This window comes from Theropithecus gelada, chromosome 7b, assembly GCF_003255815.1.
Source record: "Theropithecus gelada isolate Dixy chromosome 7b, Tgel_1.0, whole genome shotgun sequence".
NCBI lineage: Eukaryota > Metazoa > Chordata > Mammalia > Primates > Cercopithecidae > Theropithecus > Theropithecus gelada.
The window spans coordinates 60,106,473-60,178,561 of NC_037675.1; the positions used below are offsets into that span (position 1 = coordinate 60,106,473).

A 72,089-nucleotide genomic window follows, 5' to 3' on the forward strand; every position below is an offset into this window, starting at 1 on the left:
TTGTCAGGAAAGCATCACCAGTCAGGGCCATGCACAGCACAGGAGATAGGGTTGGTTCATTTGAGCATAATATTGGGCAATGTAGGCTGGATAAAGTGGTTGGCAGGATTCGGTGATTAGAGCATCCCTCTACTTGGCAAAGGGAGGTCATGGCTGAGATTCAGGCTCTGAGATAGCTGTGGGTGTGGCCTCTCTTCCCTTCCCACCATCTCTGTGCATCTCTTCTCTGCTGGAGTCTCTTTGGAGAATCCGGAGGCCCCGAGCTGGCTGCAGAGTCTTTCCTACTTCTCTCCTCTCTTTCCTCCTGTTCTTATCTCAGCCCACTTGCATCTTTCCCAAGGCACACAGGTAGACAAAGCCTCAAGAAGAGCTCCTAACAGAGTTTGGAGGCACCTGGGAATATCCTCATTAGCTTTTCTCAAATACCCAGATATTATGAAGCTATACTGATTGCTCTAAAATCTCCTAGACCACCTTGAGAATTCAGAGGCTTGGGTAGATACGTAGGTTGGTGGGGAAGTCTGAACTGACCGGCTCAGGCTTGAGACTGGAGACAACTCTAGTCTCATGAAGAGTAAAGAGTTTCTGGAGGGGAGCTCAGTGGTCTATCTATTCCTTAACGAACAATTCTGCCCCTTATGCAAATACCACACCTCCCTTCCACCCCCCACCCTCCACAACACTGACACTTCTAGAACCTTGGTAAAGCCTGAACCAGAGAGGAGTAAAAATCTGTATTTTCAATACCATATAGACAGTAAGGACCAAAAAGCATGAGATGGGGGCCAAGGGAAGAAGAGTTCATAAGTAGAAAATAAGATTCAGAGGAAACGAGGATGCTTGTGGGAGAATGAGCATAAGGCAAATTTGCATGTTCAGTGATTTTTAAAAATGGTTGCACAGGAAGAGAGGATTATTTCTCTCACATTGGAGTGTAAGTTTCTTGAAGATGAGGGTCACATTTTGGTCATTTTGTGTCCTTCCCATCGCCCCAGGGCCTTGTATAAGCTTATCAAAACAGTAGTTGCATTTATACAGAGCCTCAAAATAATTGACACAGACTCCATGTGAAACATTCTAGGCGCATCTCCATCCTAGCTCACCATCTGGGCTTCTGGGAGGATGGGAAATCATTTCTGTGTCAGAGTGGCTCCAAGATTGTTCAGAACTGGCATACAGAGGATTATCAGAGAGAGAAATTTTGCAGTCTCTTGGGGGCTTCTTTGAAGAAGGTGTTTATAACACATTTTGCTGACTGCTTCCATAAATCCCAAGAGCACTGATAATTTTTCATCAGAAAACAAGAAGTGAAAATGAAGCAATTTGGCCGTGAGAACATCCTTGAATTTCTACTGGTCGCTTCTAATTGTAATTTGGCTATAACTACATTTTTATCCTTTGCATTAGAGTATGAAGAAAAACACACCCTTAAGCTTTAGAACAGAACGATGTCTAAAAACGTCCTCAAGTTCAGAGGGCAAGGAGTATTCTCTGAAACAATCTTGGCCAGGACTCTTGAGAACACAGGGAGGAAACTTTTCATTCCCTAAGAACCATGGCCTTTGTAGTGCAAATACTGGTTTTGTGGAGGCATTTGGTCTGTCATTAATTAGAAACTAGTGGTCTTTAAGTGTGAGGCGCCAGTGTTCAGATTCGAGGGCTTGAAGTTTGGGATGAGGCCAGCTTTCAAACGTTGTATTTTTTTTCTATTCTCTAATAACTTAAAACAACAAAAACAAACTTCGAAATCATGAGACCAATAAGAGCAAGGAATTGAAATAATCACAGCTAACATTTATTGAGTGCTTTCTAGGTGCCAAGAGCTATTTTATGTGCATTAAATCATTTAATCTTAACAACAATCCTATGCTAAGAGACGAGAAAACCTAGAACGAGAAGTGAAATAAGCCACCAAGGTCACATAGCATAGCCACATTAGTCCGATGCCAAAGTTGAGCTCCTACCCAAGTGGTACCACTTAGAGTTTGTGCTTAACTAAGTAAAAAGGTGAAATAACTAGGACCAGAGGCTCCATATATTGTGCTGAGCTCTGATACCTAGTCCCCGACAAAGAACCCAGTAAGAAAAAGTGAAAAAGACTGAAACAGAGAAGTCCGTCCTGTGTTTTCTGCAAGTCCACGGCCAGACTGGTGGAGCCAGTTTTGAGGCAGCTTAAGATTTTCCCTTTCCATGGCCAGATCTGTTTTAAATTGAATCTTCCAGCTGGTCCTGATTTGCAGATTGGTGCTCAGCTTTCCAAACAAGTCTTGCACTGGCATCTCAGAATTCCATTCCAGCTAATGCATGTTCGGTTGTGCCACAATTCTGATGGTTGGGGTATATGTTCCCCCACCTCTTTTTTTTTCTTAAAAGTGGAGCATAACAGTTCATTCTTATTGTTGCATTTTGTAATATTTTCACGTGCAATTTTCTCCTTCAGTTCGTTGCTCCCTACAAAAGAGGTAATGGGTAGATTATTGTATTATATTTATAATTGAAAACAGCTGACTTCATGGATTTTTACATTTTACCTAGTTTTCCAGCTGTGTCTGACTTTGGCTTGTCATGTGAGGTGGGGGGAGATGGTTTAGTGGAGAAGGGGGTGGTGTCAAATCATTGCTTGTGTAGCCAACATCAATAGTAAACTAGTTCCAGAGAGGAAAGGGCAGGATTCTTTTAGCAAAAAACTCTATGAGCCAAGGAGGGTTTCTGGAGAGCAGCTCATAAATATAAAAAGGAGAGAGAGAAAAGGTGTGAGTGAGTGAGTGAATGTGTGGGTTATGATACCAAAGCCACCATTTTGTTGAGTGCTTATTATAAGCCAGGCACTGTGCTAAGTACTTTATATGAATTATTTCATTTAATCCTCACAACGACCCCATTTTTCAGATGAGACAACTGAAACCAGGGAGCTAGGATGTATGCATGAGACTTTCTGAGGTCAGAGCCCAGGCTGTAACCTCTCATTCTACTCTCCCTCCCTCCCACTGGGCTTTCCTGCAGGTGTGATGTTCTAGTTGGAGAGCCATTCAAAGGCCCCTTTAGAGGACACCTCAGCCCTGTTCCACCTCTGCGGTTTCCTGGAATTCCCAGTGGGAAGACAAATGCCATTTGTAATGAAGACCCCTCCTGTAGTCTGTTCAAAGCTCTTATTGTTGACTCTGTATTCTTCCTGTCCCCATCACTATTTTTTTCCTTCAATTTTGACTTTAGGTTCAGGAGGTACATGTTTACCTTGGTTTACATGGGTTAATTATGTGTCGCTGGGGTTTGGGGTGTGAATGATCCCTCTCACAGGTAGTGAGCATAGTACCTGAGAGGTAGTTTTCCAACCCTCATCCTCCCCCAAACCTCCACCCTCAGTTAGGCCCCAGTGTCTTTTGTTCCCATCTTTATGTCCATGAGTACCCAATGTTTAGCTCCTACTTTTAAGTGAAAACATGTGGTATTTTGTTTCCTGTTCCTGCATTTATTTGCTTGGGATAATGGCCTTCAGCTGTATCCATGTTGCTGCAAAGAACATGATTTTGTTCTTTTTTTATGGCTAACTAGTATTCCATGGTGTATATGTACCATATTTTCTTTACCTCATCCACCACTGCTCCATCATCTGTATTAGGATTTCCCCGAACTTCTTGGGAGATTAGAAAGAGCAGGGGTTCCCTTTTATAGAGTTGTTCTACCTGAGAAATATCTGCAGTAGTTTAATATGTGGGACATTGATGGCCTCATCTGTGCGTTGTTCTATTTGCTGGAAATTCTTAGTGCAGTGAGTCTCCTGGAGGCCACCTCTTGGTCCAACTGCTTGCCCATAAGGTAAATTTCCTGTGAATTATTCAGGATTGCCACCATACAGATCTCTAACTTCATTACCCATCTTTTCTCAGATACATTCTCTACATGTCAGTGAGTAGATGAAGAAATATGTCCCAGAATTTATGTTGACTTACAAGAAAAAGGGCGCATTTTTTTCTTCTTGGTCAGTGCTTCCCAGGGCAGGCTGGCTGGCCAAATGCGTGGCCTCTCTGGCCTGCTGTTCCCATCTGTGCCTCCACTCTGGTGGTTGTTGAGTTTGCCCTTGACAAAGAATGTTAAGGCATCTTACGTAAATTAGATGGGGAACTTAAAACTTGAGACAAAGTATGTGCAATTCTCGAATTTTTCTCTACTTTTGCTTTATGTTGTGGCAGTGACATTGAAAATTGATGAGATTATTCTTGCCCAAAATGTACCTATAATTTTGTATAATTATTCCAAATTCTGTGTAACAAAACTGAATTTTTGAGGTAAATATGTAGGATTTAATGACTCGCAATCTGGATTTCCTATAGAAAAAAACCCTGTATGATTTTGATATTCTTTTTTTTTTTGTTTTGAGACAGAGTCTCACTCTGTCACCCAGGCTGGAGTGCAGAGGTGTGATCTCAGCTCACTGCAAGCTCCACCTTCCAGGTTCACGCCATTCTCCTGCCTCAGCCTCCCGAGTAGCTGGGACTATAGGTGCCTGCCACCTCGCCCGGCTAGTTTTTTGTATTTTTTAGTAGAGACAGTGTTTCACCAGGTTAGCCAGGATGGTCTTGATCTCCTGACCTTGTGATTCGCCCGTCTCGGCCTCCCAAAGTGCTGGGATTACAGGCGAGAAACACCGCGCCCAGCCAATTTTGATAGTCTTTTTGCTCTTTCATCATAGATTTGGTCACAGGCTTGCCATATTTTCTTTATTTAGTGAGATATTTTCAGTCCCTTCAAAAAAATGTTTATGTCTGCTTTTTTCTTTCTAGAAAGAGGAATAAAACATTTTGATTTTTTTCTTATGAACAAACTATTATCGAAAGTAAATAAACACTGACTATGATGATGTTCATCAGTGGGTTTTTCCACTGGTGTGATTTTTTTTCTCTGTCTTCAGCTTCAGGCTCCACTCCCTAAGGAAAACTATTCACTTTCTCCTGGGTAGTAAGTATATTTTGTATTTGGGTGGCTCAGTGTTGTTTAGGCTACAGGCTTGAGGTATAAAGGGCAAGTCTTTTCCCCTTAGGCAGGGATAACTTTAGTATATAAAATGTTCTCACCAACATGAAGGGAAGAATTTTATTCATCTGAAAGTTTTCATGAAATTTATTTGTGAAAAGTCATCAGAGGAATTCCCAGAAGGCTACATGCTTCTTTCTCATAGGACTGAAAAAGGATGGGGTAACATGGGGTTACAGAGTGAGTTCTCCAACCAGGTGGCCAGAGCGTGGGTAAGTCCTGGTGGTCACACCTGGCTGGGAAGCGAGGAAAGGTGCTCACAGACAAGTGGAGAAATGAACAGAATTGTGGTGAGGCACCCTCCAAAATGAGAGACAGTAGGAGAAATTTTAGCAATTATACTATGTGCGGAATTTCAGAACTAAGTACTGGAGCCTAAAGATAATTTCTGGGAAATTTTCTGTTTGATATCCTGTATAAAACTCCTGGATGGCCTAGTTAAAAAACCTATAGAAAATATCTACAATATGGTCCAAAGTTTATGAAGCCAGATTTATGTTTCCTTTGACTGTGACTCGCAGCTAAGACTGAGCCACATGGAGCCTTAGGGATTATTTAAGTTAGATTACATATTAACAAAATATCAACATATCCTGTAGTAAGATATCCATGCAGTAATGTCAACTAATCACAGTAGCATAGCATTTAAAGGGATTTTTGAGCAGGATTGAAAGAAATATGAATAACTAGATATAATAGGAATTTTCGTAAAGGGACGATTTACAGAGCTGTGGCAGGGTTAAAAGGACCAGCAAGGAATGTTGAAGCACACCCCGAGACCAGCAACATTGAAGAGTGGAGGGGAAGGAAGAGTGTTGTTATTAAGGCCCATTAAGAATTGGGGCTGTAGAAGGGGAGCCAACTGCAACTACATCAGGAGCTACAGTCAGAGAGGGATGGTGCCACTGCCGGATTGTGAACCATGAAGCTGAGTAGCGAGTGAGTAGCAGAGAAATACCCTCACCTCTCCTGCTGTTGCCTTCCATTGGCTGAACCATCCAGGGCATCTGAGCCTAAGAACGTAGAGAATACTGCCGGGTGCTCACGCCTGTAATTCCAGCACTTTGGGAAGCCAAGGAGGGTGGATCACCTGAAGTCAGGAGTTTGAGACCAGCCTGACCAACATGGTGAAACCCCGTCTCTACTAAAAATACAAAATTAGCCAGGCATGGTGACACATGCCTGTAATCCCAGCTACTTGAGAGGCTGAGGCAAAAGAATCTCTTGAACCTGGGAGGCAGAGATTGCAGCAAGCTGAGATCTCACCACTGCACTCCAGCCTGGGCAACAAGAGTGCAACTCCATCTCAAAAACAAACAAACAAACAGAAAACTTAGATAATACTATCTGTAAGCATCAGTGCCCTGAGAACCTAGGCTGCCATGGAGGAACAGAGAATGCACGTGGGGTGGTGCACAAATGGAGAAGAATGTATACCCTGAGTCTCACTCTGGTGAATTCTGACCTTTCTTTAAGAGAAACAACCCAATTTTGGAATCTTTCTTGACATGTCCAGGCTGTCTAGAGCTCTAGGACCTTTATAACTCTCAGTCACAGCAGGCTTTACATTCCCTAGAGCTTTTCTTCTGCCAAAACAGAAGAACAGAACTATGGCACGTAGTTTTCAATCCATCTTCTGCCTTAGCACAGGTGAATGGAAGAAAACAGTGACATTGCACATCTGTAATGCCAGTGCACAATGGGGCACAATTCTCACTGGGTGTAGAGGACACAGTGGCTTTAGGAAGGTATAAGAGAGCCTCAGGGTGGTGTTAGTGTACATTTGAAAAAGCCCCTACAAATGATTCTCATCAACTTCTGTGCTCCTCTGAGAATAACTGTGCTAAAAGCTTTAACCAGGATCTGTTGATGACAGGATCTTTCTCTTTCTAAGAGGGAGGGTAGAGTTTCTCTTTCTGAAAGGGAGGGTAGAGTTTTCATCAAAACATTCAAACTTCTACAAGTGGCAGTAGTGAAAATCCTTGGGAATTCAAATTTGTATCTCATTTTAACTGTGTAATCTTGGGCAAGACAGTTAACGTCGCTGAGCCTCAGAATCTTAATCTGTAAAGTAGGCATAATTATACCTACCTCCAAGGGTTGCTAAGAATAAGTCAGCTAAAAGTGCTTTGTAGGTGGAAAAATTCTAGATGATTGTTATTTATATTATTGTTATCTTGATGTCTTTTCACATATGGAAAAAGCTGGCTTTTTATTCCATGCCGTCAGCTTAAAACTGAAAGACATAAAATCATTTATAGAATAACTCGAGTCTGAATCCTTTGCATCAATCCATTACCAATCAGAAGGTGGCATATTTTGGAGTCCTCCTGAGCTTATGTAGATATGGGTTTTGAATTAATGTATAACTCCTTTTAAAATTACAGACATTTCTAGCTTCTTTTGAGTTTTACAAACTAACAGTTCAGCCACAGACACTTTTCTCCTTTTTTATTCAAACTTCAAAATATATTTATGACAATAAACTAAAATTGTCAGGTTGCCACGTAATGAGATTATAGGTGAATCCACACTCCCAGTTTGCCTTAATATTGTTAAATTACTTCTATAACTAACAAGGGAAATATTCATTTAAACCAAACATAGTAAGTTTTCTTTGTAATTTATTTCCTTTTGTAAAAGCTGTATAGATATATGCTTATTGTAACAAACTTAAAAAATTAATAAACATTGTACCTGTGGACTTTTTCTTCAAAAATAGCAATTAATATTGAGCCATTTTTGCTCCATCTTCCCCCTTCTGATGTGTATATTTTAATAGTTGTGAACATTTTCATGTTCCATTTTCCTTCTACTTTACAACATAAATATTTCACATTGTTACTACAAGTTTTTCCTTGATAATTTTAATGGCTATGTAACAGTTCATCAAATGGGTATTATCTTAACATTAGACATTTATGTGATTTGCTTCCACTAGATATTAATATATATTAAATTAAATAATAACAAGAACAAGGAAAGTTAAAAAAAGAGGAAATTCTCCCCGGTTTTTTACAACTTCCTCATGGCTTATCTGGATCTCCTCCATGTCTCATTAAAATTTAACTAATTATTTCATAAGAGCACGTAGAAATTCTGGCAATGTGATAGACATATTCCTTTTACTCCTGACCACACAGACAAAGCTGTAGTACCACAATGACAGAGGCCAGCAAGCCAGAGGCATGTGTTATTTTTGGAACTTCTCTAGAGAAAATATGAACTCAAAAGTCTAGGCTTAACAACTGTTCCTGTTACACACATACACAAACACACTCACATATGTTAAATATTGGGATACTAGATGGCTTGTTTTCATTATGCAAAGACATTTCTCTCTTTCCCATGATGTCTAAAATAGTACTATGAATTCCAAGAATCATGGAAAGTTAGGAAGTTTGGAGATTATCTATGTGGGATTTTTAATACATGACATGTCTGCTATGCTAAACACATGGCAGGCATTACTGATCAATTGTTTTTTCCTGAGACAACTTCAGACTCCTTCCCAGCACAACACTAACACAGTTATGACCAATCCTTCACAAATGGTTCAAGAGAGCAAACTTGTTCACCATTGAGAGCTCTTCAAACCTCTTAGGTCATGGATAAGAAAACTGAAAGATTTTAGATTCCGGGCAGCAAAAATAATGCATCTGCTTGGCTTGTTGAGTGTATGTAGAGGTTTACATATTAAAAGGATCTCCAGGTGATTTGAAAGCACCCTAAGCTTGAGAAGCACTGATCTAGACCACTGAATGGAGGATGTCACAGGTACAGACAGGTCCAGAGTGAGGTTGTCCAGCAGCTGTGGGCAGGACCCCAGGGGAGTCAGTACCTTGGAGAGGGCATCCCATATGGTGAGCTGTGGTCTTCACTTCATAGTTTCAGAAACTTAATTTAGTTAATTACACAGAGATGATTAACCCATAGGAGACCAGGTTTTACTAATGAAACTTACAAGGCATTGATGTGCAAACCAGAATTCCTATTTTGGTACCAAAAAAAAAAAAAGCCTGTTAGAATGATTCTTTGCAGTCATACGTAGTTGCAGGGGTATTTCTTCTGGCAAGTACCCTCATGCATCTACCTAAGTTAAAGGCCCAGATATGCCTTTGTCAACATAGAATGATAGCAATGACAGTAGGTATTTCTGAGGGCTGTTTTTTTGTGTTAGAGTTATTTCTCCTTCAAGATGCTGGATAAACATGAAGAAATCCTCACTAATACATTGCCTTTGAAAATCTTTTTCTAGACCGGGTGTGGTGGCTCACGCCTGTAATCCCAGCACTTTGGGAGGCCAAGGCGGGCAGATCACGAGGTCAGGAGATCAAGACCATCCTGGCTAACATGGTGAAACCCTGTCTGTACTAAAAATACAAATTAGCTGGGTGTCTCTACAAAAAACACAAAAAATTAGCTGGGCGTGGTGGTGGGCACCTGTAGTCCCAGCTACTCTGGAGGCTGAGGCAGGAGAATGGCTTGAACCTGGGAGGCAGAGCTTGCAGTGAGCCGAGATCGCATCATTGCACTACAGCCTGGGCGACAGAACAAGACTCCGTCTTAAAAAAAAAAAAAAAAAGAAAAGAAAACCTTTTTCTAAAACAATCCTTGGCCAATGCCAGCTATGTTTCAGTGAGTTTTCTTTTCTGTCAGTTTCATTTCAGTCATCTTCCTGAGGATATTCACCAATTTCTCCAGTTTCAGGAACAATATCCTTGTAAGCTATTTCATGGAGGTTTCTGCTTCTGTAGCTATTTAAACTCCACTGTTTATTGATTCTTCTTAACTTTATTCTCTAAATTCATCTAAATTCTAGATGCTTTTTCCTGTGGCTCCCAACAATGACTACTTCTGTCAAATCTTGGTTCCCCAGCTGATGGGAGGCAAGCTGCTTAACCTGTACATATTTGTTACTTCTTTGAAAAGTAGGGGTGAGAAAGTTGAAAAACCTTACAAAAAGAGTCAATGGCTTAACTGTAAATGTATTTGGAGCAAACAGAACCAAGATGTTCTTAAATCGAAGTCATTATTCTCTGCCAGATGGGAAAAGGCACAGTCTGATGGTTATGAAGAGCTAGGTTGGGTCTGTAGGGTGCTGTAAACTCCACTTAAAGCCAGACTTCTTTGTTTGCCAAGAATAGCTACAACAGACTAAAATGCTAAAGTGCAATTAGGGATACTATCAATCCGCTTGACATGCATCAATTCCAAACATCTCATAGCCCTGGTAGAGGGGGCACATTCTACTTCTCTAACACGCGGGAGTGGGAAGGCATGTTTCCGGAAAGTTGCACATATACAGTACATATATTTCCATAATCAAAAGACAACCCTTACTATATTACATTATTGGACAATTTGAAAAAACCTCTAATGCTTTGCTGTTCTTTTACTCTGAATTCTTCTAGAACACAGTTACATATCTACCACTCATTTTTTTTTTTTTTTTTTTGAGACGGAGTCTCGCTCTGTCACCCGGGCTGGAGTGCGGTGGTGGATCTCAGCTCACTGCAAGCTCCGCCTCCCGGGTTCACGCCATTCTCCTGCCTCAGCCTCCCGAGTAGCTGGGACTACAGGCGCCCGCCACCTGCCCGGCTAGTTTTTTGTATTTTTTAGTAGAGACGGGGTTTCACCGGGTTAGCCAGGATGGTCTTGATCTCCTGACCTCGTGATCTGCCCGTCTCGGCCTCCCAAAGTGCTGGGATTACAGGCTTGAGCCACCGCGCCCGGCTCTACCACTTATTACATGAAGAAATCCATGATGTGGGAGCTCTTACTTAGCTTCCAAATAATCTCAAATCAGATCCAAAATTTAAGAAGGAAATAAGAAATTAATCATTGATTATGTAACATTAGCCAAATGTCTTTCCCAAACCGAGGCCGACTTTACATTTCTTAGGGGCCCAATTCCATTAATGGTGCTTTCTTATTCGGCAAAGTAGAGATGTGGATTACTTAGCCAGTGTTTTAGAACTGTGAAAACTGCACTGTACACACAACTGAGGGCTGGAAGGGGATCTTGCTTCATAGTTGGTCACTGGCTGCAGCAAGGGAGACTCAAGTGAGACCATACAGCAAGGACTTTGCAAAGCTAAAAGTACTAAATACATGCAAGGGGATTTGCAGCTAAATAAAACATTTTTATACCTCCAGCTTCCACTAAGCTGTCCAGGGACAAGTAAATTCCTTTTCTCCAGCTGCTTGAAGAAGTGTGATATCTGAAGCATTGTTCCTGGCCACTGTATTTATAGTAGAGTTGTCTTCTCCTACTATTTTCAACACGTTTGCTTTTTCATCTTCGAGGAAGCAATTTTAGAATCTGAAGTCGGACCTGTACCTTGACTGTCCTCTTCAAATACAATGATGCTCAGCCTCCCCCTGTTACTTCATCTCTTGTTATGAAATCCCGACCCAATTTAAGCTTGCATGCAAGTTTCAGTTTCTTCAAAAAGTAACCACTCTGAATTCTTAATAGCATTTTAACACTTATTATCCGATCTAAGCATTTCAGCCTGATTATATGCTGTTTTATCTTGCTTTTTAATGGTTCCATGTGCATAAGGTTCTTTAACAAAACTGTACATTAATTAAAAGTAAGAGTTTCTAATGCTTCTTCAATGCTATATTGTTTCAGTTGTGATTTTATTATAGCTGTAGAAACCATATTTCTTTTTCTTTTTCTTTTTTTCAGTATGGAGTTTCGCTCTTGTTGCCCAGGCTGGAGTGCAATGGTGTGATCTCAGCTCACCACAACCTCCATCTCCCGGGTTCAAGCAATTCTCCTGCCTCAGCCTCCTGAGTAGCTGGGATTACAGGCATGCACCACCATGCCCAGCTAATTTTGTATTTTTAGTAAAGATGGGTTTCTCCATGTTGTTCAGGCTGGTCTCGAACTCCCGACCTCAGGTGATCTGCCTGCCTTGCAATGACACGATCTTGGCTCACTGCAGCCTCCACCTCCTGGGTTCAAGCAATTCTGCCTCAGCTTCCCAAGAAGCTGGGTTTATAGGCACGTGCCACAATGCCCAGCTCTATATTTTTACTAGAGACAGGGTTTCGCCATGTTGGCCAGGCTGGTCTCGAACTCCTGACCTCAGGTGATCCGCCCGCCTCGGCCTCCCAAAAGTGCTGGGATTACAGGCGTGAGCCACCGTGCCCTAGAAACCACATTTCATACATAAGATAATCAGACATGAATTAAACTCAAGGTCTGTCAATGGGGCAGAATATTTGAAATCTGGGTTACTCTGAGAAATCCAGGAGGCAATGTTACTGTATTTATTGTGCCACTGTATACTCCTGTTATAGCCACACATCTATGTGCCCTGCTAGATCTTCAGCAACCTGAGGTTAATAAAAGTAGTATTTATCTTTGTAGTACCAGTGGCCACTATTGTTGTCAACAGTGATATCCATTGTTAGCTTTCATTTAGTGCTTCTTCTGTGCCAGACACTGTACTAAGTACTTTACATGAGTCATCTCATCTAATCCTCACGAACTTTATCTTCATAAGGTAATAAGGTTCAGTTACCTCCATTTTAAGACTGAATCCTCATTGGTGCATAAATAGTAGGCATATAATGAATTTTAGACTAATGAACGAATTGATGCAGAAATGGTTGACACCTAAGACATTGCCATGGGAATATTCTTCTTGCTCCAACTAGAAAGGTAACTTAGAGACTCAGATCACTTCTTCACTTTTTAAAGGTAGATTAGGGAATATGGGTGCTCATTTTGATTCTGACTTACCCGTGTGGCGTTTTCTTTTGAAATAGTTATTGGTTTGTCCACATTCACTGATACCTCTGTTTTAGAAATTGTCAACTCTCCCGTATTAAATTGATATATTTGTGAAGGAATTATTGTTTAGGGATAAATGGGAGAGAATAGAAAGGACTAGGGAGAATCAAGTTGTGGAAACATTTATGTCATTGTTATATGTATTTAAATATACCTTTTACCCATGGGGTTCTTGATTCATTTAGTGAAATATAAATTGAAATTAAAAATTTGAATTAAAAATTGAAATGTTATATAAAAGAGAAGGAAGAAAAAAGTTTAGAAAATTGATTGTTTCATGTCCTTTGTGAGCAGAAATTATGTGATAGATTCAATGAGTGTTTCAGGGGAACAGAATTTGCGAATAATTTAGTTTAATGGGTATAATTTTCAACTGATAATTCATTTTGCTGGATAAAAAAATAGATGATACATTTCAAAGTTACAGCAGCCTTAGGCCATATAATTCTTGTGAAATATCCCCTGGGATTACTCAATAGGGGAAATAAAGTAAATTTTGAAGCAGTGCAAAATGCTATTCCATGTAGAGTGCTCAAAACTCTATATAAGCAAGGACCTGTCAAACATTTTATGACCTCATGACAGTTTATTTTATTTTTTAATTTTTTGTACTTAAAACTTTCAAGTTCAGGGATGCATATACAGGTCTGTTACATAGGTAAACTTGTGTCATGGGAGTTTGTTGTACAGATTATTTCATCACCCATGTATTAAGCCTAGTACCCATGAGTTATTTTTTCTGATCCTCTCCCTCCTCCCACCCTCCACCATCCAACAGGCCCCAGTGTGTTGTTGTCCCCCTATATATGTGCATGAGTTCTCATCATTTAGCTCTCACTTATAAGTGAGAACATGTGGTATTGGGTTTTCTTTTCCTGCATTAGTTTGCTAAGGATAATGGCCTCCAGCTCCATCCATGTCCCTAAAGGACATGACTTTGTTCTTTTTTAAGTATTCCATGGTATATATGTACCATATTTTCTTTATCTAGCCTATCATTGATAGGCATTTAGGTTGATTCTATGTCTTTGCTAGTGTGAATAGTGCTGCAATGAACATACATGTGAATGTGTCTTTATAATAAAATATTTATATTTCTTTGGGTACATACCCAGTAATGGGATTGCTGGGTGGAATGATATTTCTGTCTTTAGGACCTTGAGGTATCACCACACTGTCTTCCACAATGGTTGAACTAATTTACACTTCTACCAACAGTGTAAAAGCATTCCTTTTTCTCCACAACCTCTCCAGCATCTGTTGTTTTTTGACTTTTTAATAATAGCCATTCTGACTGGTGTGAGATAGTATCTCATTGTGGTTTTTGATTTGCATTTCTCTAATGAATAGTGATGTTGAGGTTTTTTTTTTTTCATATGTTTGTGGCTGCATGTATGTCTTCTGAAAAGTGTATGTTTATGTTCTTTGCCCACTTTTTAATGGGGTTATTTGTTTGTTTCTTCTTGTAAATTTGTTTAAGTTCCTTATAGATGCTTGATATTAGACCTTCGTCAGATGCATAGTTTGCAAAAATTTTCTCCCATTCTGTAGGTTGTCTGTTTACTCTGTCGATAGTTTCTTTTGCTGTACAGAAGCTCTTTAATTTACTTAGATCTCATTTGTCAACTTTTGCTTTTGTTGCAATTGCTTTTGGCATTTTCATTACGAAAACTTTGACCATGCCTATGTCCTGGATGGCATTGCCTAGGTTGTCTTTTAGGGTTTTTATAGTTTTTGGTTTTACATTTAAGTCTTTAATTCATCTTGAGTTGAATTTTATATGTGGTGTAAGGAAGGGGTCCAGTTTCAATCTTCTGCATATGGCTAACCAGTTATTCTAGCACCATTTATTGAATATGGAATCCTTTCCCCATTGCTTGTTTTTGTCAGGTTTGTCAAAGATCAGATAGTTGTGGGTGTGTGGTCTTAGTTCTGAGTTCTTATTAGTTAATTCTCATATTGCTATAAAGATATACCTGAGATTGGGTAATTTATAAAGAAAAGAGGTTTAATTGACTCACAGTTCTGCATGGCTGGGGAGGCACCAGGAAACTTACAATCATGGCAGAAGGTGAAGGGGAAGCAAGGCACATCTTACATGGCAGCAGGAGAGTGAAAGGGGAAGTGCCACACCTTTAAACCATCAGATATATAAGCACTCACTATCATGAGAACAGCAAGGGGGTATCCATCCCCATGATCCTGTTACCTCCCACCAGGCCCCTCCTCTGACACATAGGGATTACAATTTGAGATGCAATTTGGGTGGGGACACAGAGCCAACCATATCAGTTTTCTATTCTGTTCCATTGGTCTATATGCCTGTTTTTGTATCAGTACCATGCTGTTTTGGTTACTATAGCCCTGTTGTATAGTTTGAAGTTGAGTAGTGTGATACCTCCAGCTTTGTTCATTTAGCTTAGCCTTGGCTATTCAGACTATTTTTTGGTTCCATATGAATTTTAAAAGTTTTTTTTTGTTGTTTTTTATTTTAGTTCTGTGAAGAATCTGAATGGTAGCTTAAAAGGAATAGCATTGAATCTATAAATTGCTTTGGGCAGTATGGCCATTTTAACAATATTGATTCTTCCTATCCATGTGCATGGAATGTTTTTCCATTTGTTTGTGTCATTTCTGATTTCCTTGAGCAGTATTTTGTAGTTCTCCTTGTGGAGATCTTTCACCGCCCTAGTTAGCTGTATACCTAGGTGTTTTGTTCTTTTTGTGGCAATTGTGAATGGGAGTACATTCCTGATTTGGCTCTCGGCTTGACTGTTGTTGATGTATAGGTGATTTTTGCACATTGATTTTGTATCCTGAGACTTTGCTGAAGTTGTTTATCAGCTTAAGGAGTTTGGGGCTGAGACTATGGGGTTTTCTAGATGTAGGATCCTGTTGCTTCTGACAGTTTATTGGATAGAAATCTCATATGTCATAGTATTATATAACCTGGAGACACATTGCCTATTGTGATTAAATTTTCTCTGGAGAAAAGAAATATGGCAAATTAGAAAATGTTATTCCTTGCTCATTGGAGAGGGACTAGTCCTCAGTCATAGGGACACTTGTGAATACTGAAGAAAAATGAGGTTGGAGAATTACTTGTTTTTTTGAGGTATGCTCCATCTGAGGTCAGCTTGGCTTTGCCTGATCACTTTCAGTTTAAGGGTGTGGATTAATTGTCTCAGTCTAGGCTCTAAGAGGGGAACCCACATTTTCATGCTTTTTTATCCTCCTCTAGGTTTCAACTTCCTTGCTAAGTTTGGCTTCATCTGGGCCTTCCTTTACAAGCCCAATGCATTATCCATTGCACGACGCAGCCTGGGCCTTCTTTTATAATCCTGGTGATCTGAGCTCTGAAATGAAACTCTTGCAAGCCCACTGCTTGGGTTGTATATGGCTAGAACAGCCCTTTCCAAGACTCAGCCAGCACCAAACTGGCTTTCGACAGATCATGAGCTGCACCAGACCTTGATAGATGTCAAAAAAATCCCAGCCACTTTTGGGTGGCTGGCATCACAGTTGATTGTGATAGGTAAGTCGCAGAGTGTTGCCTTTCTGAGGAAGAGATATGATATAAGAAAGTAAATGTGTTTGTTAATATTGATCTGGGGAGGATAGGTAAGAATAACAACTGAGGTGAATGTGGAGCTTAGCTGCTAAGAGGAATTTTTATATTTATTAAGAAGTATAGACTAGGCATGGTGGCTCATACCTGTAATCCCAGCACTTTGGGAGGTCGAGGTGGGAGGATCACTTGAGCTCAGGAATTTGTGACTTGCCTGAGCAACATGGTGAAACCCCATCTCTACAAAAAAACACAAAAATTAGCCAGGCGTGCTGGCGCATGCCTATAGTCCCAGCTACTCGGGAGGCTCAGGCAGGAGGATTGCTTGAGTCCAGGAGGCACAGGTTGGAGTGAGTTGAGATCATACCATTGCACTCCAGCCTGGGCAACAAAGTGAGATTCTATCTCCAAAAAAAAAAGTATAAAAGTATTTCAATATTTTGACAATCAGTATGACTGTATTGGTTTATTTCAGCTGGACTTCTGTAAGTTCTACTGTAGTCCATTAGACTGTAAGTTGCCTAAGACCAAAGTTGCAGTTTGCACAGGAGGCCGTATTTTGTGTTTGTCTCATCACAATACTTTTTGTTCCATTAAGATGGACACAAACTTTTGGGTATAGCAGAGCTGAATGGAAAGAGTTACTGTTGTAGAAGGTGGGGCTACTGGAAAAAATGGGTCAAGGGGGAAAGCATTGGCTATCAATCATTCATCCCAGCAGAGATTTCAACAGAAATTTAATAAGTCAGTCTCATAGAGATTGCAGAACTCTTAGGCACAGTTCAGACTAAATCAGGGTGTAGAGGGAGGCCAGCTGCTTTTGATAAATGACTCGACATGGCTGAGTGTTCTACAAAATGCAACCTTCAGTACTGCGAGCCTGCACAGATGATGTCATGAACCCTTCAAATGGATGAAGGCTAATGGATCAAAAGCAGAACCTGATGCCAAAAAAATGGCTTCACTGAGTGAGAACTCAGAGATGAAGTTACTCTGTTACACAAGGGATTCAACAGTCTTTTCCTCAAGGCCTTAGTTTGTGGCATAACTCCATTTTATTTAGCTTTAACCAGAAAACACTAAATGTTCTTAAACTTTTCTTGACTAATGGATTTGATACACTTAAGTATTTTCTTTATCAAAATTTTCCAAGGCGGATAATTGCTCTAAGGATTGTTAACATTATAACAGGAGATTAAGGAGACTAGCTGGTAGATCCCAAACACTTGTAACCCTTGGCAAAATTCGGCATGCTTGGTGATCTCTACCAACATCTCATCAAGTATGCATGCGTCTAGGTGGAAGGTTTGTCTTGGGAAGATGAAGGTCAACATTTAACCTTTCAAATATGTGGCAGGAGTCTCAGGTGGATTTGCTCTACAGAACAGGTAGATGAATAATATATACAATGATTGCCAGAGTGGACAAAAGCCTGGAAAGACTTGTTGAATGTAGTTTATGATGTTAGAAAAGTGAATTTCCCTGAACATTTGTGCAGCCTCTAGTTTTTAGATGTTCAATTTTATTGTAAAAGAACAGATTACAGGAGATAATTCAAGAGTTGTGGTCATCTACTCATTTTAAGAGACAGGTCATACTAACTCTCACCTGGCTTACTTCATCTATTTAGGATAGGGCTAGCTGTAATAATTGACAATAGTAGATGAGTTAGCCAAGAGACTAAATACAGGTGAAAGGATGACAGTGCTAGATCTTGACACGAATTACCTTAATGGCTGTGCAAATAGTAAGCTGGATAAGATTTGTTGAAAACAAACCAAGCTAAACAATCCATTGAAGTGCTCTCTTCCATCTATACCCAGAAACAGCAATTTAGCTTTTGGGAGATGTGGTAAAATAGTAGCTTGGACTAGTGCCCAGAGCTCTCCAAGATAATGTAAAAGGAGAGTGTGTGTCTTGGACCAGAGCCATTTCCCTAGAAGATGCAAAGCCAGGCAGGGAGTCTTGGAAGGGTCCTTCCTTATTAAATAGAATTCTCCTCTGTATATGTCTTAGCAACCGCTGGTCTTCAAGCAGAAAGTGGATTCTAAGCTCTTCACTCTGAATAAGGTTTAATGGAGCTGCTCCAGAGCACAGGCATCGTGTGGCATCTTAGATTCCCATCACTGCCACTTTCCTTCTCTCTAGCTTGGTGTCCCACCCTCCTCATTGCCCCTTCATTTTTGGACTTGGATAAAACACTGCTTTCCAGGGGTAGGATCTGGAGTCTTGAGACTCCTGAGGAGCTGATGGTGCAACCAAGCAGGGAGTGGGTGTTCACTCCCCACAGGGTGAGCCTTGACCATTAGGAAATGGGAGCTGACAGAGAGCTGGGCAGATAGACTTCTTCATTCTTTCTTCCACAGACTACTCTGAAATGCAGTTCCTCTGCATAGCACTTCTCGAGAAGTCCCATGTACCATGCACACATGCCTGTTGAGTGACCTGCTGGATCTCTTTCTTGGTCATGGGGATGGTGGCGGTGGAAGAGAGGGGGTAGCAAAGTGTACCATACTGCAATGCAACTGTGCCTTAACTCATTTTCTTTTCTTTCTCTTGCTGCCCTGAGCTTACATCTCCCCCAGATAGTGTTGGCACCTTAAATTTTTGTCTCAGCCTCTACTTTCTAGATTACCTAGGCTGTTAGACACCAGACTAATCATTAAATATTTGACCAGCTCATTAATGGATTGGCCTAATCAATATGTGATACTATCCTTCCTAAGATCCGAATGAAAACTGATTTAAGTCATTTTCATATTTATGGTTTAGATTTGCACAATCAATATCAGCCCTTCTTAACCAGCATTCTGGATCTACTAAGCCCTAACATTCCAAGGTACCTATTGTATATAAGGAATTAATTTCTCGTCTGTGCATATAGAATGTATCAGCCCTGAGATAATTGAGAAAACAGTTACTCAAATCATTCTTTGTAGGCTTTAATTCTTTTGAGGAATCCTGGTTGTCAAGAGCTGGTCTAAATATTTTCCTGAGATTGTTTTTATTCACATTGTTACTAGACAAGAAATATATATTTAACTTATTCATAAGTTTTTCAACTCTAGTCTTTGTTTGGCTTCAGTAACAAAGGAAATGAATTACATGATTATCTTTTATGCAATAAATATCTGAATACCAACTAAGAGCTAGGTCCTAGGAAAACTGGAGATGGCTGAGGCTTGTTATCTGTCCTCCTGGAGCTCAGAGTCTAGTGGGAAATAATGCAGACAAATATCACACTATGTATACTGTAACAGAGGTATGTAGAAAGTAACATAAGGACTGAGGAGACAGATAATATTCTCTTTTCAAGTCACACATAGCATATGTAACTTTACTGTATCTTAGAAAACATAACTAAATCAACCAAATAAATGTAAAATAATTAAATATCAAAATAAAATGAAATATTAAAATGAAATAAGCTTAGAAAACATAACTGAAATAAACCACCTATAAGAAAACTATGATGAAATTTTCTCGATCATTTGTATTACAACAATTTTTCTGGGTTCTCCAAAAAAGGAAAAAACCCTTAGTTCTACATGACATCAAATAGGAAAAAAACATGAAACTTGCTAAAACGTTCAGTCTTGAGTCCACCCAGCTAGGTTACTAATAACCAAGTTTTTGCTCAGTGTATTATTTTTCTGACACTTCTCATAAAAAGAAAGGTGGACTATCAAAAGTTCTACATCATGTTTTTTTGTATTGTTATAAACAAATAATGCATGGGAATTTCTATGACAGCCTGCATTCAAGTGATTCCTGATAGTGTGTTTTACAGCAGTGGAAGGCTAGAAGGTTGGTACCAGTCTAAAGGGTATCTGCCATTTGTCAAAGAAGCAAGTCTTCAAAAATTTTGATAAGTGAGCGTCCATTTAAACTCTGCTCTCATATGTATATCTATGAAAATCACTCTGCTAGTTGTAGGGTAGCAGTCTATCACTAACATTTGCAATTCTGGAAAATAATCCAAAGCATTAAAAAGTATGTAAGTGCTCTAATTGAATCCCTTAAGGGGACTTGGTCTGGGATAATGGCCTTGTTAACCTGGAGGCCTTCAAGGAAAGGTGGATTGAGTTGTAAAAAAAAAAGTGCTTTTTTTTTTTTTTTTTAAAGAAAACAGTAAAGACTAATTTTGGATAATTTTTCTGGTGACAGAGATTAGAAGTCTGACATTTACAAATTAAAGTTATATTGCAAAGGTAATGAAAGTAAATGTTTTAATTTCACATGTGATGAAAAGCTTTTTAGAATTAAGAGAAGAAAATAGGGACAGATTTTTATACTGGGACACAATTTCATTCTTGGATTTTAAAATGAAAACATTAAGATTTTATCATAAGCTTTGTTGAAAATCTGCCAGAAGCACTATTTTTTTTTTAAATGCCCTAGAAGAGGGGATAGAAATCAAAACTCTTTAGTTTGAATTCTAGTTTGAAACTCATCCTTCTAAAATTCTCTAGCAAGCCATCTAGGAGACAACTATTTAGAGAGTTATCTGGATTTTCTGTGTGGAGTCAAAGCTTCTGTTCTTTGGGCTGCATGATTTGCCTTTCTAGTCAGCCTTGCCCTTGAATCAATAAGAGTTCACAGAATGAAATGTTCAGGGCTCTCTTGGTCATGAGCCAAGGATAGCTGTGCTGGCAAAGCAAAACAAATCCTCAAAAAGAATGCGTAAACAAAAATCATCTGACTAATGCCTGGTACAAAATGATGGCTGGCATTTGTACTTTTGGTGGAAGTTTGTGCAAAGGAGCAAAATGATTTAGCTTTTGTTACCCCTTTTTTCCATTGAGCAATCTGGAGGAGTATCATTAATTTGGAATTCAGGTCTGAGATGGGGTTAGGCTGTCTTTTGCAAGTAATGTTTTCCCTGGTGTAGCTTTATCTTCCTTTGTTTGCTTCTGTTTGAGATTATTAGGAAAGCATTCCTTGTTCAGCAAAAACAGGGTCCTGACTAGACCTCCTGATTTTTTTAAGGTTTATTAATTTATTAATTTTTTATTTGTATACATTTATGGGGTGCAAGAATAATTTTGTTTCATGTGTAGATTGCGCAGTGGTAAAGTCAGGGCTTTTAGGGTATCCATCACCCAAATAATGTACGTTGTACCCATCAGGTAATTTCTCATTATCTCCCTTCCTACTCCCTCACCCTTCTGAGTCTCCATTGTCCTAAGTCCACACTCTATATCCATGCATACACATCATTTAGCTTCTGCTTACAAGTGAGAACATGTGCTATTTGTCTTTCTTCATCTGACTTGCTTCACTTCAGATAATGGCTCCCAGTTGCATTCATATTACAGCAAAAGACATGATTTTGATCTTTTTTATGGCTGAAGAGTACTCCGTTGTGAATATATACCACATTTTCTTTACCCAATCATCTGTTGATGGCACTTAAGGTTGATTCCGTATCTTTGCTATTGTGAATAGTGCTGCAATAGACATACGAGTGCAGGTATCTTTTTGATATAATGATTTCTTTTGCTTTGGGTAGATACCTAGTAGTGGGATTGCTGGATTGCATAGTAGTTCTATTTTTAGTTTTTTTGATGAATCTCCATACTGTTTTCCATAGAAGTTATACTAATTTACATTCCTACTAACGGTAAATTTTGTTTTCTCCACATCTTTGCCAACTTCTGTTATTTTTTATCTTTTTAATAATAGCTATTCTGACTGTTGTAAGAGATCTCATTGTGGTTTCAGTTTGCATTTTTCTGATGATTAATGATGAGCTTTCTTTTTTCAGAAGCCTGTTGGCCACATGTATGTCTTCTTTTGAAAAATATCTATTCATGTCCTTTGCCCAATTTTTAATGGAATTATATGTGAGGTTTTTTGTTGAGATGTTTGAGTTTTGTAAATTCTGGATATTAGTCTTCTGTTGGATGCAGAATTTGCAAATATTTTCTCTCATTCTGCAGGTTGCTCACTCTGCTGATTATTTCTTTGGCTGTGCAGAAACTTTTTAACTTAAGTAAGTCTCAACTGTGTGTTTTAATTTTTGTTGCCTGTGCTTCTGAGACTTTAATCATTAATTCTTTGCCTAGACCAATGTCTGGAAGAATTTTCCCTAGGTTTTCTTCTAGTATTTTTATAGTTTAAGGTCTTACAGTTAAGTCTTTAATCCATCTTGAGTTGATTTTTCTTTCTGATTTCTTATCCCTGTGAACTGACTGAAGCCATGGAACACCTCTAGGCCCTCAGTGGAAGTTGAGAACAAACAGCAGGCATAGGAAATGAATGGTATTCAGGGAGCAAACTTTTGACTAATATTGACTCATCTATGTTTAATAGTCATATCAATTGCATTTTAATGAGCATATACTATGTGATAGGTGCTGTCATAGTTGCTTCAAAAGAACAACTTAAATTATATTGAGCCCTCCTGTATGCTATGTACTGTTCCAAGTACCTAACATTTAATAACTCCTATAAGCTTCATAACCCTCTGAAATAGGTAATATTATTACTCCCATTAAAGAGTGTAGTCTTCATGGGGACAGGGACGTTACTGCACTTACAGCACTTGACATATATAAACTAAATGACATATATAAACAAGTGTATTGCTCTGGCCCAGGGCTTCTCAACCTCAGCACTAAGAACATTAGTTTTTAAGAACTAAGGACTAAGTCTGGTGAATAGAACCCTCACGGTGATAGGGATGAGGTTACACATGAGCTTAACATTAAGAACTCCCACTTACCACAGCAGATCTACACTGCCACAGCACATGTTCAACTGCCAGAAACAAAGACTATCACTTGAGAAGACCAACCAGTCTCTTGGTAGCACATGGACTTTTCCTACCCTAAAGGGGCAGTGTTTATTTTGACAGATATCCACACTTAATCCAAGAATGAGTTTGCCTTATCCGCCTTCAGGGCTTCAGCTAGCACATTTTCTTGAGATTTCTTTGAGATGTTTGAAGCAGCATAGGGCTGAGCAGGGGTAAGAACCATGGGGAATATCTACCTCTTGACTTACATATGAATGTCAAGGATTTGTTATTCCCTCAGGAGAACACAAGTATCCGTTTAAATTTCTATCATGGGCTGAGATAATTGGATAAAATGTCATGGGCCACTAGTTATATTTCAGTTAGCAACCACACTCTGCAACACACCACAAACATTGGTGGTAGTGATTGTTACTAACTAAAGTTGGAAAGAAAGGAGGAAGAACAGGTTTCAAAGAAAAAGTTCTTTCAAAATTTGAAGGCTTCTCCATGTCATAGCTGTAGGAAGGAATAGGGAAATGTGGGAAAAGCAGATTGCATTGGGAAGTCGAGGACTGGAGAAGAGGGAAAAGTGGAGTCTGAGCTATGAAGCCAATGTCTTGGGACTCTCCAGCTCATATTCAATTTTCTGTTTCAAGGTTTGAATGGGGATCGTGATCTTTGGGGATCCTGCGCCAGATGGACATGCAAGGAACACGAAGTAACAAAGGATAGTGTGGTTGGGTAGTGGAGAGGCTAAAGGCCTGAGAGTGTGTTTGGGGAGGACATTTTATATAAAATGTATGTTTTCTAGGAAGAAGGGGCATAGTTTTTATCTATTGATTGAAGCTTTCTTAAGCAGTTTTTCTCTATTAAAAGCCATTGGCCTGAACAATGAGAATCAGGATTATTCTGGGCATAAAAAACCCTTCATGATTTGTTTTTAGTTTGCCTTTCCAGCATTTACCCATTCCTCTTGCTACTGTTTGCTGATGATAATGACCTATTCATCATTTTCCCACTGTTTTCTCCTCCCCTTGCTTCCATGAGACCATTCTTGTCTGGAATGCCTTTCTCTCCTATCCCCTTCAGAGAGTATCTCCTCATCTTTCAGAGAGCCAGATGCGCTGTCATTTTTTTCCAGATGGCCTTCTTCAGTGCCCAGAGAGAGCTGGCTGGTCCTCCTTTGTACCCACCTCTGTTGTGTGCCTGATAAAGAGGCATTCACTTGATTTGTTACAGGCCTGTTTCCTTCACAGGTAAGTTTCTTACGCTGGGGGCTGCCTGATTTTCTTTCTATGTTTCAGTGCTTGGCAGATAGCAGGTGACATAATAAACACTTACTGAGAGTGTGAATTTAGAAATGAGTCACTCTGGAGGTGGCTGATCAGGTGTCTTCAGTGTAACTTACAAATAAGAAAAACATTTTTGGAAGTGTAGTAGAAGTTTGAGTTTGTGCAGGGAAGAGGTATAATAAGTATATGTAAAATAAGTGTTATATAACATGATAGGAAATATTTTACAGGGAATCTAAGACCAAGATAGAAACCCATCTGTCCCTGCTGACAGAGATGTAGTCTGGCTCAGGTTTTCTTTTCTATGATTTTGTAATTTAGGATTTAAATCCCATAAAGTGAACAGCTGACAAACTAGACAAATGTCAGAATACAGATAATAAGCAAAAAACCCAAACACTTTCTTTATTTTGCCTTCTCTCCATTGTGTCACTCAGTCAACTATTTCCACCCTGAAGTGTTAGTCACATTAAAGGACAAGGACATGAATAGATGCTTGTGAAGGGTTGTATGTTTTGGTAGAGAAAGCACTCTATTTTTCTTTTTTTTCTTTGGGTGAGAGGCAACTTTTTTTTTAGATCTCATATTTTTAATTTATGAGGTATTGTTTGTGTTCATTTTCTTCAACATTTCCAAAACCTCACAAATTTAGATGAACTTAAACTACTACAAAAGTGAAATATCATAGAATATTTTAAAATTAACTACATTAGCTCCTAACTTCGTGATCTGCCCGCCTCAGCCTCCGAAAGTGTTGGTATTGCAGAGTGAGCCACTGCACCCAGCCAGCTTTTTTTTTCTTTTTTCTTTTTTAAGTACATCATTAAAGGAAACAACATTAGAAGAATACAACAAACCATCGATGAAGAAATTTAGTTAGGTATGCTTTAATAAATACATGATTCATTTTTTAAAAGCCTAAATCCTTTTATGTGCAAATAACCACTAATCACTATAAAAATATTTAAAAATCTAGTTCTCACAAGTAGGATTAATATGGTCTGTTATAATCTTAATATAATACATGTGCTTATTTATAGTAGGTATTTGCTTAAACAGCTTCTTTTGCCATAGATGTTAAAGATATAAGCCTCAGCTCAATTCTGGTCTAATTATTAAGAACCTAAAAAGAATGGTTATTCAAGTGATTGAGTTTTAAACTGTACTATGTTTATTTTAACTCCACTATTTGCATTACATGAACTATGAACTTGCATCAAGAAAATAGTGTATATGTCTAGAAACATTTTGAATGCGGGGGGAAGAATTTGACCAGCAAGACATCCTGTTGTCTAAACAGTATGAGGGACTGTTTGCTTCATGGTGAGAAGATCTGCTTTCCTAACAGATTCTGAAGGTGGAGAACAGAAGGAGATGAAGGACTCTTGTCCTGCAGTGTAAGCAGATAATAGCACTTCAGCTGCTTCTCTACACAGGCAGGAGGTTGGACTTAGCAATTTTGTTAGAGACTTCTTAGTTCTTAATATCTGTATCATTAGTTGACAGATGGATTTCTGTCTGGAATCTTATTTCAAGAACGCTGCCTCCTGCTAGATAATCTCCTTAAACTGTAATTGACAAATGGAATGAATTTCATTTTCCTAAATTTTGGATGAATATACTAAAATGTTATCCATGCCTTCAATCTGTGGAGCCCATTCTTTTAATAAATATTTATTGAGCATTTACTATGTGCCAAAAATTCTGCTGGGAACTAGGATACAGTGGAGAATAAGAAGGATACTATCCTTATTCTTCAGTGATAGCAACAAACAAGGATTTGAGTGCAAATACTCTTATAATAATTTTTTTGTGTATTTATCAAAAGTCTGTTCTTGTTCTCTTTACCATTTTGGGTGAAAAAAGGAGAGATTTTTCTAGGATGTAGTAACTTTTTTCTCTCTCTATAAAAAGTACAGTCAACCTCTCCAGTTAACTTTTTCAGACCACAGCTTCTCAACTTGGGATAGTTACAACTGAGGTCAGACAGAAATTCTCTTTGAATGGTGAAGGCCAGTTATTACAGATAAGTCTAATAAACCACAGTCCAACTTCTCAGCCCAGACTTTGGGACTTTATGGCTGATGGTAAGAGAACCTATCTTTATATTGTTCTCCTACAGAAACCCTGCCTGAGTCTCCTCACTGCTGGCCTGGCCTGCAGATTTCAGACTCTAGACCACAACATCTACTCTTATTGAATTGCTAGCCTACCAGACTGCTCTTCAGATTTTGGACTGGCCAGCCCCCAGAATTTCATGAGACAATTCCTTAAAACAAATATACGTGTCTCTCTTTACCTTTTTGCTTGTTCATTTGTTTTGTTTTGTTTTTTGAGACAGAGTCTCGCTCTGTCGCCCAGGCTGGAGTGCAGTGGCACAATCTCGGCTCACTGCAAGCTCCGCCTCCTGGGTTCATGCCATTCTCCTGCTTCAGCCTCCCGAGTAGCTGGGACTGCAGGCACCCGCCACTGCGCCTGGCTAATTTTTAATACTTTTAGTAGAGATGGGGTTTCATTGTCGTCTTGATCTCCTGACTTCGTGATCTGCCTGCCTCGGCCTCCCAAAGTGCTGGGATTACAGGCGTGAACCACCACACCTGGCCTCTTTTGCTTTCTAAATATATGTATATGATATATATGAGCATATATGTATATGTTCTATATGTATGTATGATATATATACATATAAAACTAGATATGATTAGTTTCATTTCTGCAGAGAACTCTAATACAGGCAATCTGAAAGGGATCAGATATTTAGTGTATTGGACTGGAAATATTCAACGTCCTAATAGATTACATATATTTTGCTGAATTCCACCTAGAATCCACAAGAACATACTGCCAAAAGCCTTCGTCTGGTGTGGAAAGCATGAAGGACACTGCCCTCAGCCCAAGGCCTCTGCTTAAAAAGTTTGAAAGCATTGTCTGCCTGCCTCCATCTCCTGAGTCCTGTCCCGTGGACCAGAAAAAGGTGATGCTCACACCCTTATGCCATCTCGTGCTGTCTTTGTTCCATCAGCAACCGCGTGTGGCTGTCTGTGGTAAGTAATCGAACAATTGCTCAGGGAAGTACGTGCGCTAATGGTGCATGGCAGCATTACAAACACTGTCTGTTTGAGTTAGACCTGAATTGTCCTCTGATTTAAAGATTCCACTGTGATTATCAGAGCCCTGGGGATGATGCTGGCCAGAAAGAATGTGCATGGCTATTATTGTGCCAATTTTATAATTCGTCTTTTAATAATCTGTAACTGAAGAGCTGAATGGAATTTATCAAACCCGGCCTTGTTTCTCACTGGGGAGCTTTCTGTGTTTTGTTACTGAGCCAAGGCTGAATGCAGCTGTTGGAGCTGTCACCAGCATTCTGGTTCACCCAAATATTGATAATAATCACTCCTGCTTCACATGGAAAGCATTTATTTAAATATCTGTAATGGAAAGACCGTTATTATTGGTATTGCAGCTTTATAGTGAGTACATCAAAATGTAGATATGACATTCATAAACTGTGTTTGCAAAAAGCTGTATCTGTCTCCTGCATAGTACACAGGACCCTGGGCTAGTATTGCTGCTCATCTGTTCTTCATAGAATTAGGGAGAAGTTATTACTAGAGAATAATTAAACCCACAGAAATGTCCAAATGTTGGCAGGCTGCAGCCATCCCCAGCAGCACACAACAGCCTGTTATGATCAGCAAAATCCAATAGCCGGAGCTTTGAGCCTGAGGGGGGTAAATAGCATAATGAATTTTCTTTACCCTGTCATTACTCCTCTCCGGGCTTTCCTGGATTACAGTCACAAGCAGGTCACAGAACATTTATGCACACTTCACGCAAAGTGTTTTGGAGTGGAGGCTGGGTCTCGGTCTAACTGGTGGTGATCTATGTATCATTGCGAGGAATGAAAAGCTGCTTCTGCCCCTTGCCAACTCTATCACTGGGAAGCCCTATACTAGCACAAGCCCAATGCCCCATATTTCCTCCTTAGGTTTTCCCTTTTCTATTCTCCTTGCCTTCCCCTGTTTGCTTGCTCTGGTGGTCTTCTGTCTCCTGAATCAAAATCTCTTTGTTCTTTATCACGTGAGACATGTTTCTTGCTCTAATTAAGATGCTTTTATTTCATAGATAATGTCAGATCACCTCCAAGGGAATGTTTGAGCAGCCGCCTACTGTAGTGAGGGCCTCAGCTGAGGCTTGCTTGTATTCACAGCAATGAGTTGCCCTGTCTATTTGCAGAGGCTAAGGAGATCGTGTGAGAAATATCCCTAGGGAGCAAGGCCTTTTCTATCAAAGCCTTACTTGTCAGAGGGAAAGAGAAAGACTGAGTCTAGCCCTAGGGCTGTTAGGAGACTTGAACCATAGCTTAGCCCCTGGAAGCATGTTTGGGCCTGGAGGAGAGAGAGCTGCAAGTAAAAATTGTGCCATTATGCTCTGTGACAAATTAGGGCTCGGTGACATACTGTTTAGGGACCCATCCAGCAGAGTGTGACACAGAGGCGGTGAGCCCCTCCCCCGCAGGAGAACCGCAGTGCCTGGAGCAACTGGGGGCCACAGCACTCTGCCCAGTCTGCCAGGGGGCCACCAGCAGAGGCTGCTATGCCTCCGGAACTGCAGAGCTCAGCCAAACAGGATGGCAGTCCCTGGGGCAGTCCGAGTTCCATTGGAATATTCCTGAATTAATGGACAATATACCTTTGCCCTTGTCTGACACATGTGGTCCATCTTGGATACTTAGTTCCTTCCTCCATGTATTGTGAGTCCCTGGCTGGGAGGGGTGAGCTAATTTCCTTAAGGAGGGCTTCTATATTTCCCAGGTGAATGCTGCATCCTGATCTTAGCTTAAAGCAGGAATAACAGTAGTTTTGCCTTATAACACACTTGAAGTCTAAAATTGGACCAGCTTTCCAATAGCCTGTTGGCTAATAAAAATGTTTGTTTTCGGTGGGGCGCGGTGGCTCACGCCTGTAATCTCAGCAGTTTGGGAGACCGAGGTGGGCGGATCACGAGGTCAGGAGATCTAGACCATCCTGGCCGACATGGTGAAACCCTGTCTCTACTAAAATACAAAAAAGTAGCCAGGCATGGTGGCGGTGTGCGCCTGTAGTGCCTGCTACTCAGAAGGCTGAGGCAGGGGAATCGCTTGAACCTGGGAGGCAGAGGTTGTAAGGAGCCAAGATCGCACCACTGTACTCCAGCCTGGGCGACAGAGCAAGACTCCGTCTCGGGGGGGAAAAAAAAAAAAAAAAGTTTATTTTCAAGGAATAGCTTTTGGGACTTAACATTTCTTCAGTAGGTTCCCTGGGAAGAAAACCTGAAGGAAAATTTAGGAGACATTAATGTCCTTATGACAGAAAAACACTGGGTAAAGAAGAAAGTGATGAAAATAATGTTATGTTTAGCCAAGTCAGCCATTTGAGACAAAACTCCTCTTGTTTAAATTGCAAACTATCTATTTTGGCCAATGAATGTAGTCTTAAAGCATATCCTTAATTTCAGAAGCCTTTGTTACAAGAAAGCCAAATAATTGGGGTTTACAGTTTCAGAGCACTTTTCCTGTTTAAAAATGGCTTGGGGTTCAGAAGATGAATCACGTAATTTTGTAAGAATTCCTTATAATGTAGTATGAAATTATGCTCACATGCTCTGAAGTATTTTTAAATAGCTCTGGCCACATCTTGGATATTCACTGTCTGAGAATGTATAATTTAAGAAATCGTAACAAGATGGCAGAATTTTGTTCTAAAGGATTTTCAAGGCATTGATCTCCACTCACTTCAATGTTGTTTAAGTGCTTTTCTAAGACAGCTCTCGACTCCTGCTACCTTCACCTCCAAATCACAATTTTCAGAACTTTCAGGACGGGTTCTTCCAACTTGGGATGGTAGTCTGTAGCATTGTAAAGAAGGAGTTGATTCACTGAATTCTTTCCTCTTATTCGATGCCATGAATTTAGGGCCTGCCTTCTGTTTGATACTTGTTCTCAGCTTGCTGTCAGTTCCCTGCTAAGTGATTACTATGACCTTAGCTTAAGGCAGGTGGACTGACCCACCTTTCAAAAAATTTCACAAAATTTGGTGTATTTCTGGTGGGTAGGAATATTTTAGGAGGGTTTTTATATCAGAATCTTAAAGAGGTTTGTAACATTAAGAAGTGTAGAAACCAAGGAATTAAGGAATGTGATTATTGGGCAGATATCCAGAGGACTCTAGGCTAAAGAGAAATAATGGTGAAATAAATGGTGATGTGAAGGATAATTTGAGGCCTGGGAATGTTGATCAACACCCTTTAAATTCCACTATCTACAAGGCTGATTTTGTTTGTGAGGTCTCCAAGCGGCTAACAAATCTTTCTCTTTCATATGAATTAGAGCTTTGGGTTTCTTAATTCATGTTTTGCTCATAGGTATACTTCTTTTACAGGAGCTGTTTCAGTTCAGAGAAGTTGTATGCAAATGAATATGTGATAAATTGAGTACTGCTTTAACTTCTTGAGATTAGCAGATTTTTAAAGAACTTTTTTTTTTTTTTTTTTGGTGAAACCTTTGTAAAGCAAAGTGTGACCAAATAATTCGTTTACTTGGAAAATCCAAATTTTTCATGTATCAACTCTACTTAAAATGGGGAGATCTTTCATTGTGCAGTCTGCACTGAGCTAGAGCTTTTATCTGTGAAGTCAACTGGGGAGTCAGATTCCCTGTCCCATCCCACACTGCTGCTGCTTCTGAATATGGTACTTATTTTCTACTTGGACATTGATTACAGTAGAACCACGTGTCTATAGAATTAATTTATAAAAAGAGAAACCTGTTCAAAAAGGAAATTATTGGAGAATTAGAATTGCTAGATTTTTATTTTTATTTTTTGAGGGGGAAAGAATAAAAATGCCCACAATTCTCAGGGAACACGATAGGTCTCTTAGTGGCATTGTAATTTTAATATTTTTCATTTCTTTATGGAAGACATCAACATTTAGAAACAGAAGTCTCATGATATTCAACATGTTCTTTAATTTTTAAAGTTGATTTTAAAAAATACATATATGTGTTTCTGGATTATATTTGGATACATAAATATTTATGTACTCTGTTCCGCTTTTTCTTTTGTCACTGTTGTTTATCCTCACAGAGCATTGCAGGCACCAGCCTTCATGTGGGCCAGGCTGCGGCAAGGGTGGGGACAGCACCATGGACTGGAGAAAGAGTGTAAATGACAACCCGAGTGTGCACAGTCCATCTCATGCTGTTGGCTGTGTGGATTTGGGTGGGTTTTCCTTGGATGCAGGGATGGGGGTGGAGGAGGGTGAGAGTGAGCCCCAGAATCAGCACAGCATGAATTATATGTGGATATAGAAATATTTAGGTACTCTGGTCCACTTTTTCTTTTGTCACCATTGTTTATCCCCACAGAGCATTGCAGGCACCAGCCTTCATGTGGGTCAGGCTGCAGCAAGAGTAGGGACAGCACCCTGGGCTGGAGAAAGAGTGTAAATGACAGCCCAAGTGTGCACAGTCCATCCGGTGCTGTTGGCTGTGTGGGTTTGGGTGGGTTTGCCTTGGACACAGGGATAGGGGAGTGGAGGGTGAGAGCAAACCCCAGAATCATCACAGCATGTCACTGGAGCGATAAAATGGGGAAAGGATGGAAAGAGCTAAATTAAAGAAAATAAAGGACAAAATATGTGAGAGATAATCACAAAGTATAAAGGGTAGGAAGGCATAGGCACTAAAGTGGAGGGAGTGAGATGGTAAGTCAGAAATACTATAGTTGGTACCCCTCATCTGTGGTCGCTTCCATTTCATCATCAGAGGAGGCTGGGGTAAGGTGTGGTGGGGCAGAGAAACAGGCTCAGGCTGAAAAAGGGATGAGGGCGATACGGGGGAAGAGAGGAAGTAAGGGGAGTAGAAAGTACTGTAAATGAGGGCAAAAGGTAGGCTCCGAAGGGAGGGGCTGGCCTCTGTTTGCAGCATTAGGCATAGGAAGGATTCATGTAAGACTGAGAGTGGAGGGTTGGCCTCAGAAAAAGTAGTTTTCTAGAGTGTTCTGCTTCTGCTTCCTATTTTGCTCTCTGCCACTGAGAACAGGAAGGAAGAGGCCTGAGAAGACCCTCCTTCACTCCCCCAGCTGAGGACGGGCTGGGTGGGAACAGGTGAGGCTGAGGCAGGGCTGTCCTGCTGGTGGAGACACAGTACCCCAGAGAGAGCCTGCAGTGTGGACAGACCATGGCCGTGGAGTTGGACAGATCTGCCTCTGTGTGCTTCCTTGGTGACTTTGCCCAAGTAATTTAACTGTTCTAAGCTTCAGACTTTTTAATCTATAAAATGAAAATGAAAATGAAAATATCGACCTTCCAAGGTTGCTGCTATAAGTGAGATATTGGGCAACATGGTTAAACTGGATTATTAATCTCCCCTCTGCCCCTTTTGGTAAATTGCCTAACGGATGCTGGGAATTCTTGCTCTGTTGGAATGCCCAGGGACAGTCACCAAGAAGCACATAGTTATCCGGGGACTGGAGTGGCCTTTGGTCCATCATGGGCCTGGTCCCAGTTTCACCTCCTCTAGTGGTGACAGAACTTTTGCTGTTGGGGAGGCAGAGGCATCTCCAAGACAAGTGGCCTGCAGTGGCAAGGTGCCCCAGGATGGCATAAAAGTGAGCAGTGTATGGCTTATGCATCTTTTTGGGTTAACCTGCTTAATTCTTCTATGATCCAAATGTATACAAAGTTATACATAGCCAATTGACTTTCAACTTTTAATTTTGACTGTAATAATTATATACTTTCTCTAAAATATACCTGTAGACCTCCATGCCATGGAGTCAATTATAAATAACAGTGGAATAACTGAAAATTGCTTTGATATTGGGGGGCCTGGAAACTTTGACTAGTACTCTTAAATTCTATAAGCTGGCCTTGCCTTCAGGTTCTTAAAATCAGCCCAGTTCTCTGTTTCTCTTTCATATGAGTAAATGGGTTTTGGTGTCTTGAACTTCTGTTTCATCTGCACGTGCACTTTTCTTCTTTTCAAGCTTAGGGTTGAGACTTCATTCATTTCCCTCTACCACTACACTCCTCGTTCACAGGCTCATGCTCATCTTCCACCTTTTCAATTCTTAGTTACTAGATTTGGGCTCTCATCCACTCTGCTTGTCTGAGACTTGGTTTTTGGATCTGTAAAATGGAACTAATATTACCTTTTTTCCCCCCAAGCTATCTTGAAGATTAAATGAAATTATGTAGTTGTTAAGCTACATAAAAGACCTCTCAACAAATAATAATCATGAACAAATACATTACAGAATGAGATTCTAAATATATTTATATTATTGATTGGCAAACAATGGGATGAGAGATGAAGCAGAAAAGACAGCTCAACTAAGATTGAGGATGTGTATGTATTCATATGGAATATCTTGTCCCAAATTCATTTTCTGGGAATTTTCCTCTTAACTATATTGTTGCCGTAGAAGCAGTCACTGTGTGGCCGGTTCCTGGTCTGTAGGTAATTTTGTCAAGGATGGGCATCTGAACTAGACTAGGTCAGTGAGTCTATTCCTTGGAATGTTTGGAATTCATCTGAGGAAGTTAAGGAAGTGGGTTGAGAAGGAAAGAGAGCCAAGTGTAGTTGAGCAGCTAGAGTAGAGGAGAGAGGCAGCAAGGCTCCGGTCAGGGCTTGAACCCTGGTTCCATCTGGTTCTGGTGCCTGGCTATATTTCTGTCCCTGGGTTCCTTGAGGTAACCCTGTATCTCTGTAGTGATTATTCTCCCTTTTGCTTATACTAGTTTGAGGTGAAGTTCTGTTGCTTGCAACTAAGGGCCCTAACTAATATAATGATCAACTAGATATAAACATTTCCCAGGACCTTGTGAGCAGTGTAAACTGAATTATCTATAAGGCATCTTTGATTTCTGTGATTTAATTTAATTTTATTTATTTATTTATTTTTGAGATAGAGTCTCACTCTGTCGCCCAGGCTGGAATGCAATGGCATGATCTCAGCTCACTGCAACCTCTGCCTACCAGGTTCAATTGATTCTCCTGCCTCAGCCTCCTGAGTAGCTGGGATTACAGACACCCAGGCACCCACCCTCATGCCTGGCTAATTTGTGTAATTTTGTAGAGTTGAGGTTTTACCATGTTGGCCAGGCTGGTCTTGAACTCCTGACCTCAGGTGATCTGCCTGCCTCGGCCACGCAAAGTGCTGGGATTACAGGTGTGAGCCACCGCACCCAGTCTTATTTTAATTTTAATTTTTACATTTTTGAGACAGAGTCTTGCTATGTCACCTACTGCAGTGCAGTGGTGCCATCTTGGCTCACTCCAACCTCTGCCTCCCAGGTTCAAGTAATTCTCCTGCTTCAGCCTCCCAAGTAGCTGGGATTACATGCCTGGTTAATTTTTGTATTTTTAGTAGAAACAGGGTTTCACCATGTTGACCAGGCTGGTCTCGAACTCTTAACCGTAAGTGATTCACTGGCCTCAGCCTCCCAAAGTGATGGGATTACAGGTGTAAGCCACCATACCTGGCCTGATTTCTGTGATTTTAAATGTGTGTGTGTGTGTGTGTGTGTATGAAGAAAGTGATGGTAGGGTCTGGGCAATCACAAGGTTCCTCCTCTGTTGCCAGATAAATGCAGAATAGATCACAAATGATAAATGAAACTAAAAAATGTAATTTTATGGACAGTAAACAGTTTGAGGGGGTTGCAAGCTGCCTATATGCTGTGATTACATAAGTATTAGCAACACAGCTTTTGATTACTTTCCTCAAGTTACTTTTTAGCTCTAGATGTTGAGGAGCACAGTGTAAAGGTGGCAAAGAAAGGTTTCAAATAATCATTTTAGGAAAACAAGGAAATACAGTTGGGAATTGGTAAGTCTGATTCTCCAGAGTGAGATGATGTTAGCGCCATATGATCGTCCCTGAACCCTGAATTTAGGACAGCTCTTTTCAAATAATTTCTGAGAGATGAGGGGTGTCCTGCCTTTGAAACGGGAAGGACAGATGCCCTGCAGCTGTCCCTTCAGAAGGAAATGTGCCAGGTGCGAGATGCCATATTGGCCTCTTGACGATGACTTATGAGCTCTGAGCTTCAATTACCATGAGCTTGATGGAGATGTCATTGGTCATTGTTTCAGGGGATGTGGTTTGAAATATCTGAAAAAATAAAACTCAGCCTTATCTTATTAATTGTTTATTTTTAAGGGATCTTTGTGCTAATCACTTCAGATGGGTGACTTTTGTTGCCTTATCTATGCTCTGAAAGAGTAGTTGACTATCTGCCTTTTAGCTGGGGTTAGCTTTCATCTAGTCTAAATTAACTCAGTTTTGCTCCCTACTACACATAAAAAAGCCACTAATGTATCAATAAGTACTGTTATGTTCAGCTGATAGGGTGAAGCCAGCTGTCTATGGGGGTAACACTCTCTTCTCCCACAAGCCTTCTTGGGTAGTGGCTAAGAGCCCAGACTCTGTCACGGGACTGCCTGGGTTTAAATCCTAGCTCTGCCACTTATTTGTGTGACCTTAGACAAGTTACTTAATATATCTGTAGTTCCTAATTTATAATGTGAGGACAATGACCTCGACTGAATGGGTAAATATATGTCAAGCACTTCCACCAGTGCCTGGCACATGGCAAATGCTATGCAAATGTTTGGTAAGTGACTTATTTCTCCATTAGAATAAACTTAAACATCAAGTCTTCTTCCTCCAACCACAGATTGCCTAAAACCACACAAAGATAAAATTTGTTTGGTATCTGATGCTGCTGTAAGAATGGATCCTGGCTGGGCACGGTGGCTCACACTTGTAATCCCAGCACTTTGAGAGACTGAGGTGGGTGGATCATAAGGTCAGGAGTTCGAGACCAGCCTGACCAACATGGTAAAACCCCATCTCTACTAAAAATACAAAAATTAGCTGGGCATGATGGTGTGCACCTGTAATCCCAGCTACTCAGGAGGCTGAGGCAAGAGAATCACTTGAACCTCGGAGGCAAAGGTTGCAGTGAGCTGAGATCGTGCCATTGCACTCCAGCCTGGGCAACAGAGCGAGACTCCGTCTAAAAAAAAAAAAAAAAGGATCCTGAAGAGATGGATTGCAGAATGTAATAAGGGAAGGAGGCCCCTTGAAAAAGGGCAGGGCTTTGAAACAGGAGTCCTATAGGACAGTTTAGCCACAGACCATCCTTGTCTGGCAACCTTCCACTTCCAAGCAAGGAGCAGCAGGGCAGGTTGCGAGATCTGCCTCTTCTTCATAGTTCCTGCTGTCATCTCTCTGGAATCCTACACGCCAGGGTTTCCCAGGGAAACTTCCAGTCAGAACTGTGATGTTTTTTCCACTACAATGGCTCAATTGTAGAGTGGGTTGGGAATAGGCAGACTTCTGATTCTTCACAGCATGTTGATAGAGAACAGGGTTCAGGTGAAAGAAATTACCAATCATTTTTCATTATCCAAGGTATCACTCACCCACTCCAAGGAACACGACTGCAGCAGCTGTGAGGATGCCGAGCATCAGGCCCCAAACCATCTGGCAGATCAGAAGGGGCATTTTCTGGCTGGGGGAAGCTGACATTCAGTAAATTGTTAGTGCTGACTCCCACAGTGACCAGTGTAGCTTCAGGCAGTGGGGAAGTTATGGTGGGGAAAATGAAGCCTTGATATACAGGTTGCACAATCTTGAGTTTTTTGTTTTTGTTTTTTTATGGCATTTTCTTTCCCAAAAGGATGACTTGAGAAGCTTTTGTATACATTGTCTTGTTACATTGGTGGGTGACGTTTTTCCATGGGTCTCTCATGTTTCTGCGTGTCTTGTGAGCAAAGACATCACCTACAGATAGCAGAGATACTGTCTTTTCAAGAATATGTGTTTAGAGATAAGCCTGAAGTTACTGTCTCCCTCTTGAGCAAAGGGCAGACATGCTTCTAATCTAATCTAATAAAGACAGTATCTTCCTCTGAAGAAAAAGGCAAGTATGCCGATGCTATCCATTGTGAAAATTGTGGGTTTCCTCAGCGCAGGATCCCTCTCCTGTTACGCAACCCATGATGTATGCAGATATTTATCATTTTCTCTTCAGATGGTCTCAAAATCGGGAGTTGGGGCTTGAGGACTGGCATAAATTTTTGACCTGCATTCTTTCTAAGCTTATTGAGGTTGTGGAGCACGTTCATAGCAACAGTGATTCATACAACTGAATGTAATTCTCAGTGGTGCATTCTAGCTGTATAGGTCCAAAATCTTTCTCTCTCTCTCTCTCTCTTTTTTTTCTGCCAGCATCCTGCTGTATGTCACTACAATCTTTTTATTTCTGTTCAAAAATGGAATATTTTGGTCAGGGTTCAAGATTTAATATGATAACTTGCACATTATTATGTCTTTCCTATAAAAAAAATCTACTTCCCTTTCCCAAGATCCATCCTGGTTTACTTTTCTCCCCCTCCAAGAAAGAGTTCAGCCTTTCTAAGGTTCCATTCCTGGACAACAGTTCCACATTTGCTTAGTTCCATAAATAGTAAGTAACTGAATAGGGCCTTGTTAATCCTATCCAAGGTCTGTCTGAATCCAAATCTCATGTGCTTTCTGCTATATCGTTCTGCCTTTCCATAATGAAAAGAGCAACCACAAATATTTATTGAAGATTCATTCCAGCCAGGCACTGAAATAAGAGCTTCACTTGTATTCTCTTTCCTGATCCTTACAACAATTCCACTGGGGTAGATTCTGTTATTATCATTTTCACATAGATGAAAAAACTAAGGCTTAGAAAGTTATCTACTGTGTGCTAAGACAGCTAGTAACTGATGGGGACGAATGGGAACTCAAGTCTGTCTTCTTAACAACCAGACTGCATTGCCTCCCAGGAGGGTCCTGCCCAATTGGTATCCGAATAACATGTAAATGAAGGAGGCTTTATTGAAATGAATTATACTACCCACAAAATATTCATTTTAGGTTTTAAAGGTGTCCTAAAGCTAATTGCAATGAAGTGAAGATTACATAGTCTTGATTATTGTGAAGAATCTTCAAGAAGGAAACAGTTACACTCCTTGTTAAATTTTTCAGACTTGCTATCTTGGCATTTAATAATTTATATCACTTAAGATCTTTTCTCTCTACTAATGATGACTATTGAGTAATTTATTCATCTTGGTTTGGTCAAATTGAAACTATGTTGCTTTTATAGTGGTAATAATAGTAGAATAAAAATAATTAAATCATAACACAACTGGGCATCTATTTTCTCATTTATACCAGTGCCAGGTATAAATGACTATCAAATTGCCCATCAACTAAGAGTGATTTTTAAAATATCTTTGTTTGCTTACTTGCACAAGCTTTATATTGCATGGTATTATTTTCTTTTTTCTTTCTTTCTTTGGAAACGTTAAGTATAAATTTACTATCCACCTAGTGGTAGCTAGGTAAAATTGCAGGCATAATGATAAATAATCAACTTTGTAGTTCTCAGCTTCAAACCCAAACCTGTAAGGGGCAGGACAGACTCAAATGCCTCAGGGACCAGGCAGATAATACAAATAAATGAAATAGGCCAAGTGAGAGAGTACAAGTCTTGCCAAAAGGAGCAATCCCTATTTAGCTTCAATTGATCATCCTCTTATGAAAAGCAGATCAGAATTGCCACACGTTCTGATTGATCAAGAGAGGCCAGAAATTCTAATTTTAATGTGAAACCTCTTGATTTCTTAGACGGTGGCTCAATTTTCTTGAAAACACTAGGTGAGCTAAATAAAGCTGACAGTGCACCAGTTTTCAATGCTCCTCTGTGTAGAGTGAATGGCATCTCCCCTAACTGTAGTATTAGACTGCCACTCACAAGCCACAATTTGCAATTGCAATAGAGGCACAAACTGACAGAGATCTCCTGCTTTACTATGTACACACAACTGAACTCTTGAGCTGTGGAGAACAACTAATTCTACAGGAAAAAGTGTAAGGCTAATCTGAGCCACCCAGGGATGGCAGCAGGGGCCTTCATGGCTAGCTGCTGGCCTGTAGGCGCTAAATTGCGGACTGCTCCTGCAGGAAGCCTTCTGGGCCTGGGAGGCCTTTATCTGGCTCAAAAGCTAGGGCTGCTTCTCGAAGGACTTTCAAATTCTCCTCAGCAACTGACAGTGACTGGTCAATCCAGTCCAGGACCCTGTCAGATGGCAGGCATTCCTTGTCACCAGCACCAGATGACTGACAAGACAGGAGCAGAGCAGTCATCCCTGCATCCAGGAGCTTGGGGTCCAATGGAGGGTACATCGACTTCACAACATCATCCACCCTGGGGCTGTTCCACTTGGCTGCCACAATGATGTCGCTGACAATGGCTGAAGTCTTCATCTTGGCCCCAGAACCCATTGTGATGGCAACAAGCTCCTCTGTCAGAGTGTGACAAATCTTCAAGATGGCAATGCAGTGGGACATGAGACCTGAGGCATCTTTGATCCAGTCTTTGTTCTCCAGAATGGTCTCAATGTGGGGGTTGGTGATAACAACATCATCCAGTTCTAACTCAGAGGGCTCAGACTGGGTCACCATGGCACCGATGAGGTCCATAATGGGCTTAGAATCATAGCGCTGCAGAGGTCTCGGGGCTGGTAGTAGCGCTGCCTGCAATCCAGCACCAAGACTGCAAACAAAGCCAGAAAGATGGTGGCCAGCACACTTATGGCAACAATCACCACGGTCTCCATGCTTCCGGGGAGCTCCTGACTCAGTCTCCCTCACATCCTCCTCATGGGCTAAAGCTGCTGGAAGTGGCAAATTGGGGGAAGAGGATGGCAGGAGCTAGGTTCCTCCATGACACCTCCGGAGACCTGAGGGCCTCAAGCGGCAGCTCTGGGGCACATCCCGCTGCGCTCCCAAGATGGCCCCTCAGATGGCAAAGTCAGCGGTATTATTTTCTTTTAATTTCTTTGTTAGAGCTCTTAAGTTTCATCCAGTAAATGGTACATTATTTGAGGGTTTTTTTTGTATGTTATAATATTTATGAACCATTAATCCAGACAAAGGAAAGAAAGCCTTACCAAGGCCCATTAGATGCTTCACAGTATTCCAGAGACAGCACAGTAGGCAAAAAGAATTGTGGTAGGTTAAATATGGATCCAAGTTCAGTGTCTCTATTTACCATTGGAGTGATTTTGGTGAATTTCTTAATCCCTATAAGCCTCTGTTTTTCACCTATGAAATGAGATAATATTATCTAGCCCATAAATTCTGTGGCGACAGAGCGAGACTCTGTCTCAAAAAAAAAAAAAAAAAAAAGAAATAATATGTATAAGTTAACTGGCATGTATTAGGTGCTCAAGAAGCTGAACAATAATCACTGTTGTTTCTAAGATAATTATTATCACTACTATTAATCTCTCATTATTTATTAATGCCCCTAAATCTCCATGGATCTATTTAGATGTATAGCCATGAGGTCTTACTAACTAAATGATAATCATAAAAATATTCCTTGTTATTACTTTTTCTTCAGGCGAATTTAAATATTTTTCTAACTTTCTACTTTCATGAAAGTTAAATTAACCCTCTCGGTGCAAATATATATTCTACCTTAAGTAGATATTTCTTATCAAGCATTTAATGCATTAAATTTCAACTTTAAATATTAAACATTTCAAACTGTAAACATTAATTTCAAACTTTAAACATTAATAAATTTGACCATAAACCTCTCTTAATTTGAAAATTTTGAACCTTGAGGCATTAATATACATTTTCTTGGCCCTGCCACCAGCTGAGATGCCTAGCTTCCTCTATGGCATATAACTACTGTATTTCTATGGCAACTGCCTTAGCATTTTGCAAGGGTCAAAAGAACCCATTCTGATATGTTAAAGGCAAAAAACAGCGATAGTCATTTAACATCAGTTTTAGTCTTATCTCTAATGTAACCCTTCTATTCAAACACTTCCTTGAATTAACTCCATACTAGATTTTGAAAACAAGTCATTTCCTGTTTCATTTTATTCCCTTTTCTTAGAAAGTCACCTCTCTTCCCCTATTGAAATTCTATCCACCTTTGCAGGGAGAGCTACAATGTCATTCTCCTGGAGGCCCATCCCACTATTACACAAGACAGGTTCCCTACCTTTGTAACATTGAGGTTTGCCTGCTAATTAGACTCTCATCTCAAATATATTTAGTGTGGTGAGTCATTTGTGCACTTTGTTCTTCCAGAGAAAAACATTGTTGTCTGCATGTCTTTATGTGTGCATAGTGCGTGAGAGAGTCCTTTACAATCATAAATGCTCAATTTAGGTTAATTGAAAGAATAAATAAATAATGAATGATTTGTTTGGAAATAAAACAAACACTGGCTGGGGTGGCAGGGAAGCTATAAAAGGCTAGGTTGGAGACCTAGTCTGGTTGCCTGTTACATGCGTGGCTTGGGAAAATAATTTAACCTCTCTGAACTCAGTTTCTTCATCTGTAAAAACACAAGTGATCCTGCCTCCGTCCTTTCCCTGTGTAATTAGGGGATAGTTGTGGGAACCAAATAAAGAAATGCATGCACACTGTCAATGCTAACCTGAGGTATTAAGTTCCAAGACAGCTGGACAACTCAGTTGACGTTAGATACTTTTAATAGCCAACTTTACACACTATTATCTCACCCCATTAAGAATATGTTATCAAGCTGTTTTGATATTACACAGCAAAGATGATTCATTTACTCCCTCATCTGTTTTTCTGTTCATCCATTCATTCACTAAAATTTATTGAGTGCCTACTACATACCAGCTACCATGCTAGGCACTTGGGCTGTGAACATGACAAGGCAGATATAGTTCCCTTCTCTGAAGGACCTTGCATTCTTGTAAGGGAGCACTGAAATAGGTCTACAAACAAATGAGCCCACAAATAAGATAATTTTAGATGGGGATAAGTGCCAGAAAGCAAATAAAACAAGGTAGTGTGCTAGGAAGTAAGTAGGCATGGACATCATTACAGTGGTCAAGAAAAGCCTTTCTGGAGGGACCAGAATGAAGAGTAGGGACAAGCTCTGCAAAGTGGGGACAGCAAGTGCAAATGCTCTGAGGTGGGACCAGGCTGAGGTTGATCAAACAGCAGAAAGGCCAGTGGGCTGAAGCAAAATGACCCAAGGAGAATGGAGGCATTCGCTGATGGAAAGGTGGTTTATATGCACAGAAAGATTCAGAAAGAGAAAAGCAATATATTTTCTTTGGCAATTCAGATCAAGGAGTTTAAAACTGGTTTAATTCTTGTGAAAACATAGCTCATTGGATAATATGTTAGGGTATTTACATTTATATAACCATACCGTTAGGGAGTTTTGAGATTTACTATTTTAAAAAATCATTTTAATATTAACAAAAGCAAAGGGATCTTAACATTGTCCATGGTGGTTGATATTTTACCAGAATACTATTTTTTCCTTTCCATAAGTTGTTACTATTATTATTTTGGTGATTCGTTGCACCTTCTGCTGTCATTCATTGTAACCAATATTTAGTGGAAAGTCTGAATTAAAACATTTTAAAATATATTTAATTGTATTGCATTCACAATCTTTTACTAGTAGGAAGTGTTAGGTTCTTTGTAGGTACTAGCTGAAGGGGGAAAAAATTAGTCCCTCATGGAGTCCTCATGGAGTACACACACACACACACACACACAAACACAAACACACACACAATTTTTAACTGTGATAAATGCTGAGAAAGAGGTTATGTGCTATCACGCTAATTCCTTTTTTTTTTTTTTGAGACAGAGTCTCACTCTGTCACCCAGGCTGGAGTGCAATGGCGTGATCTCGGCTCACTGCAACCTCAGCCTCTCGGGTTCAAGCCATTCTCCTGCCTTAGCCTCCCAAGTAGCTGGGATTATAGGTGCCTGCCACCACGCCCGGCTAATTTTTTTAGTTTTTATTTTTAATAGAGATGGGATTTCACCATCTTGGCCAGGCTGGTCTCAAACTCCTGACCTCATGATCCACCTCCCTCGCCCTTCCAAAGTGCTAGGATTGCAGGCGTGAGCCATGGTGCCCAGCCCTATCATGCTAATTCTTAACAACAGGAATTTACCAGGTAAGAAGGTCAGGGTTAACCTAGTCAGGATTATGAACTATCAGTCCTACTTTAATCACAATTAGAATGGTGTATAATAAGTTTTTATCCCCACTGTAGCTTTTTACCTTTCCTTAGAGATAAATTGCATGTAAATATATATTAAAGTGCTTCAAGTCAGTTTTGTCTCTTAAGTATATTTTTTTCTTTGTAATCTGCTTTTACTTTTAATTTCAACAGCTATGGGCCGGTGAGACACTAGGACGTGGAGGAGGCTGGTTCCAATGCCCCATTAAGGATGGCAAGGCAGCCCTGCACAAAACCAATATGCTTTCCCCACCCTTTTTCATATTCACAGAGAGGAGTCAGCCCTGTTGTTGACACTAATCAATGATCACTCGTATTTTGTTGGCAGAGAGATTTATCCCATCTCCTGTGAGTTCTCTTCTCCTTTTTGCACTCTCCACCCTAGACATCTGGGCCACAATCGCCAGAAGCCTCCGAGTGCTCCATCTCACTTTCCTCCTTCCAAGTCTCCCCGTGTGTCATCTCTCTGGTCACGGTGGTGTCCCAACCAGTGGTCCCTGCAGTTTCCTGACACTGAAACCTGCTCAGCCAGACGGCACAACTCCCTCCAGGCAGCAACTCTGTGCCAGGCATCGGACTTCCAGGCTCATAAACGTGGAATCTGTTAGGCTGAGAACATAAGTGCTCCAGCCCATTATTAGCTGGTAGAAAGCTTATAAAAAAGAACTTTATAAACCAAGGCACGAGTAAATAATTTCATGAGCAAAGCTGCAGTGTGGCAGTTCTTGGTTTAAAGCTGAAAGCCTTTCTAATGTGTTGCCAGAGGATTAAACGCTATCACCATGTTTCAGGCAGTGATTTTTATTGCATGTTTCATTCAGGATTTGGCACTGGAAAAGAAGGAACTCTGCACACATCAAATTGAAATGAGAAAGCAATTCTTTGCTATTTGAGGCAGGGATGCTATTGTTTCGAGGACATTATCTTCTGTTGAGGTGATTCCCATCTTGTGTGTACTCTCTCTCCATTTTTCAACAGATATTTACCATTTTTCATTTCTTGATAAATCCTTTCTGTAATGCCTGGTACTTTCAATATTATTCTTCAAATAATTCTGACAAACAGAATGATACGTTGCTTAACGATGGGGCTGTGTTCTGAGAAATGCTTCATTAGGTGATTTTGTCCTTGTGAGATGATTGTAGGGCGTACTTACACAAACCTAGATGGTTTAGCCTCCTACACACCTAGACTATATGGCATGACCTATTGCTCCCAGGCTACAAACCTGTACAGGATGTTACTGTACTGAATACTATAGGCAATTATGACACAATGGTAAGCATTTGTGTATCTAAACAAATCTAAGCATAGAAAAAGCACAGTAAAAGTATGGTATTATAATCATATGGGACCACTGTTGTTTATGTGGTCCATTGTTGACTGAAACGTTGTTATGTGGTGCATGACTGTAAGGTGGTCTGTTTGCAGTATTAGAAGAGAAATAGCTTGTGTAGCACTCATAGAAAATCAGGGATTAAAATAGGCAGAGCAAAAAATCAAGGACTCACCTCTCTTACTTAAAAAAAAAAAGCAGGTCATTGAGCACAAGGTTACGGCTTTGGGTTGGCCACCCTGAGTTAGAGTGAGACTTGAGGGTCTGAGTCTCACTGAAAAGTTATTTCACATCCTGGTGGATCAGGCTCTTTGAGAGTATAGGCCACACGCTACTCTGCCTCTGGGATGGCAAACAGGAGCACCCAAACTCCCTTCAGTCAGCTCCCTTTCCTTTTCTACCATTTTCTATCTTCGTTCCTTCCCTTTAATAAGGGAAACAAAACTTCTTCCTTTTAATGACTGCCACCAGAGCTCCTCTTTGCAAGGTAACTTTGTTGTGAAAAGGTGCACGACATTGATACAGACAGCTATGGGCAGGTGAGACACTAGGACGTGGAGGAGGCTGGTTTCAATGCCCCATTAAGGATGGCAAGGCAGCCCTGCACAAAACCAAGAGAGCAAGGGCTCCAGACAGGGTGGGGAGGGAAGCATGAGGTAGAGGGCCCTGAGGCTGGGATTGTGGAGTGAAGAACCCATGGTACTCTGGAGGTGGAGGGACTGAGGCACACTTAACAGTAGTAATGCCTATTTTTCTATTTGCATTTTTGAGATGTAAATGCCCCCTCCAACTCCCTCTAAAATCCTTTAGTAGGGAGGAGAGTGCTGATGAGCTCCTGCCTAAGGGATGGGTGGGCCTAAGGAGGGCCTGAGTTTCCTGTATATGTATTATAGAACAGCCATAGTCAGCCTTACAGCTGCAGGAGGTCAGGAGACCATCACAAGAGTTAGGCCCTTCAGGGGTTTGAGGAAATCTCGAGGCTGGAATCTGGACTGCCCTAAGCCATGAAATCTGGAGATTTAAGTCAATTTTCCCTGGGTCTCCAAACATCAGCAGAACCATCAGCACAACCTACTATTAACTTTGGTTTATAATAGATTTTCAATAGGCCTATACTACAGTACTTTGTAATAAGTAACATGAAAATGAATGTTAGTGAGGTGGTTTGCAAAGATCCTGGCTTGCAGCTAGACAAAATGTGCAAGGCAGAAGGCAAAAATGTGCTTAGCGCAAACAGGTAATTAAGAGAATTAAAAAAAAAAAAATCCAATAGTCTGGTTCATGGTAGAATAAAATGCCACTCTATTCTGTTTATAGGAGCATTTTTAATTGGCAAATATTAGAATCCGTGGAAAATCAGTCAGAGAAAATCCAGTTAAAACTCTTCATGGACTCATGCTCTAGCAACATTCTTAGAAAAAAGGCTTTTAGAAAAATATTATATTTCTTATTCCTCATACAGTTAGGGAACACTTTTCTGCAGATTACTTCTTTCCGGGATTTTATCCTGGGGCTCTTCCTCCCACCCTTTGCTCTTCTCTACATTACATACATGTAGGCTGCACTTTGCCTGTGAAAAGCCATGGTAGGTGGCTGCCCTACTGCAGCAGCTTGGGGTTCTCCTCCGGACGCTATCCTCCAGTGGTTGCATGGATGTCCCGCAGAGCTCTCCCAGCTCCCTTCATGGTGGGCTTCACCTCCTCCTAGAGGACCTCAATGGACTCTTCACTTCAGAGCTTCTCATTCTTCTTATCCAGCTTCTCCACATAGACAGAAGCCTATGTGCAGAAAGTTCAGAACAGCGCAAGGCTGATTTTCCTCCAACATGTAGGTAATAGGATTCCAGAGTATGTAACTCTTTGAAAGGACTTTCTTCCATTCTGTTTAGAAAGGCATTTACTGTTAGCACAGAGAAGTGGCTTTGTCTTTCTCTATTGGTCTGAGTGACAAAGAATGCAAGGTGTGTAGTTGTGTGTGTGAGAGTGTATATGAATGTACTTGTGAGTGTGTGTCTGTGTCTGGGTGGGGAAGAATAATAGAAAAGGAAGGGAAATCTAATGACTTAACTCAATAGTGAGCAATCATTTTTCATTCAGGACAATTAGGAAGCATACTGTATAACATTATCTTTTGCATCAGTACATTCATTATTTACACTAGTACTTCAAACATTTATTACTTTGTCACTAAAAGGTTTCACTTTGGGAGGTGAATTGTCAAGGTGACCTAAATAGTACAAACTGCAGAACTTGATGGTTATACCATGTCTTTGAACACTTACTGTATCTTTAAAAGCAGTGGAGCTGAGGCGAGGGATTTGTGGAATTTGAGAATGAGGCTGTGAATTGGCACCAACAGATCAGGGAGTGATGCTTTGGTGCCCAGGAAGCTGGAGGACAGAAGCTGTTATCTGAGAGAGTGCTGAAACAAGAATGGATTTTAAATGTGAATACCTGTCCTTACTTTTCTGCTCATATAGTCTGTACCATTTGGGCTTCTTGGTTGCAAGCAACAGAAACTGGCTCTAATTAATTTAAACAAAAAGGGAATTTGTTATAAGGATATTTTCAATGGGAAGCTGAAGAACAAGCTTGGGGAGTAGGAAGCAATGTCTCCTCAAAACCCAGGCAATGGAACCATAACATCACAGGTCCCACTGCAGAGACAGGCCACTCTACACTCCATCTGCACAGTTGTGAGAAGTGTGACCCACAACCCTCCCCTGCTTTCCTCGCATGCTCAGACCACAGTTCTGGGAGGGTGTATCCTTGGCTGAGCCTGACTCAGGGCTGCCCTTCCTCCCCCAGAATGCTGCACAGGGGTAGGGGAGGGAGAGGCCTCGCCCCTTTGACGTTCATGGTGTAGTGGATGGTGATTTCCTTTGTCTCTAAGACCACGCAAAATGAGGGCTCTCCAATAAAGAGAGACTGACGTGCGAACGCGAAGATGGTAGGAAGTTGAAGACTGTCAAACTAAAAAGTGGTTCAAGTTCATTACATGCTCCGTGACTTAGCCAGAAGAGACTGGGATACTGAAGCATGTCCTTATAGGTTTCTTCCTGGTTGGGGTTTCTTCTCACTTCTACTCCAGGCTCAGCTACAAATGTCACATTGCTCGGGGCAGCTGACTAGATGAGCGCATAGGAGTAAGAGGCTGGCATCTGTAAAATAAAAATAGCACCACTCATCTCCCAGTGTGCTTGTGAGGATTAAATAGGCTATTTGTAAGGTACCTAGTACTGTGCCTGGCATTGAGCAGTGTGCTCAGCAGATGTTAGGTTGTGGCCCTCACTGCGTTGTTTCCCAAAGGGCAGTGGGCAAGTGGGATGTGCCAGTTGTCATTTTATTTATTCAACCAATATACTAATATTATTGAGTGCCATTGCTCTTATTTTCTTCAAGGACTGGTGAAAACATTGTCCAGGAATGTACCACCTACTAGTTGTGCAACCTTAGGCAAGGTTTTTAGCCTCTGTGAGAATCCACGTGAATGGCTGTAAAGGAGAGATAGTAATCATACCTACGTCAAAGAATTTTTCCAAGTCTTAAATGAGATAATCCATGTAAAGTAGTTAGCATAGGGCCTGGCAACAGGAAATACTCAGTACCTGTTAATGATTAATAAGAAACCAAAGAGTTTAAAACGTTTTCCTTGAATCCACTTACATATCCAACCTCTTCTAACAAAGAGTGGTATACTTCATGAGCTTACCACAAGCTCTTTGTTCTAAATGCAGCTTATTTTCTAAGGATCCAAGAAGCTACCCTGTAGCCGTGAAGCTGGAAGAACATCATGGGTGTTATAGCTCATCCTCTAAATTGTACGAAGGAAGAGATGGGGGCTGGCTGGTGGCAGATTTACTGACTCTCCACATGGTGCTCCATCAATCTCATCTCATGAATTGATCATCATCAGTTGCAATAGGCTTATTTTCTATTTCTTTTCCTTTTTTTATTTTTTTGAGATGGAGTCTCGCTCCATTGCCCAAGCTGGAGTATAGTGGTGCAATCTCAGCTCACTGCAACCTCTTCCTCCTCGGTTCAATCAGTTCTTCTGTCTCAGCCTCCCAAGTAGCAGGGACTACAGGTGCCTGCCACCACGCCCGGCTAATTTTTGTATTTTTAGTAGAGACAGTGTTTCACCTTGTTGGTCAGGCTGGTCTCAAACTCCTGACCTCAGGTGATCCACCCACCTCAGCCTCTCCAAGTGCTGGGATTACAGGCGTGAGCCACCACGCCCAGCCTTATTTTCTATTTCTACCCACCTCAATTAAAGTAAAAAAATCAAATGTTGGTCAGGCAGAGTTCAGTTATCACAGGGTTCTGCTGTTTTACCACTTCTCTTCCTGCTGTCATTGATGGAAGTGGTCAGGCTATGCAGTTAGGTAAGGCCTGTCAATCTCACCTTATCTAATCATTTCCATCTACTCATAGCAGACTGTCATAAGAAGAAATGGAAGTGGTACGGGGAGGCTTTGGCTGTCTTTTAATTCCTATCATCCTTGAAGTGGTTACTTAATATTCTGTCTATTATTCCTTGTGGAATCTCTTTGGCATTACCAATTGCCTTATTTTCTCATGGAATTAAATTACTTTCAAATGATTTTTCTCGTACTATGGTAGCTTGCATTTTTCTAAGCTGACTCTAGTTTATAATTTTCTGGCATTAGATTCAATCCCTTCGTCTTTGTGTATCTGAACACAATTTTTACCTATTCAAAACAGAACTTCCACTAATATCAATAACCTAATGTTCATTCTCTATTCCAAGTCATTTACAAAATTTTTATTGGGACCAGAGAGAATAGACCTTCAGCCAAATATCTTGTCTGAATTGGATACTGAGCCATTTATCGATTTCCTTTGTTTAAAAAATAGGTTAGCTATTTAAAAATGTATTTGACAATGTTTTTCCCAAGCTAATTTAAATTTACTTTAGATAACATTTTATTAAATACTGTATCAGATGATTTATTAATTCCCTCCCTCACGTAGTTCTGCATTATTTCCTAAACAAATTATTATTGTTATTATTATTATTATTTTTATTTATTTATTTATTTTTTGAGACAGAGTCTTGCTCTGTCGCCCAGGCTGGAGTGCAGTGGCGCGATCTCGGCTCACTGCAAGCTCCGCCTCCTGAGTTCACGCCATTCTCCTGCCTCAGCCTCCAGATTAGCTGGGACTACAGGTGCCCGCTGCCATGCCCGGCTAACTTTTTTGTATTTTTTTTTTTTTAATAGAGACGGGGTTTCACCGTGTTAGCCAGGATGGTCTCGATCTCCTGACCTCGTGATCCGCCTGCCTCGGCCTCCCAAAATGATGGGATTACAGGCGTGAGCCACTGCTCTTGGCCACAGATTATTTTTATAATTTCGCAAAGAGCAGCTATGTTATTTTATTTGAAACAACTTGTTTAAATAAATGCTTGGCATTGCTTTGCTATGGCTTGGGATTTTAAAATTTTGAAGGTTATAGTTTTGATTTTTCTTACACTTTTAAAAAATAGATGAGCTGAGTAACTCCCTTTAATCAAGAATTTATAAGTTACAAATATTCATACTTTCCATACCAAATAAAAAGACAATTCTTTACAAATCGACGTTTCTGTAAAGACAGCGATTTTTTTTTCAGTGATGTTCTTTTGGACTTTAGGAACAGAGGGTTTTTGTTATTGTTGCCGTTTTTAAAACTCTTCTTCAATGTACTTCAAATTACCACTCTTCAATGTTCTTTTTAAAGACAGATTTGAATGCCACTAAGCTTCATGTACAAACTTTAAAACTGTTGTCATTCATTTCATACCTACACTCATTTATGTTGTGTATATTCTCTGTAATTCCTGTTTCCTTATCTATTTATTTAAGCTAGGATCTCCTGGTGGCGCTTGTCAATGGGAGTCTTAGTGTAATCACCAAGCGCAGATTTTCTTTGGGTTTATTTTTGTGCTCTCTAGCTCAAAATTACCCTTCATATAATTTGGTACTTTTTGATGCCAACTGATGGGCTGTCATTAGTTTAATGTGTCCACTCATACAGCGTTGTGAGGCCTACACCATCTACATAGTCAGTCTTATTTCTCTTTCCCTGGGGTTAAATCAGTATCTACTGTAATTTCCTTTACCTGTTTTTAACTACATACTATTTTATAGGACTACAGATTACTTTTTTCCAGACTTTATCCAAATGTGATATTAAAAATCCTTTCTATATGCTATGCTATGTTTCAAGATCTTTTTTAAGTTCAATATTGATCAATTAGGAACATATTTATAAGGAACACTCTTAATATTTAATCTGAGTGATTAGGTTGCATTTTCAGCTATATCTCAATATACAGTTCAATAAGTTCCTCACATCTTTTCCATATGAGGATATAATTACCCGGCATTTTTCTTTTTCACAGAATGAGATGTTCTGGATTAAGCCTACATTCTTATGCAGCATTAAATAAATATATGTTGTTTTAAAATTGATGTGTAAATGATCTAACATTACACATATATGTTCATTCCTTTCTTTCCCCTAACAATTATATCTAACATTTTATGTAAATAAGATTAAACTCTGGTCAGGCCCTATGGCTCCCGCTATAATCCCAGCACTTTGGGAGGCCAAGGTGAATGGATCACTTGAGATCAGGAGTTCGAGACCAGCCCGATTAACATGGTGAAACCTTATCTCTACTGAAAATACAAAAATTAGCCCAGGTGTAGTGGCATGCGCCCGTAATCCCAATTACTCGGGAGACTGAGGCACGGGAATACCTTGAACCTGGGAGGCAGACGTTGCAGTGAGCCAAGATTGTGTTACCGCACTCCAGCCTGGGCTGCAGAGTGAGACCCTGTCTCAATAAAAACAAAAGATCAAACTCTCCTTTGTCTCCTTTGAGTTAAACTTTCATTTCCAGCAGAAATGTTCAGTCTTTGATTTCTGAACTCCTCATTCTTTTTCTCCCCAAAGGGCTTTTTTTCTTTCTTTTTTTTTTTTTTTTTTTTTTTTTTTGACAATGTTATAAAAAATTAAGGAATACATGAATTTTATTCAAATATCCACTACCAAGAAGTAATCGTTTATGAAATTACATTCTGGGAAAAAAGGACCAACATTAAGTCTGAAATGATAGCTTGAGACCAGGAGTTCAAGACCAGCCTGGGCAACATAGCAAGAACCTGTTTTCCACAAAAAGGAAAAATAAAATAGAATAAAATGAGGCCATTCCCTGTGTTGCCTACCCCAGTTTCACAAGATAATACTAGTGTCTTGGATGTTAGGGGAATTCTGTTGGGGTCTGACAGAGACCACTCAGTATACTTTTTTGGGACCCGGCTTCCTTGACATCCAGCTCTAATTTAAATGTCTTTGATTATCATCACAGCTGAAAACGCCACAAATTTGTTCTTTTTAAAAAAATTGTAGTAAAATATCATTGAGTGATTTTTAAGTGTACAATTTAGTGGCTTTAAGTACATTTATGTTGTTGAGCAACCACCACCAACATCCATCTGCAGAACTCTTTTTATCTTGCAGAACTGAGACCATTTGCCTAATGGTCTCAGTTCTGCAAGATAAAAATAATAACTCCCTATTCCCCACTTTTCCCAACCCCCTGGCAAGCACAGTTCTACTTTTTGTCTCTGAGAATTTGACTACTTTACAGACATCATATAAATGAAATGGTACAATGTTTGTCCTTTTGTGTCTGTCTTATTTCACTTAGCATAACGTGTTCCAGGTTCATCCATGTTGTAGCATGTGTCAGAATTTTCTTCCTTTTTAAGGCTGAATAATATTGCATTGTATGTACGTACTATATTTGGCTTATCCATTCTTGTGTCAATGGACTTTTGAGTTGTTTGTACCTTTTTCCTATTTTTGAATAACACTGCTATGAACATGGATTACAAATATCTGTTCAGGCCCCTACTTTCAATTATTTTGGGTATATACCAGAAAGTAATATTGCTGGGTCATGTGGTAATTCTGTGTTCAATTTTTTTAAGAACCCACACATCTGTTTTTACCTGTATGATGATAATTCCTCTGATTATATTCACTTTTAGCAGAAATTTTATTATCTTGTGGCTTCTGAATTCATTTTAAGTTTTTAACAAGTACAAAAACAGAGGTAAAATAAAATGCCAAGAATTATGGCACTCCTGGTTTAGTAACTTTTAAAATACGGCATAAATTAACTTTTAGAAATGATAAGCTATAGATTCTCTTTCTGTATCTATAGCAAAGCCAATTTCTTTATTTTTTTTCAAAATTATTATTTTAAAAACTAAGTTTTACTCATGATTATCTTTTCAAAATGTTCTAATATTTGAAGTTTTCATAGTATTTTTTCCTACTTATAAAGCTTACTTTAAAGGGAAACAAAGAGAAGTATGATTTGCTGAGGCAAAATTATAGGGGTATCCTTTAAAAAATAAACCATTCCTAGAGATCTGAACTTAGAAAACGAGTCCATTAGAAGATGATTATCTGTGTTGTCCAAAACAGATCTTGAATTGATCAAAGGTTTCTTTTAACTAGTTTCCTGATGCATTATTTGAAAGGATTTGATTTATTAATAATTTTCTGAGAAGCCATTGTAAAGACATTATGGCAAAATTGTTCTTGATTTGTAGAGTAATTAGAATTTGTGATATTTGTACAGGGTTCGTGAAGTTGGCTTTTTTTTCAAAAGTTGTTTGAGGAAAAATAAAAGCCTGTTAACAAGACTATAAACAAGGTTCCAAAGGAAAATGATTGCCTGTTGAAGAGAGCCAAAGTGTTTTCAGGCATTTAAGAAATAGTAATTTAGGGACAAACTGCCATTTGAGTGTCCTGCAGAGGCTAACAATGCTTATGCTGAAGCTGTAATATGCTAGCTTCAAGCCATTCTTATTGATTAATGCTTTAATGGGCTTTTTGCTAAGCAACATTTAGTTAGAGCAGTTATTATACATGTTTGACTGTATAAAATTGCATTTATTGAATATCCAGTTTAGGGAAGATAAAGGAGAAAATTACACTTTTCTTGAGTTGTCTCTGGCACTACAGTTAGGTTACTGCCTTTTAAATGCTTGAAATTAAAGCTTTCATCTTGAATTATCATAGTATTTCTACTTTTATTTTCTGAGTATGGTCTATAGTTACAGCTGCTGACAAAGAAGGGAATCTGGCTAACACAAATTTGAGAGAAGGAAGAAAAAGCTGGTTGAATTCCCTGTAGATCAGGATTTTGGGTTCTGGGACAGACATTTACCAACATCTGTTTCAAAGGAGAAAATAGAAGCCCACCCTAGAAGTCGAAGGGTCATCAGGAAATAGACAAACATCAGGATATTATATTAAAGCACATCTGTCTCCACTTTGGCATGAAAAGCCTATATTTAGATATTATTTTAAGAGCTATGTTTAAAAATGCTGATAAAGTAGATTCCATACTCATTTCTTAGTCAACTGTGTTATTTTTCTTTTTCACAGATGTGCACACTTGGTACTATAGTCTGAATATATTTTCTACCAAGACCAAAATTTAAAAAGTAAAAGTATGGAATCTCTGTCTTCTATATTCTGGCTTAAAACTTTGGAGCATACCTTGAAGAGCTTATGCATCGTTGGTGGAAAGTCCTCGCATCATTATTTTACCTTGTGTGTATACATGCATGTGTGTATTTCACTGTTGTTGCCTGGGGCCTCCTCAGTTGGTGTGGTATATTGCTGGTCTTCAATCACCTGGTCATACCAGGCCTGTTGTAGCCCTGGAGGTTTGGTGCTTGTTTGAATCAAGTCTGGTAGCAACCTTCTGTAGACCTAATTCTTTCAGCTGTGATTTGTTATAGAAAAAATAACTGTTTGAATCTGAGATCTAGGCCAGCTCTTATCAGCTACTGAGGGTTCTGTTTGTGGAGGTGCCCTCTGTGCATGCTGAAGCCAGATTTTGGCACAGTTACAGAGACATGCAGAGCTGCATTCATTTCACAATTCTAGATGCAAATAGCCTATTATGGGTTGGGTTTAGAGTTATTTATTGTAGTATTTTAGTCAGTTTGGGCTGCTATAAAAAATATAATAGACTGGGTGACTTAGACAAAGAGGTTTATTTCTCACAGTTCTGGAGGTTGAGAAGTCCAAGATCAAGGTGCTGGCAGATACAGTCTGGTGAGGGCCTCCTTTTTGGTTTGCAGACAGCTGTCTTGTATTCTTACGCTGTGTGGGGATGGGGAGGGAGAGATGTCTCTTTCGTGTCTTTTCTTATATAGACACTAATCTTATTCATGAGGGCACCACCCTCTTGACCTATTAATAATCACATCCCAAAGCCCCACCTCCCAATACCATCACAGTAGGGATTTAGGCTTCCACATTCAGTCTATAGCCTATAGTTATTCATTCTTACAATAAAAGATGTATTTCTATTTTTCTTCATAGCTTCTCTTCCTGGTCACTGGTTTGTTTTTTCATTCTGGAGAAGAATAAGAGGTAATTTTCCCCCAATTATAATTTATTCCTGGAATCAATTATAATTTATTCAGCTCCAGGAGTGTTACTTTGTAAGTTTGAAAGAAACAAGAAGATACGCTTGGCTTTGCTTAAAAAAAGGTATTATTACTATTATTCAGTTATTAAGAGAGGGAGAAAGTCTTAGTTTGGTGCTAATACATCTTTAACAACAACCTACAATCTCCTATTTTAAAAAAGAGAGAGTAGGACCCAAGCTCAGAGTCTTTAGGAGGCAACTGTTTCCAGTGAGAATTTAATGACATTACTGTGTTTTTACTTCTTTAGAGTTTCCTTCTATTTATGGCAAATAGAACAGCTTTTAAGATTTCTTTCAAACTCTTGTTGGACCAGAAGTTGAAGTAAATTCTGTTTGGATTGTTTTATTTAATCCTTACAATAACTCAGTGTGTTTGAGGCTATTTTATTTTATTCTATTCTTTTGAGACAGAGTCTTGCTCTGTTACCCAGGCTGTAGGGCAATGACGCAATCATGGCTCACTGCAACCTTGACCTCCTGGGCTCAAGTCATCCTCCCACCTCAGCCTCCCAAGTAGCTGGGACCACAGGCATGTGCCATCATACCTGGCTAATTAAAAAAAAAATTTTTGTAGAGACGGGGTCTCCTTTTGTTTCTCAGACTGGTATCAAATTCCTAGGCTCAAAGTGCTGGCATTATAGGCATGAACTACTGTGTGAGGCCTGAAGCTATTTTAAACCACATTTTACATATGAAAAAAACAGAGACTCAGGGAGATTAAGTAACTTGCCTAAAGTCACTTATATTGTGGAAATCTAGAATTCGGATTCAGCTCCGTCTGAATCCAGAGCCCAAACTTTGACCCACTGTGCACATGGTCTGTGCATCAGAGCTTCTGTAACAGGGAAAAAGCAAGTTTCAGGCCATCTCTACTCATGTCCAGCAGTTCTTGCTAGCATCCTATGGGTAGCACAGAAATTTATATGTGCCCAATTCCTTCTGTCCCCAGACTAGCTGTAGTAATGTCACATACTGAAATTCAAGATAATAACATTCTCAGAGGGCTTTTCTTTTTAGGAGTGGGAACAGTTTAAAATAAAACTAATTTTCCCCACCAATGGTATGTTTTTTTTTACACATATATATATATCTATGTGTGTGTGTATATATATATATAGAGAGAGAGAGAGAGAGAAGTAAAATGGGAGAAAAAGTAGTAAAAATATTTAACCCAATTTATTGTCGTTCATGGGCAGCTGAATATCCTGGAAGAGACATTAGACTGCACGCCAGAGGGGAGTTATAGTGCCTAACCCAGCAAAGCAGGTCCAGAAACCACTAGAGATTTCTGCTGCTTTGCTGACGTAAGCTATAGTTAAATTAAAACAATGATTTTTAGCCTGGCAAAGTGTTTCACGCCTGTAATTCTAGCAGTTTGGGAGGCCATTGTGGGTGGATCACCTGAGGTAAGGAGTTCGAGACCAGCCTGGCCAACATGGTGAAACCCCGTCTCTACTAAAAATACAAAAATTAGCCAGGCATGGTGGCAGGCACCTGTAATCCCAGCTACTTGGGAGGCTGAGGCTGGAGAATTGCTTGAACCCTGGAGGCAGAGGTTGCAGTGAGCAGAGATAGAGTCACTTCACTCCAGCCTGGGCAAAAGAGCAAAACTCCTTCTCAAAAATAAATAAATAAACAAATAAATAAAATAAAACAATGATTTTTAAACAGCTTTTTAAGATGAATTATATACTTTTAAATCATTTGTATAAAAATGGATAAAAGAGGAGCCGTTCTGATTTCTAAATTAGGGAGGAGGGATAGTACTCGGATCTGTCCATATAAATTTAATTCCAAACTCCCCCCCAACTTCCTACCACTGTGATCTTTGGCAAGTTACTTAATCTCTCTAAGCCTCAGTTCCTTTATCCGTAAAGTGGGGTATAACAATAATATTCACCTTATAGAGTGACTGTGAATCAATGTAAAATCCTGAGAACAGCACCTGGAACATAGAACCATTGTTTATGTTACGGTTTTATTTTTGTTGGAAGCTGGTTGAAGAAAAGATACAAGTCGCTGCTTAAGATCTATTTAGCTGGTTGATCTCTAAAATCTCAGAATTCTATTCTGTATTTCTATACTAGAAATTTCTAGAGCATAACTCAGAACGCCAAACTTAAGAATCCATCAAATTACCATATTTAGGAGTGTTTTGTGCTTGCTTGTTAATTTTATGCCTTAAATTCTAGGAAACGTTGTTGATAGCTACGTGCCTATCATCTGTGCTATTTTTCTCAATGTGATTAGTCTCTGGAAGGCTGAAATCAAAATGTTTTGGAAGTGACACCAAAGAAAATAAGTCTAGGCTTTGTTGGTTATCCCTATTTGTTGTGAAAATGTCCTTCAGCGACTAGAGGATAACACTTGCACAGAGCACCTGCTTTCCTTGATGTCACACATCGTGCTATTTATTATATCTTGGGAACAATAGTGTCTGCTCCAGAGGCATATTGCTGAAGTGTTTAATTAGCCAAAGGCCCTTGATTTCATCAGTACCTCTGGGTTCTTGACCCCTGACCTTTTTGGCTCCAGAAAGGCTGCAGGTACAGATCTATTTGCCGGTCAACAAGCTGGTATCAAGTCTCCTCTTTGCCCCATTCCTACCCCCTTTTCAGTAAACAATACATTCTAATATAAAATAGATAGGATGATAGCTTATCAGGGAAACTGCCAAGACCCCAGGGTTTCTGTCTCCTTGGAAAATTACTAAGCCACATTTAATACCGTGGAAATCAACTTCCTGTAGCCCAGAATTATTAGCCTGCCCTTTTGGTATTAAGCAGCACTGCTGATACAATCTATACTAAAGGCAGAAGAGAAATATGGATCTCTACCCTACTGTCTTAAAATAAATACAGGCAAATCTGTTAGAGGAATTCATTACATTTTAAAACTCAGAAGGATGTGAAAATAAGCACAGATAGATAGCTGCAAATGGAGAAAGGATAAATGCCTTTGGCACAAATTCTTCATTATATAGGAATTAGAGTAGATGCTAAGAAGAATCAAAATGTTATACATGTTCTACCTTCAAAAGTTAATTATGATTTTAAAATAATTCAGTGGAGTGGCTACGATTATAAGCTTTCAAGGCAGACTGCCTGAGATGGAATCTCAGCAATGCTATTAATTAGGTATGTGATCTGGAACAGTTACTTCCCTCGCTGTGATTTTGCTCCTGCATCTGTGAAATGGAGTTCTGGTTATCCACTGCTGTCTAACAAACTACCCCCACCATTGAATTGCCTAAAGCAACATCCATTTTATGAAAACTCGTGATTTTGTGGGTCAGAAATCTGCGCAGGACTCTCCTGGCAATTCTGCTCCATGTTGCACTGATTGGGTCACCTGGCGGCATTCAGTGGGCAGCTGCTTAGTTCTGGAGGTCCATGATTTCCCTCATGGTCTCGCATCTCGACAGGGCAGCTGGGAAACTGCACTTAGAGCCTCTGGAGATGGTGTCTTCAGCAGGGTAGTTGGGCTTCTTACATTGGAGGCCCAGGGCTCTAAAAGTGAGGGCACAGGAGGCAGGAAAAGGAAGCTCTTAAGGCTTGTCCCCGGAAACAGGCACTGTGTCATTTCCTGGTCAAAACAGTCACAGAGCCTGCTCAGATTCAGGGAGGGGTCTTTGACTTCACCCCTCCATGGGAGGGGTGTCAAAGAATTTGCAGCCCTCTGTAATCAACCACAGATGGGGTGTATAGCAGTGCTGATCTGATAAAGTAATTGTGAGGATTAAATAAGACAGTATCTATAAAGTGTTCAACAGCATCCATCAGATTAAATGTTCCATGTGTTAGATGTTGTATGTTTATGTATACTATTTCTATATATCAATGTATACATGTATAATTATATTTATAAAACATACTATATATTTATGGACAATCTGATATGTATGCCTACTATAGCTAGGTAGGTAGGTTATCTATGTATAATTACATTTATATAATTACATTACAACAAAACGGAGGCCAATGTGGATATGAACAATCCTCAAGTAATTTCTACATCAGCTTTCTTAGTATTTGCATAGTGAATCGCTTTCCTTGCTGGGGGAAATAAGAGAATTGCTGCAGAAAGAGGTTTTTTTTTATTGAATTGTTTTAACTAAAACTAAACATCACTGGACACTGAAGTGACAGAACTGCTCCGGTGTGGACTCTCAGGAGGGGGTGGTGGCTGAGGCGCTCAGCCCACTGGCCTTGAGGAAGGAAGGTCAGTCAGGCAGTATGTTTGATGGGGAACAGAGGACACTGGGGGAATTATTTTCCTCCTAAGAATTATTTTACTGCTTTGTGCTTTCAAGTCTCACCTTTAAGGAGCCACATTGTAATCAATAATTGGAGAGTTAGCTTCCATGCCGAGAGACTGAGAGAAAGAAAGTAGTGGTCCTCTAAGAAGAAACATTTCCAAATACAAAACAAGGTCACACATGAAAGGGCTAATGTGACAAATGTGCCAGCGTGTTGTAGGAAGGCTAAGGCTCTAGAAAAGAAACGGAAAATCCTATACATAAAGGCATCAGAGGCAGCCTATGCTCATGAAAAGAAAAAGGGTTAGGCCAGGGAATGGGGTCATTCAAAGAACATTAAGGGGTTTCAGAAATAGCTGTGCCCCAGAGGGCCACTAGGCAGAATGGGTTACATTACAAAGCTGTTAGGGTAGCATTTCAGGACGCGAGATGCACCATTGGCCAACAGAAGGGTGTGAACAGGAAGAAACTCAGTGAGGTTTAGGCAACTCTTGTAGCAGGACACAATTCGTTTTTTCTTCTAGTTGCAACTTGAAAGCATCAACCAAAAACTGACAGAAAAGTTAGGAAAATTCTCCGTTTTTCACCTCTGACTCATCTGGGTGAGTTTGTCTTTTTATACCACGGTGACATGAAAGCCATTTAAAATGATCATCCTAGAAGACAAACCACAGAAAGGCTCTTGGTTACAGTTTGTGCACTTGCATTGCTTATGAACAGTCCAGGTTCTGTCCCCTGCTGGGTAGAGGGGTCTGGCCTCAGCGCAGTCCTCTGGTCCTCTCTGGCCTTCCTGAGGTCAACTTTGGGACTTGCGCTCCTGGGTTTACTCCTGTTATTTGTTAGATATAGAACTTTATTTTTGCAGACTGTGTTAATGAGCTGATTGCCTTAATTCATTTTATTCTTCAATTGTATTATCAGGTTTTTTTTTTTCCTAATAGATTTTTATGAAGTCTTTGTAAATTAAAAAAATTGGCCCTTTTTGTATGTGTTACAAATATGTTCCCAATATGTTGTCAACTGACTTTACTTAAATATATATTTTTCCAAATGGATGTTTAGATAAATTTGACCACATAAACATTTAAATTTCTTTTATGGTATCTAGGTTTCATATGTATTGCCTAGAAGGCATTTCTTTTGCCAAGATTGTAAATAAATTCATCTGTTTTCTTCTATTCCTATAATAGGTTTATTTAAAAAAATTATTGATGAATCTGCTTTTATAGTCTCATTAAAGAATCTTTGATTAGTCTGGATTTACTTGATATAAAGACTGAAGAAGGGGCCAGGTGCCATGGTGTGTGCCTGTAGTCCCAGCCATTCACGCTGCTGAGGTGGGAGGATTGCTTGAGCCCAGGAGTTTGAGTTCAGCTTGGGCAACATACTGACATTCCATCTCTTTGAAAAAAAAAAAAGACTGAAAAAAGGAGATAACGTTTTCTAAATAGATAACTAGTTTTCCCACTGTAATTTACAGATAATTCATTTTTCTCCTTTTGATTATAATGTAAGTTCCTATGTGAATTAGAGTCTATTTCTGTATTCTCTATCCTTTGATCTTCTCATTTTCTCTTCAGCACCAACCTGTTTTTAATTACTGTAGTTCCATGGAAATATTTTAATATAGAGTAGGATTCACCCCCCTTATAGCTTTCCTATATATAAACAAGATTAGGTAAGAGAATATAATGGAAAAAAGATACCAATTACAATATTAACTAAAAAAAAAAAAAGAGTTTTGGTACTAAAGAAACCTGCAGACACATAAATTTTAAAAAATTATACTTAGAACATAAGAAAAAACTTAAAAAGTTATACTGAGAACATAAGAACAACATGCCTTGATATTGGATAGAAAGACTCTGTAGTGTGAAGCTGTCTGTTCTCCCTTAATAAATCCAGGGATATAATACAATGCCAATTAAAATACCCAAAGGATTTTGAGGAAAACTTAAGAAAATGATACTAAGGCTCTCCTGGAGAAACAAATACACTAGAATGGCCAGAAAACTCCCCTTCCTTTTTGTACCTTATTAAGTCTCTTTAATATTGTCATTTAGGCTTTTATTTATTTATTATTATTTTTTATTTAGACGGAGTCTTGCTTTGTCGCCAGGCTAGAGTGCTGTGGTGCGATTTCGGCTCACTGCAACCTCTGCCTCCCGGGTTCAAGTGATTCTCCTGCCTTGGCCGCCCGAGTAGCTGGGACTACAGGCGCCCGCCCCCACACCAGCTAATTTTTGTAATTTTAGTAGAGACGGGGTTTCACTGTGTCGGCCAGGATGGTCTCGATCTCTTGACCTTATGATCTGCCCCCCCCAGCCTGCCAACATTTAGGCTCTTTAATACTTATATAAGTCACTCATACTTGTAAAGTGACTGCAAACATTACAGAGGTGTAATAACATTAACAGCTGACAGTGATGGAGGGTTCTAGATGCCAGGCCCTTTTCTGAATGCAACATTTATGAAATGTTCATGATCTCATTTCCTCCTCATAACAGCCTTACCAGGTTATCCTCCTTATTTTACAGATGAGTAAAATGAGGCACAGGGGGACTCAATAACTTTTTAAGGATTACTTAAGTGGTACCCGCAGAGCCTGGGTTTTTAACCAGTTCACCATTTTGTCTTCCATTACATAAATAAGGAAAAAGAAAAAGTCCCTCCTTCACCCAGCCTCATTTCCCAGACTCTGTGTATCCGGTTCACTTAGGTACATGTAATCATATAAAATATTTTCATAAAGTAGTGTAATTTAATATATACGATGTTCTGTGCTTTATCACTAAACACTATATAAAGGGTTTCTCTATGTCAGCATATATAGAACCACAACATTCTTTTTAGCAGTCACTCAGGATGCAGATGTACCATAATTTAACTATCCTTTATTGATGTGCATTTAGGATGTGACCTCAAATTGTTATGTTTCCTTTTTCCTCAATCAGTTATCATTAACTCTTATTATTTTGTTGTGATGCTCACTTCAATCTTCTCTTGTAGGCCACTGACATTCTCAGTTGTTTTGTAAGAACGCTGCAGTGAATCTGCTCCACCCAGGAGCCTTTCTCTTTAACAATTTCCCAGTGCAGCTCACTTTTTGAGCTGTATTTGTTCAATACATTGTTTGAGAACTGTTCTTTCTTTTAATTCTTGAACATTATTTTGCATCTCTCTGTGCGTTTTATTTGCTCTTGAAATGGTTCCTCAAAGACGTTGTACATACTATCTGCAGTTTCTCGTTCAGTGCTACCTGCTGGTTTTTATCTTTCCAGGGTATCATAAAGAATTCATCACCATCATGAACATTTATTGACTGTTCCCTATGAACCAGGCCCCATGTTAATAGCTTCATTCCCATCTCATTTCCTCCTCAAAGCAATCCAGGATAGAGAAGATAATGCAGTATAAAGGTCTTTATTTCCTCTATCTTACACATACAGAGAGACTGAGGCACAAGGAGGTTAAGAAAGTTGCCAGAAAAAAGGACAAGAGAGAGAAAGAAAGAAGTTTGCCTAAGACATGGAGCTGGGACTAGAACTCCATGTGGCTAACTTTTAAACCCAGCCTTTTTAACCTCTGTCCTTTATTGCCTTTTTAAAGCCATCATCACTTTTTCTGCTTTTTGGACACTAAAACGTCCTTGGGAAGAAATTCCATTCTTTCTCGGTTTCCCTTTTCTTTTCTCATTGCCTTTACGTTGCCTCAAACGCTTCTCATTTGTTCATTTATTTGCTTTTTGGCTTCAGTTTCCATCCTTTTCCCTTTCTCTATGCATTTCATGCCACCACAGCTGGGAGCATTTATTTTTATTTTTATTTTTTTTATGAAGACTTTGGCTTCCTTCCTTCCTTTGAGTTTTCTTTGTATCATTTTTAAAATATATCCTGCCATTCTCTTATCCCTTCCAAAGCCAAGAGGGCTTCCATCAACTTGATCATTTCTCTTACATCCTTATTTCTTCTTGTTTGAAGAAAATTCAGTCATCCGACACATACTTCTGCAAAATATCCCTCATTTTGCTAAATTATTTTCAGTTATTTCCTTATCATTAATAAAGTAGCTTTATTTTTCTCATAGCTCAAACTTCCTTGCTCCATTTCTCTTTGGGGGGACTGTGTGCTAAATAAGTAACCTTTAAGGTATTTGTTCTTATTGAATGATTCTAACTGTTTAGATTTTGGGGTCACTTTGATTTCCTTTCAATACTGTCACTTTATCTTTTTCTTTTTCTTTTTTTTTTTTTTTTTTTTTTTGAGACAAGAGTCTTGCTCTGTCACCCAGGCTGGAGTGCAGTTGCACGATCTTGGCTCACTGCAAGCTCCACCTCCCGGGTTCACACCATTCTCCTGCCTCAGCCTCCCTAGCAGCTGGGACTACAGGCACCCACCACCACACCCAGCTAATTTTTTGTATTTTTAGTAGAGATGGGGTTTCACCATGTTAGCCAGGATGGTCTCGATCTCCTGAGCTCTTGATCCACCCTCCTCGACCTCCTAAAGTGCTGGGATTACAGGCGTGAGCCACCGTGCCCGGCCAATACTGTTGCTTTTTCAAAAAACTCATTTGAAATTCCTTCTTGCTACTGCTGCACCCAGTATCATGTGTAGGAAGTGAGAGTTGGAAATTCTCCTTTCCCCTTTCCAATTCATCCTGATCACCATGCATAATCCTACACACATCTTACTAATCTTTTAAACTTCCAGATTGTATATTTAAAAAGAGGAAAAAAGAAACAAAGAAACCCATTCTCCAGTTTCATTCCCTTTCTATATTGACTAGAATGGTGATGTTCTTTTACTTGGCCTTTCTTTTATACTGCATTTTCTTATTCACATTTAGCCCTGTTTTCTTGTTCTAAAATGTTTTCTATTTTCTACATCTCTCTAACCTCTCAGTATACTAACATCTATGTTATTGGGAGGCCATGTGATACACTAGAAAAGATCAAAGCTTTGGAGCAAGATAGAACTGGTTTTGAACCTGGTTCTGCCATTTACTATCCTGTGTGACCATGAATAAACTACTGAATGTCTTCCAGACTATTTTCTCATCTTAGTGGTAAGAAAATTTACCCTGTCGTTGTTAAGTATTAGAGGAAATGAATAAAAATGTGTAGTACAATGCCTGTACATAGCAGATGCTGTACAAATGGGAGCTGCTATTATTATTGCTGTCATTAGTATGTATAATTAGTGACCTTCTGGACTTATGTTATGTAACTTGGATTTAATTGGTTGTACTCCTCTATATGTTGTAAGGTAGTTCTTTGCATTTTCTCTGTTCTTTTCTCCCCTTTCTTCAATTCTTTGCATCTTACTGTTTACCTCTTAGAATTTCTTTTACAGAACAGAAATATATCCTCATAGTTCTGGAAGCTAGAAGTCTGAAATCAAGGTGTTGGCAGGGCCATGCTCTCGCTGAAGGCTCAAGAGGAGGATCCTTCCTTGCCTCTTACTAGCTTCTGGTGGTTGCTCACAATTTTTGATGTTCCCTGGTTTGTAGACACATACTTCAATCTCTGCTTCTATCCACACATAGCATTCTCTCTTTGCATGTGTATCTGTGTCTCTTCTTTTAAGGACACTAAGGATTGGATCTAGACCCTACAGTGATCCAGTATTACATAATCTTAACTTGATTACATCTACGAAGACCCTGTTTCCAAAAGATCACATCCATAAGTTCAACATTTTTGGGGGGTTCTGGGGGGCACAATTCAACCCACAACACAAGGGGGAGAAAATGGGATAAATTAATACAGATATGATGGGAGAGTGGTAGAAAGACCGTACCACCAGGTTCCCCATCTATATACAGTGACCACATGACTACCTACCTCTCTGCCACATTAACCTTTCTGCTGGTCATATGGTTACAAAGACCAGAGCTGAGGTTTGAGTAAGGGAGTCGAATCAGACAGAAGGTCTCTGGGCTCAATGACAAACACTTGCTTTATTGGAGGCAGATAACTGCAGCTTGTCAGTTCCCCTACTGAGCAGCTATGGGCAGAAGACACAAGAGGCCATGATGGATGTCACCAGTGAGTGGTCAAATAAGCCCTCATGAATATTGAGATTCTTATATGTCTTGTGTTTGAGTGTATCATGAATATTCATGTTACATGGTCCGTCCCTTCTTTTTAATAATTTTACCTTCCATTCCTTCTTTTTTATTCATTTTTATCTTTTTTTAACTAGAAAACATAAGTGGAACACATGAAATATGCTCCATTTATGTTTTCTGTGTCTCGATATGTTGTGTATATATACAAAGCATATATCTGTTTACTATGTCTTATGAGTTTCATGTGTCTCATTTATTTTCTTATATTTTGTGGCAGTGTTTAATATTCCCAAACAATACAGTAAACACACATTACAAGCATTTAAATAACAGAAAACCTCCATTGAGTCCTTACTATATACCATCAGCACGTTATAGGCATTGACGAAGTTAATCCTAACTACAGCTCTATAAGGAGGCAGTTATTAGTGGAGTACATTGTAAACTGATTCATAAGAAACCAAGAAGATTTTGGTACTTGGAGGTGGGATGCCACTGTATCAAAAACTTAAAACCTGGATTTGGTCTGAGACGAGGTAGAGGGTTGAAGATGCGTGGGCCTCTAGAAGAGTGCTAGTAGAAGTCTGAAGGGCCTTGAGGAAGCTGTCAGTGAGAGCCAAAAGGAAATTAAGAAAATGGTTAATGGATGCTGGAGGAAAAGTGGACTCATGTAGTGGTGGAAGTCTTGGTGGCAATGTTGTCTGAAATAATGTGACAAATAAAAAATGCACCTAATGAATGCTGTAGCTAAGGAGATTTTCAGGAAGAATGTGGGAAGTGCTGCCTGGTTTCTTCTCACTCTCTATAATAAAAAGTGAGAGGAGATAGAAGAGCTAAAGAATAAACTACTAAATATAAAAGGCCAGGACTTGTTGGAATTAAAAGTAAGGCTATTTCTCATTGCCAGCTTCTCCAGGTGGACAGACAACTCTCAAATTAAGAAAGGGCTTCAGGCCAAAGACCAAATCTGGGATAGGATTATCAGATCCTTCGTTCAGACTTCAGGAAGATCTGGGGCACTGTGTAGTAGGGCAGTTCCTAATAGAACTTTTCAGATAGGTGGAAGTTACTCTAAAGATCTTTTTAAAAAAATGGCTACATATTTTACATATTTATGCGTTACATGTTTTATTTTTTTTACATGCATGGGAAGTAATGATCAAGTCAATGTATTGGGGTATTCATCTTGAGTATTTGTTATTTCTGTGTTTGAAACAATTCAATCCTCTCTTCTAGATACTTTGAAATATACAATATTTTATTGTTAACTATAGTTACCCTACTATGCTGTTGAACTTTAGAATTCAAACCTTCTAACTGTATATTTGTACCCCTTAACCAGCCTCTCTCTCTTTTTTTTTTTTTTCTGAGATGGAGTCTTGCTCTGTCACTCAGACTGAAGTGCAGTGGTGCAATCTCAGCTCACTGCAACCTCTGCCTCCCAGGTTCAGGCAATTCTGCTGCTGCAGCCTCCCGAATAGCTTGGACTACAGGCGTGCACCAGCACACCCGGCTAATTTTTGCATTTTTAGTAGAGACAGGGTTTCCACATGTTTCCCCAGCTGCTCTAGAACGTCTGGCCTCAAGTGATCTACCTGCCTCGGCCTCCCAAAGTGCTGAGATTACAGGCCTGAGCCACCGCGCCCAGCCCAACTTCTGTACTATCCACTCCCACCCACCCACCCTTCCCAGCCTCTGGTACTCTGTAGAGTATCTTTCTATTCTCTACTTCCATGAGACAAACTGTTTAAGCTCCAAGATATGAATGAGAACATGGGATATTTGTCTTTCTGTAACTAGCTTATTTCACTTAAAATAATGGCCTCCAATTCCATTTGTGTTGCTGCAAATGACAGGATTTCATTCTTCTTTATGGCTGAAGAGTATTCCATTGTGTATATATACAACTTTTATTTTTTTTGAGACAGAGTCTTGCTCTGTCACCCAGACTGGAGTACAGTGGCGCGGTCTCAGCTTACTGCAACCTCTGCCTCCTGGGTTCAAGCAATTCTCGTGCCTCAGTCTCCCAAGTTGCTGGGACAACATGTGCACACCACCATGCCTGATTAATTTTTGTATTTTTAATAGAGGGGGGTTTCATGATGTGGTCAGTCTAGTCTGGAACTCCTGGCCTCAAGTGATTTACCTTCCTCCACCTCCCACAGTGCTGGGATTACAGGTGTGATTCACCATGCCTGGCCCTATATACCATTTAAAAAAAATCCACTTGTCCATTGACGGACACTTAGGTTGAATCCATATCTTTGCATATTGTGAATGGTGCAGCAATAAACATGTGAATGTAGGTATGTTTTTATATGCTGATTTCTTTTCCTTTGGATAAATATTGAGTATTGTGGTTGCTAGATCATATGGTAGTTTTATTTTTAGTTTTTTTGAAAAACCTCAATACTGTTTTCCATAGTGGCTGTACTAATTTACGTTTCCACCAACAGTGTACAAGAGTTCCCTTTTCTTGGCATCCTCACCAGCATATGTTATTTCTTGTCTTTTTAATCATAGCCATTCCAATGGATAAGATGATGTCTCATTGTGGTTTTGATTTGCATTTCCCTGATGATTAGTGATGTTGAGTGTTTTTTTATATTCCTGTTGGCCATTTGTATGTTTTCTTTTGAGAAGTGCCTATTCATGTCATTTGCCTACTTTTTAATAAAAATATTTGTTTGTTTCACTGTTGAGTTGTTTGAATTTCTTGTATATTCTGGATACTTGTTCCTTGCTAGATTAATAGTTTGTAAATATTTTGTCCTATTCAACAGATTCTTTTCTTTCTGTTGTTTCCCTTGCTATGTAGAATATTTTTAGTTTAATATGGTTCCATTTGTCTATTTTTGTTTTTAATTTCCCATGCTTTTAAGGTCTTAGCCATTAAATCTTTGTCTAGACCAAAGTCCTGAAATGTTTTCCCTAGGTATTCTTCTGGTATTTTTATAGTTTGGGGTCTTTTGTTTATGTTTAAGTCTTTGATCCATCTTGAGTTGATTTTTGTATATAGTGATAGACCCAGTTACACTAAATAGGGGTCCAGTTTCATTTTTCTACATATAGATGTCCAATTTTCCCAGCACCATTTACTGAAGAGACTTTCCTTTCCCTAATGTATGTTCTTGGCACCTGTAAAAAATCAGTTGGCTATAAATATGTGGATTTATTTCTGGTTTCTCTATTCCATTTCATTGGTCTATTTGTATATTTTGAAGTTAGGTAGTGTCATATCTGTAGCTTTGTTCTTTTTGCTCAGGATTGCTTTGCCTATTTGGGCTCTTTTTTTATTCCATACGAATTTTTGGATTGTTTTTTCTATTACTGTGAAAAATGACATCAGGATTTTGATAGAGATTGCATTGAATCTGTAGATTTCTTTGGGAAGTAGGATCATTTTAACAATATTAATTATTCCAAAACATGTGCATGGGATGGCTTTCAATTTGTTTCTATCCCCTTCAATTTCTTTCATCAGTGTTTTGTAGTTTTCCTTGTAGAGATTTTTTTACCTTCATGGTTAAATTTATTCCTAGGCATTTTTTGTAGCTATTATACATGACATTGCCTTCTTGATTTCTTTCTCAGCTAATTCATTATTGGTGTGTAGAAACACTAATGATTTTTGTGTGTTGATTTTGTATCTTGCAACTTTACTAAATTTATTTATCTATCAGATCTATCTATGAGTGGTTTTGGTCAAGTCTTTAGATTTTTCTAGATCTAAGATCATATTATCTGCAAAAAGGGAGAACTGGACTTCTTATTTTCCAATTTAGATGCTTTTATTTGTCTCTCTTGCCTGATTGCTCTGGCTTGGATTGCCAGTATTATGTTGAATAAGACTGGTGAACGTGTGCACTCTTGTTCCAGTTCTTTGAGGAAAAGATTTCAGATTTTTTATATTCAGTATAATGTTCAAGAAGATGTTAGCTGTGGGTTTGTCATATATAGCCTTTATTATTTTGAGGTTATGTTACTTCTATGACTAGTTTGTTAAGAGTTTTTTAAAATCATGACGGGATGTTGAATCTTACCAAATACTTTATCTGTCTCTATTGAGATGATCATATGGTGTTGTTTTTCCTTCTTTTGATGTGACACACCATGTTTATTTATTTGCATAAACCATACTCGCATCCCTGGAATAAATCCCATTTGATCATGGTATATTATCTTTTTGATGTGTAGTTAGATTTGGTTTGCTAGTATTTTGCTGATAATTTTTGGGTCTATGTTCATGAAAGATATGGGCTTGTTGTTTTCTTTGTTTTTTATTGCATCTTTTTCTGGTTTTGGTACCAGGGTAATTCTGGCCTTGTAGTGTAAGTTAGGGAGAATTCTCTCCTCTCCTATTTTTGCAATAGCTTGAAGAGAATTGTGAGTTCTTCTTTGAAAGTTTGGTAGAATTCAGCAATGAAGTCATCTGGTCTGGGACTTTTTGTTGGGAGACTTCTTGTTACTGATTCAATTTCCTTACTTGTTATTGTTCTGTTCACGATTTCTATTTCTTCCTGATTCAGTCTTTGTAGGTTGTCTGTGTCCAGGAATTTATCCATCTCCTCTAGGTTTTCCAGTTTGTTAGTGTGTAGTTATTCATAATCATCTCTGACAATTTTTCCTATTTTTGTGGTATCAGTTGGAATGTTTCTTTTTTATTTCCAATTTTGTTTAGTTGAGTGTTCTCTCTCTTTTTCTTGGTTAGTCTAGCAAATGGTTTATCAATTTTAGTTTTTCAAAGAACCAGCTTTGCATTTTGTCGATCCTTTGTATTTTTTTAGTATCTATTTTATTTAGTTTGCTCAGATTCTTATTATTTCTTTTCTTTCAACAATTTTGGATGTGGTTGGTTACTGCTTTTCTAGTTCCTTTAGGTCCATCATTAGATTGCTTATTTGAATTCTTTCTACTTTTTTTTTGATGTAGAATTTATTGCTATAAACTTCCTCTTAGCATTGCTTTTGCTGTATCCCATAGTTTTTGGCAGGTTGTGTTTTGATTCTCATTTCTTTCAAGAAATTATTTGAGATTCTCTTTAATTTCTTCCTTGACCCGTTAGTCATTCAAGAGCATGTTTGTGCAGTTTCCAAGGTTTCTATTATTGATTTCTAGTTTTATTCCATTGTGGTATGAGAAAATACTTGATATAATTTCTATTTAATTTTTTTTGATATTTGTTTTGTGTGTTAATGTATGGTCTATCCTACAGAATGTTCTGTGTGTCGATGAGAAGAATGTATATTCCGTAGCTGTTGGATGAAATGTTCTGTAAACGTCTGTTAGGTCCATTTGGTCTAATGTGCAGTATAAATCCAATGTTTCTTTGTTGATTTTCCATCTAGATGATCTGTCTAATGTTGTGAGTGGGGTGTGGAAGTCCCAAACTATTGTTGTATTCGAGTAAGTCTTTCCCTTTAGATCTAATAATATGTGCTTTATATATCTACATGCTCCAGTATTGGGTGTATATATGTTTAGAATTGTTATATCCTCTTTCTGACTTGATCCCCCTTCATCATTATACAATGATATAGTGATTCTTTATCTCTTTTTACCATTTTTGACTTAAAATCTGTTTTATCTGATGTAAGTACAGCTACTCCTGCTTACTTTTGGTTTCCATTTGCATGAAATACCTTTTTCTATCTCTTTATTTAGAGTCTGTATGTCTTTACAGGTGAGATTAGGTTCTTGTAGACAGCATATAGTTGAGTTTTTTTATTCATTTGGATAGTCTATATGTTTTAAGTGGAAAGTTTAATCAGTTTATATTCAAGGTTATTATTGATATGTGAGGGCTTATTCCTATCACCATAGTAATTGATTTCTGGTTATTTTGTATATCCTGTTCTCCTTTCTGTCTCTCTTATTGCTTATTATTTTAGTTCGGTGGTTTTCTATAGTGGTAACATTTCAGTCTTTTCCTTATATATTTGCTCTCCCAGTGGGTTTGATATTTTTGTGTGTTTTCAGGATGGTAGATATTGTTCTTTCACTTCTGGTTGTAGAACTTCCTTAAGCATTTCTTGTAGGACCAATCTAGTGCTGATGAATGCCCTCAGCTTTTGCTTGTCTGGGAAAAACTTTATATCTTCTTCATCTATGAAAGACAACTTTGCTGAGTATAGTACCTTTGGATGGCAGTTGTTTTTCTTTCAGCACTTTGAATGTATCATCCTATTCTCTCCTGGCCTGCAAGGTTTCTGCTGAGAAATTTGCCTTTATTCTGATGGAGGTTCCTATATAAGTGACTAGATGCTTTTCTTCTGCTGTTTTTAGAATTCTCTCTTTGTCTTTGACTTTTGA

At 39.4% G+C, this 72,089-nt stretch overlaps 1 pseudogene across 1 annotated transcript; it reads right to left on the reverse strand.

The window, feature by feature from the left end:
• Positions 1-39,472: 39,472 nt before the first annotated feature.
• LOC112628544 lies at positions 39,473-40,152 on the reverse strand (annotated as a pseudogene). Its single transcript, XR_003120442.1, has one exon. The product of XR_003120442.1 is annotated as a transmembrane protein 98 pseudogene (transcript).
• Positions 40,153-72,089: the final 31,937 nt, after the last annotated feature.